The sequence below is a fragment of the Periplaneta americana genome, chromosome 4 (genome assembly GCF_040183065.1).
Source record: "Periplaneta americana isolate PAMFEO1 chromosome 4, P.americana_PAMFEO1_priV1, whole genome shotgun sequence".
NCBI classification, from domain to species: domain Eukaryota; kingdom Metazoa; phylum Arthropoda; class Insecta; order Blattodea; family Blattidae; genus Periplaneta; species Periplaneta americana.
The window spans coordinates 144,159,630-144,231,718 of record NC_091120.1 but is presented as its reverse complement, the minus strand read 5'-3'; the positions used below and the strand labels follow the sequence as shown (position 1 = coordinate 144,231,718).

At 36.0% G+C, this 72,089-nt stretch overlaps 2 long non-coding RNA genes across 2 annotated transcripts in view; one reads left to right on the top strand and one right to left on the bottom strand.

The window, feature by feature from the left end:
• Window positions 1-48,523: 48,523 nt before the first annotated feature.
• Window positions 48,524-63,176, bottom strand: LOC138698249 (uncharacterized). The gene is made up of 2 exons (XR_011331790.1): window positions 63,042-63,176; window positions 48,524-51,073 (listed from the first exon to the last, which is right to left on the bottom strand). It is a non-coding gene; the product is annotated as an uncharacterized lncRNA (long non-coding RNA).
• A 5,225-nt stretch (window positions 63,177-68,401) lies between these two features.
• The window catches only part of LOC138698882 (uncharacterized), a 10,646-nt gene continuing 6,958 nt past the window's right edge, over window positions 68,402-72,089 (top strand). Inside the window, exon 1 of the long non-coding RNA XR_011331979.1 lies at window positions 68,402-68,514. This is a non-coding gene — a long non-coding RNA (uncharacterized lncRNA). The remainder of the gene's footprint in view (window positions 68,515-72,089) is intronic.

Below are 72,089 nucleotides of genomic sequence, written 5' to 3'. Positions count from 1 at the left end.
AGATTCGACAACATGCTTGGAAGCAGCGCTTAAGTTAAACTTTAATCTATACGTAGATCACGGTTATAATACTCCTTTCATTGTACTTTTAATATACTCTTTAAAGTTATGCCTTGATCATTTCTCTCTATGACGGATATATATTATAGTGTGTGTCTTCCTTAACTGTTGGTCGAATTATCGCCTAATTTTCATCTAGGACAACACAGGACAACATCTTAATACTGAACAAACTTCGTGTATTACAGGCATGTCAATTGATTCCCACAGGAGCAAGCGCGCTCTTTAGAGCCCAGGAGAGCCTGAGCGCTTTACAGCGGAAAGGAAAGAGACAGACGAAAGAGGTGGTATATGCCGCTTGGTCGAGCTATATTCAGAGATGGCCAGCACTGATTCAATATATAAAGGGAAGAGAACTTATTAAAACTGTATCCATGCTAATTTTTAGATTTGCCTTAGAAGTATAAGTGAATTATAAGAATGTAAGTTTCAATTTTAATGCTCATTTTTCATGTTTGATTTTTTTATTCAAAAGAAATATTTTCTCAGCTTTTCGTATAGAAAAGTGAAATTTTCAGATATAGGCCTATTTATTTAGTAGCCTTGCAGAATGTTTTCGTGAATCTAATATACCGTATATACGTATTACTGAAGATAGTGTATTGAAAATTTTGAAAATATTCGCATGGAAATTGTTTGTAAAGAAATGAATTAACAAAGTAACTACTATTACATCATAAGCAAAAGATACGTGCCCATGTGTTGTAAAAATGTTAGCACTATAGCTTCAGCAGATTTCGAGAAAATAATTTAATATTCTGATGATAGGAAGTTGCTCACAAATATCATCTTAAAAGCATAATGCGATAAGAGTTTTGTTATGTAATATTAGTTACACTTAAAACAGATACAGTACCTGGGTAACTTTGCTTTCTACTGTAATATTGTTTTGATTAGTTTATTGATTACTTTTGTAAGGATAAAGATACCATCAATATAAATTTCAACTTATCATGTCATACTCAATCTCTTTCATTTTGGAATATCACTTTCTTTATGAATGATGTGTTTCATCCACTTAATACAGTATAATATTATACTACTATGGAATTGAAGTGAATATTCCTTCTTAACTCTCTATTATGTTATTAAGATTTAAAACACAAGTACAATATTAAGAAATCAGTGTTAGTACTTTTGTTTTACAGACAATATAATAATAATAATAATAATAATAATAATAATAATAATAATAATGTTTTATTTTCGCTGGCAGCGTTAAGGCCATAAGGCCTTCTCTTCCACTCAACCAGCCTTAATCAATACAATACATAAATTTAAATTACAAATATTTTCACTACACTTAAAAGGTTCTCCAGCAATAATCTTCACTACACATTTATTTAGATTTAGATAAATCTATAAGGTAAAGTAGTAACTTAATTCATGAGCTAATTTAATTCAATGAATTATAATTAATTTAATATTTGAGATAGCTAGTAAAATGATGAAAATTAATTTAATATAAGCTTACTAGGACTACGAGTATGTTACAGGGAGAATATATATATATATATATTTCTATTTCTATAATGAGAATATTAATGTAATTGCCATTAGAGGTTTTGTAAATCTATTTAGAGAAATTAAAGATAATAATAATAAGAATGGACAGATGTTAGTTTCATTATAAGTAACAAATATTAATCAGCAATTCATCTGTTAAGTAAGAATTTATGTAATTTTGACCTAAATGAAGCTAATATTAAACAGAAAGAAGCCATATAAAAATAACGACATAAAATTTCACGTTCCGTTTGAAGTTTGTGCACCATTGTTTTCTTAATCCAACAGGTTGCTTATTCATATACACAACCCTGCCTCTTTCCATACTTGCGCTTGCTGCCCGCGCACGACGTCAAGGTCAGAAAAATGCGCTTGCTTTGACATCACTGGTGTATTAGTATGTGGAATTTGAACCCGTAATATTGTATCCTTCTATCTGTATGGATATGTGCATTGAGAATGGAATAAACCATGGCTGGCAAGCTTTGCAGAGGTAAAGACTATGAATTGGAAATGAAATGGACCAACCGAGGTGAAATTTTTTCAGAATTTCAACCGAAAAAAAAAACACATAAAAACTATAGGAGGCGATCTAAAGGCAGAGGTAACATATAGCATAATTAATCATTGCGAAATTTAGATTGATTATTTCAGAAGAACTCGAAAATATGAAAATAAGATCCGAACTCTTAAACAAAGAAATAAACAGAGCTGTGGAAGATACAAGAAAAGATCTACAACCTAAATCTCATGTGGAATATTAGGGAGTACTTATATAAAGAAGGAAAAAAAGAAACAAATCAGAAAGAGGAAAAGAAAAAGCAGAGGCTAGATAAGCTGAAGAGAAAAAGATGCAAAAGGAGAAAGAAACGTAAAACAATAAGGCAGGATAATGAAGTGAGAAGGAAAACAGAGGGAAGGGAGGAGGAAGGGCAATTGCGAAGGAGAAAGAGAAGGAAGGTGGAAGGATGAAGCATAAGGAAAACAAAAAAGGGAAGATTAATAAGATGTAGGAGGAAGAGTAGAGAGAACACAGGAAGAGAAGAAAAACAGGAGGAAGAAAATGAGACTCTTCAAGAGAAATGGAAGAAAGAAGTGAGAAAAATGAAAAGATGCAAGAAGAGCATAAATAAGTAAAGGCAAAATAAGAGAATGCTGAGGAAAAGAAAAATGGAAAAATGAGAATATAGTAGAAAAGCATAAGAAAGAGGTGAAGAAACAGAGAGGAAGAAGCAAGAATAGAGAATAGGAAAATGTGAAGACTCTAGAAGAACAAGTGAAAGAGTTAAAAAATGATAGAATGCTGAAAGAATAGAAGAAGGGGAAGAGAAAATTAAGAAGATGGCAGAAGAGAAGGAGAAAAAGGTGAAGAAAATGAAAGAATGTTGGATGAATAGAGGAAGGAGGAAGAGAAAATGAGAAGATGCTAGAAAAGAAAACGAAATATGTGAAAAAAGTTGGAGGAATATAGGAAGGCGTAAGAGAAAATAAGTAGATGCAAGAAGAGCAGAGCCACCGGTGTAGCTAGGTCGGTTAAGGCGCTTGCCTGCCGATCCGAAGTTGCGTTCGAGCGCGGGTTCGATTCCTGCTTGGACTGATTACCTGGTTGGCTTTTTTCCGAGGTTTTCCCCAACCGTAAGGCAAATGTCAGGTAATCTGTGGCGAATCCTCGGCCTCATCTCGCCAAATGTCATCGGTATCACTAATTCCCTCGACGCTAAATAACCTCGTAGTTGATACAGCGTCGTTAAACAACCAAGTAAAAAAAAAAGAAGAGCAGAAGAAAAAGGTGAAGCAAATGAAAGAATGCTGGAGGAGCGGAAGAAGGAGGGAGATATCTGAGGAGAAAAAAATGAAAACTGAAGCAAGGGAAGAAAGAAGATGAGGATAATGTGAGAAATAGGAAGATGATGAAAATAAGAAGTGAGAAAGGCGAAAATGACAAGAAGAGGAACAAAATAGGGAAGAGGAGTACATGATTGACGATAAATAGAACAGAAGAAAGAGAGAGATTTTTAATGAGTCATAGAGTGAAAGAAGGCAGTATTAAGAGACTGGAAAGAGAGGAACAAGAATCTCATAAAATTCCCAGCAATTGTTAACAGCTAACTTGGACTGGTCGGATAGGAATTTAGGTAATGATTTAGACGACTCCTACCTCAAACCTATAGTTTTACTCTTCCTACTAAACGATTCTTCGTGATGCTACAATATTCCCAAATGACGTCATTGCGTGTCTGCGAAACATCGTTATTATGGACACGCAGGCTAAGGGAGGACGCGTCCAGCAGGTAACATTTTATCCTGTCTAATGGGCGTGACGTACATGTATGACGTCAGAAGAACGGGTAGACATGTTAAGGTCAAAATGGTAGTGTCCCTTGCCAAAATCGTTATTCTCGTTAAGGTTATTGGCGGCATATTAAGCAACTTGGTAGTTTTATTGCCTTTGTATGCTTCGTTTATTGACGCATTGTTGGCTCCATGACTTAGGGCACACGTCTATTTTTATCCAGGAAGACCAGAAAAATGCATGTAGAATTCATGAATGACAAAAGGCTTCATTGGAGGAAGGTTTCTGCCGAATGTTCCTCTCTTATCCTCTACTGTCATTTATTTTAGCACAGATTTATAAATAATAATTATTAGGACTGGGAGATTCTCCACCAAAAGAAAACTACATGTTACGTGCTAAGCGGAGTATAGAAGGAAGAGGGGTGGTAGTACTCGTAGGGGTTGTGCGCAGTACAGTCCGGTTGAATTATAGTCGCGACGTTATTCCCGGCGTGACTCCTCCTCTTTGCTTACGTCTTAGGAAGTGAAGGCTCTATAAAGTCTAGGTAGGTATTATCGTTCGCTATTTTTGTTCTTTCGTTACCGAGCTATCAGACGAGGAATCTATTTGCCACACCGTTAAACATTGTCATGTCGTAGCTCGTATGATAATAAATCAAACGCACTTTAATTGAGCAAATAATTGAACTGCAAATAACGTCCTCGTGTGCTTTCTGCGAACGCCAACGAAAGAGCCAAAATGGCGGACGATTATATTAAGTATTTATCGAGCCTTATAAAATGCATAACGTCTTCATCAGCGAATCACAAGACGCACACGTTGAATTGTAGCCGACCTGAAACGTGATTGGCTGCCGGAAATTAGAGCGGCGGGACTATAGTAAGTTAGTTCTTTGTTATATTATATCAACCATTACAGATAATTCTGCAGTACCAAAAAAATATCTTTACATCGATAAGGTAGTACTTGTTTTTCTTCACATTAATTTATTTTATATAAGCAGTCCGCCGAGTTGGCTCTGTGGTAGCGTGTCTGCATCCGGATTAGCGGGCCCAGGTTCGATTCCCGGTGGGGTTAGAAATTTTCTTGTAAAGTTTCTACCTCGGGACTAGGACAAATAGCGGTGCACAACTTCTAATCACTAAATTATGCATCAATATGCCTGGGTTAAATCCAAAATCTCCCCGCAGTGCATACGAAGGGAAGGCATATGTCACTGTTGATAGTGATTCGTCCGTCGGATGGGGACGTTAAGCCTAGCAGCCCCCTTGGTGCTATTCGAAGACGTAGGCTACGTGCCGGCACCGGGTTTCTCCTTCTCATCATCATCATCATCATCATCATCATCATCATCATCATCATCATCCTCACTCATTCCCTACACTACACTTACACGAACACTTAACATACACTCACCCTAGTACACGACATAACTCTTCTCAGATACACATCATGCATAACGTGGCCTGCCTAAGTGGCGTGCAATTTGAAAATGGGTCACAGTCCTGCCATCTGTCCGCAGTATGCACAACCTGAATCACGCAAAGTTAACTAGGTAGGCATTAGACATACACACTTACTTACTTACTTACTTACAAATGGCTTTTAAGGAACCCGAAGGTTCATTGCCGCCCTCACATAAGCCCGCCATCGGTCCCTATCCTGTGCAAGATTAAGCCAGTCTCTATCATCATACCCCACCTCCCTCAAATCCATTTTAATATTATCCTCCCATCTACGTCTCGGCCTCCCTAAAGGTCTTTTTCCCTCCGGTCTCCCAACTAACACTCTATATGCATTTCTGGATTCGCCCATACGTGCTACATGCCCTGCCCATCTCAAACGTCTGGATTTCAAGTTCCTAATTATGTCAGGTGAAGAATACAATGCGTGCAGTTCTGTGTTGTGTAACTTTCTCCATTCTCCTGTAACTTCATCCCGCTTAGCCCCAAATATTTTCCTAAGCACCTTATTCTCAAAAACCCTTAACCTATGTTCCTCTCTCAGAGTGAGAGTCCAAGTTTCACAGCCATATAGAAGAACCGGTAATATAACTGTTTTATAAATTCTAACTTTCAGATTTTTGGACAGCAGACTGGATGATAAGAGCTTCTCAACCGAATAATAACACGCATTTCCCATATTTATTCTGCGTTTAATTTCCTCCCGAGTGTCAGTTATATTTGTTACTGTTGCTCCAAGATATTTGAATTTTTCCACCTCTTCGAAGGATAAATCTCCAATATTTATATTTCCATTTCGTACAATATTCCCGTCACGAGACATAATCATATACTTTGTCTTTTCGGGATTTACTTCCAAACCGATCATTAGACATACACACACTTTTATTTTATGTTAATTTGTTTTATAATTGGTACAGTTTTATTTTTTACTATTTTGAGAAAGTTCTGTTCTTGATTCCTTATTTACTGTATTTTACAGGTTTATTAAATGCCACAAATTAAGAGTCTAAGATTTTATGCGCTTGAAGCAGAATTCAGAAATTAATATTTTACAGTATAAGACGATATTTTATTTTATAAAGTCTGTAAATAAAAAAGCGGAAAAGCGTCGTGATTTACAAAAGCATATTGACAGCAGGAAACACATAGAAAATTGATTTACAACTGTTTTCTAAGTATACATAAATTACACAATGGCTGTCAAAAGTTTATCATAAACAGAATTTTATTTGAACTACATAGTAGTATTAATGGTACATGATGAACGTTTTCGGCTATATAGAGCCATCTTCAGATTTAATAATCTTGATGAAATATAGCTAGAAAGAGATCTGGGTGCAAGTATAGATAAATACAAATTAATTATATTAGACAACAATAAAATATTACAAATAAGTTGACAGTTAAAACATATGGTTTTTAAAATTTAAATAATTATATAAAATTGTCAAGTTATAAAATAACATAAAACATATTCAATTCAATTCAAACATAATATCGTGTATGTGGTTACATACGAGTACGTAAGATAAGCATAAAGGATGCAATTTATTCATAAACTGGTGTGTTTGTCTTATTATTCATGTCAGCATGTTTCATTCAACATGTCATTTAAAAATGCTTTCTAAGTGCTCAGGTTCGAATACAGATTTAACAAATTACATTCAACTTTTCGTTACGACTTGTGCCTGATGATAATCTGTGCAAAGTAGAACATATATTTTTCCTTAATTTTGTGGAAAGGTATACTAGTATAAAAATTCCTAGTGTGAAAACCATGCGAACTCACTACATATTCTGTTATGAAAGAACTACATACTATGGATAGTACAAGATTAGATCCTTTGGAAAAGTCCATGACTCCTTCGGGATTCAACTCTCGGCGATAGCAGAGTCGTATTTTTGGTGGGAAAAGTCAAGGTTGTGAGACTTTTCCTCAGAATTTTACCGTTTTTCCCTCGTTAATTCATCAACGTTCCCTACAATTTCTCTTTCATTACCATCTCCATTTAGAAAAACGGCATCACATATGTTTGTGCGACGCCGAATCGATCATTCGCCAAGGTGTGTTTATCTTCGTTTATCCATATGTTGGTAGATGACAGTGATGGTGGATTTTAAACGATTCATAGATATGCAGAAAAATACCCACGGATCTCACCTTCCTTCCTGAACATGGCGATTCAGTCAGATCTATGAGGTACGTCACACTACTACTAGATTTATAATACAGATATTTGATGGATGGATAGGATGGAGAAACGAGCTTAGCTAGGCGGCACAATGAGCACGCTATTCATTCCATAACCAGTGTACAAAACGAGTATTTGGGCTAAAGTGCTTTATGGATGCTTCGTTCCGCCAGATAAGCACTTCTATACATACAGTAGGAAAATATGGCCACCCTCATGATACCAAGTTTTTACTGCTTTGTCCGTCAAAGGCCTCTGTGGTCTTAGCTAGCGACACGTTATTGTACAAATGAATCTACAGTCTTAAAAGTAATACATTTATACACGAAAATATCTGCCCGTAAGACATGGAGCTACGTAGTTTGGAATAATTTTGCTTGAGTCGGGATTCTTTGACGTGTAGACTATTTAATTTACTTCTGACTTTACCTCCTTTCTAAAGAGTTATATCAACGACTTTTATCGTCCCTAAGATCTGCCAAACTCAGCCAGGTTTGATTCCGGAAACCTCAAATACAGTGTTCGAATTGATAAAAAAAATGTGATGAGGGAATTTCTCGTTGCTAAATACTAATTTTTATTTGTATTTTTCGGGTTAAATCCCAAATCTGTCCGCAGTACATATGAAGACAAGACATATGTCACTGTTGATAGATATTCGTCCGTCTGACGGGACGTTAAGCCTGGCGGACCCTTTGGTGCTATACGACAGGAATAGGCTACTTCTCGACACCAGGTTTTTCCTTCTCCCTTCCTCATTTTCATCATCATACTCACGCATTCCTTACACTACACTTACACCAACACTTACATAGACACTCATCCTAGTAGACGATATAACTCTCTGGAGATAAACATTATGCATAGCCTGCCAAAGTTTTGTACAATTGAAAATGGGTCACAATCCTGCAATCTGTCCTCAATATGCGGAGCCCGAATCACACAAGTGACGTGGGTAGACATTACATACATACATACATACATACATACATCGGGAAACTGGCCAGTATCGAAAAATAGGTTAATAAAGAACTATAGAAACAGTTTCATACAATTTGTAAATTCAATAGACTCTGAGAAACTGAATCATATATAGATAACGAAAGGACATGTTAGGCTAGGCTAAGTATTTAATAATGATTGTTAAATACAAATCTGGCTTTCAGGTAATTGCTCCCTGTAAAGCAGGTTTGAATAATTCCAAGGAAAAATTGTTCCGGGGCCGGGTATCGATCCCGGGACCCATCGCTTAGCGCGCGAAGCTCTACCGACTGAGCTACCCCAGGAACCATACACGACACGGTCACAATTTTTCCATTTTTATCCACACAACTCACATGAGCTGACAAGACGCCAGAACTCAACTGTGAGTGCACACAAATACTGTGTGACAGAGAGCCACAATTTAAAGTCACACAGTATTTGTGTGCACTCACAGTTGAGTTCTGGCGTCTTGTCAGCTCATGTGAGTTGTGTGGATATAAAAAGGAAAAATTGTGACGGTGTCGTGTATGGTTCCTGGGGTAGCTCAGTCGGTAGAGCTTTAAGATTGTTAAATGTTTAGATAGGTATGTAGTGTTACACACGAGTAACGGAGCATGCCGATTATGTGTACTAAATTAAAAGAAAAAATACATACATACATACATACATACATACATACATACATACATACATACATACATACATACATACGTACATATTACATACATACATACTCAACCCAGAAAGCCAGGAAGAAACACACAAAAGACATGTATATTGTGACGGCAGCAAAAGCTATCAAGGAGTAGGATAAGGTATAGCTATATATGCGGATAACGAAATAAAACACAAGCTTAAATACAGACTGAATGAAAGATGTTCCAACAACCAGGCAGAGCAGCTGGCAATCCTGAAAGCCTTAAAATACATCGAATCAATGGAAATAGAAGGACGAACAATTGCAATATATACGAATAGCCGGATAACACTCGAAGCACTTAAAAATAGAAAAAAAAAAATCACACTTATCTCATAGAAGAAATAAGGAACAAGGTGGTGACAATGGAGGAACAAGACTGGAGGATACAATTCTACTGGGTTAAAGCACACGTAGGGAACCAGGGTAACGAGCTGGCAGACCAACTTGCAAAGGAGGCGGCGACAAGTAAGGACCTCCACGAGTGCTACAAGAGGATACCCAGAAGTGCTGTACTAAGTGAACTCAGTGAGCAAAGTGAAGCCAAATGCCAAAGTGACCGGAATGTAACTGAGAAAGGTGCAGTCACAAAATCAATCTTCCCAAATATTGCAGACAGACTCAAACTGAAATTCAATGTAACCCCTAACCTAACAGCAATGTTAACAGGACACGGCAAAACCAGAGCGTACCTACATAGATTTAAAATTATAAACAATCCAACATGCCCATGTCAAATTAGTCACCAAACGGTGGACCACTTATTGTTCGATTGCAAACTATTAGATCAGGAAAGAGATGCTTTAATCGCGGCTGTATTAAGAACTGAAAACTGGCCACCTAACAAAGACGACCTCATAAAAAAAATGTACCAGGAAACTTATACAATTTGCAAATAATATACCTTTTGAGAAAATTAGCCAGTTGTAGAAAAAAAAATAGAATTGTAAATAATGTTAAATGTAAATGGTAGAAATTTTAAATAATTGTAAAACTAGAGTATCATAAAAAAAAACAATAATTTTCGAATATGCAATAACATCACAGTCTAACAGTAGATGGTAAACTATAAACGGTAGATAGCTATAATTAATTGTGACCTTAGAACATTTTATAGGGAAAAAATAAGAGAAAAGTGTGGAAAAAAAAATAATCCAAATCAGATTGTAAATTTTAAATTGCAGGAAATCAATATAAATGCAGCATATATTTCGAGAGAAATAAGTGAATGGCAAAAACAAAATCAACTGATCTTCAAATTAGATTGTAAACTTTGAATTGTTATAGATGATTGTAAATAATTGTAATATTATAAGAGAGCTCAGTGCATGTAGTATTACTCAGTGTAATGGAACATGCCGTTTTAATAAATAAAAAAAAACATACATACATACATACATACATACATACATACATACATACATACATACATACATACATACATACATACATACATACATACATACATACATACATACATACATACATACATACATACATACATACATACAGAGTATCAGTTATGACACATTCGATTATTAAGTTCATTGTTATAAAGTTACGTAGGTCTATTATCATTGATATTATTGTTATTTTTGTTAATATTCATTTTAATATCTGTGCCACCTAACAATATTTTGAACTAGCCGTACCCGTGCGCTCCGCTGCACTCGTTAGAAATAAATATAAAGTAATTACATAATTAAAATAGGACATTTCATCGAGGGAACATTCGTGCTTGATAGAAGGATAAATCGTTTAATATGTTACTTAATTTAAATTGTATTTAAATAATTAAATTGCGATCGTTTTGGTCCAGAGACCACTCATTTGGTGCAATGACGATTCCTTTAACATGTTTCTTAATTTTTATTACATGAAACCATAGTTTAATGAAGATTGACATCATTTAGATTTAATGTGTACATAAACATTATTTTAAGAAATACAGGAAACGAATATTCAGAATAGCCTATCAAGTTTTCTGTACATAAGAAGCTATTTTAATCTTACCTGTTCTCGAGTCACTCAGAAGTTACTGTAATAACATTATAGCATTATGTCCATCTAGAGAAACTACACTTTCCAATGGTGAAATAATAATTAATTATACAAATCGGTTAATTTAGCTTCCGATATTACTTCATACAAACACAGAAACATTCTCTGTAGGCTATGTTTCATAGCTTTCGATTGTTGTTGTCCAAGGCCTCTTATAGATGAAGTCATTTGTTTTTTATTTCATTATACGGCCTTAGATGGCAGTTATTTTAATTTTAAAACTCGTTTATCTCATTAAATATCAGTCCTATCAAAATTTTGCAAAGAATAAAACTTATCGAAAATCATGTTTAAAAAAACTTTTGTTGTGTAACATTTTTCACAAAAGTCAATAATAAGCGAGATATTTCGACTTACTTAATTGAGGCCCTCTTATAACCCCCCTTTAAATAAGGTATTTTGAATGCCGTATAGCCTAAAATCTAAGTTACAACGAACTTAATTTATATTCTAATTTTCATCGAAATCCGTTCAGTCATTATAGCGTGAAAAGGTAACAAACATCCAGACAGACAGACAGACAGACATACAAACAAAAATTAAAAAAAAAAGCGATTTTCGGTTTCAGGGTGGTTAATTATATACGTTAGGACTAATTATTTTTGGAAATCGAAAATTACCAGAAAAATTTCGGCTACAGATTTATTAATAGTATAGATTTCTATTGCCATGGCAACTCTTTGACTTAATAGGCACTAGAAAACTGACAAATTAAATACAAAATCGCATTATGAAAACAACAAATGTATATTATTTCCGAAATATTTCGAAAGAAAAGACACAGTGTAAAATGTTTTAATACACTATTTCTATAGTAAAAGGTAACTTTGTTTTTAATGTTGAAATTCAGATGATGTTTACAAACGTCATTCAGAATAAGTTCATTATAGCAAATTCATTCTATACCTAGTCAAAATGTTTTGACCACCGTGTAGAAACTAAAAGTAATTTTTCGGAAATTATATTTAAGGAAATATATTGATCTTCAGATCAGTGTGATACTAACAATATTAAAACATATATTCAGAGAGGGGAATTTACTTTACCAGATTGGAGATGAACACAGGAATACTGAAAGTGAGAAAAAATCCAGAAGGAATTAAATTTCCCGGTTTCCTCCCCCGTTCAGTTCGAACACTGTTCAAATAATTAAACTGGCAAGCATTAAATTATCGAGAGCAATGATACATAACTAAACGATTATATATGAACTGAAACAACTCCGAGGAATGCCATTGAGAATGTTATTGTAAATAATTCATCATACAAGTTTTCCAGTTATCAGTTTGTTCAAGCACAGTAGTGAATCCCTTGTTTGCCTTTTTTAATTTTTAATGTCGACATGCAGGAATACATGAGGCATAAATCATTTTTATGTTTCGCCACACGACAACTCTGTTTTCCTTATGGATTTCTCTGATTATATAATTTATGTTTACCTTTTTTCCGGTTCTAAATTTAGCGTTAGTTAAGTATTTTGTTTTCATGTGAACATTCGTAATATTTCAATGTTACCGTCTTGAAATTTGGCAGTCATAATGAGAATTGACATTTTTTGTTGGATTCGGTTAAAAGTAACATAGATGCTATACAAGTTATGAGATAAATTATTATTTTCTAAATAGTCAATATTATAATCTTGAATACTTGGCAGTCCAAGTGCAATTTGAGATGGAAAGAGGCGGTAGTTTGAGGTACGATTTCGTGGAATACTCTTGTTTGCCATAGTGATATTCTGCAATCATTCGTTTCTTACAGCACATGCATTTTGTCAAGACACTCGCTTTGTACAGTACGGGAACAACAATTCTGTGTAAGGGGTAGGAGTAGAAGGGAAGGTCGGGCATGTGTCTACCGAGTTCAAGGCAAAGACTAATCCATTCCCCTATATCCGATCTCGTGCGCATCTCTGTAGGAAGAGTGGGGAGTGTCTGGACATAATGCATGAGCTGTACTATTCATTAAATGTTAAGAAAATTTGGTTGGTGAACAGCTCACATTTTAGTGAATTGTGAAATATTTTAATGTTTACTAGTTAATGTTTCATTCCCAGTAAAATATTATCAAGGATTATATATAACAGAATTGTGCAAGCAGCAAATAAATTGATAAGGAAAGGACAAGCAGGATTTCGCACAAATAGATCATGTGTTGATCAAATTAATACTTTGAGAATAATCTGTGAACAATGCAATGAATGGAAAAGTACCTGATATTTACTATTTATCGATTTTGAAAAAGCGTTTGACTCGCTTAATAGAGATTATGTATGGAGAACAATAACAAAATTTGGTGTACCAGAAAAAAATTTGTAGAGTAATTAAACGTATGTATGAAAACTATACTTGTAATGTCATGCACAAAGGTATGCTGTCAGAAAATATAAAAACTACATGCGGAGTGAAACAGGGATGTATTCTTTCTCTGATCATATTTCTGATTATTATGAATGATATTATGGAAAAGTCTGAAAGGCAATGCTAGAAGAGGTATAAGATGGGGATTAAACGATACCTTGGAAGATCTGGATTTCACTGATGATATCTGCTTGCTCTCCCATAGTTTTAGTGACATGCAGAATAAAGTTAATACTTTATTAGAAGTAATAAAAGGGGCTCATATGAAAATAAACGTAAAGAAAACTAAAGAAATTAGATTAAATAGTAAAAAGACAGATAAAGTTATAATAAATAATAATACCATTGATACTGTTCAAGAATTTAAATATTTGGGTAGTATAATTGACAAGGATGGTGGAGCCTTTGAGAATGTAAAAAACCGAATAAAAAATACAAATAGTGTATTTGTCCAGTTGTGCCCAATATGGAAATCTTATATTATATCTAGATCTACAAAAATTAAAATCTTTAACAGTAACGTGAAATCAGTCCTATTATATGGCTGTGAGACATGGAAAACAAGTAAAATTATACAAAATAAACTGCAAACATTTGTTAATAGATAATAATTATTATTATAATTTTAATAGTTGTATCATACATAATAATTGCAATGGTTTTCGTTTACGAAGAATCTTAAAAATCAGATGGCCAGATATAATCACAAACTCAGATCTATGGAAGATAACAAATCAGAAAGAAATCACAATAGAAATCAAAAGACGAAAGTGGAATTGGATAGGGCACACAATCAGGAAAGAAGATGGAGCAGTAGAAAGAATGGCTTTGTATTGGAACCTCCAGGGTAGTAGAACAAGTGGAAGGCCAAAAAATACATGGAAGAGAACAGTTTTGGAGGAAATTGCTAGGGAGGGAAAAACATGGAGCGAAGTGAAGAAGTTGGCTACAAATAGGGTCCGATGGAGGCACTTTGTGAATGCCCTATGCTCCTCATGACGAGATACAGGAGTTTGATTGATTGATTGATTGGTTGATTGATTGAGTTAATGTTTCATTTGGATTGATTTATTGAAGCTTGGTAATACCGGCTATAAGTGTGTGGATCTATCTCACGTCCGACCTAGTGTTTCCGGGTTCATTTTCAGCCAACTATAAATGCTTTCGTCATCTCACAACTGCTGAACTACAAGTGATTCCAATGTTATGTTTCTGTTTTAAGTTCTGGAGAGTGTGTTAGTTATACATTATCACATTGTCTATGTACCTATACCTTCTAAAAGCGTATTTCGAATGTTGCAATCACTAATGTGTTTGCACTTAAACTTAGTGATGTATTGTACAACGAGAGTCGAAATCTTTGTTAAGGCGGCACCAGATGTCACCAAGAGGACATATTACTTAGACCAATTAGGTAATGTTTTGTTGACAACGTTATGGCGAAACTGATGTTAGAAAACAATATACCTCAAATGAAGGGTTCAGAGCCATAGTGGGCCAAGCGCCATTTATTAAAAACGGAGAAAGCAAGACTTAAAGTTTAGTGAATACCATAGTTTAATGAAGATTGACATATCTTTTAGTTTTAATGTGCATACTTTATATTACTTGCTATATGTTTCATTAGCAACAGTAACAAATATAAATGACACTCGGGAGGAAATTAAACACAGAATAAATATGGGAAATGCCTGTTATTATTCGGTTGAGAAGCTTTTATCATCCAGTCTGCTGTCAAAAAATCTGAAAGTTAGAATTTATAAAACAGTTATATTACCGGTTGTTCTTTATGGTTATGAAACTTGGACTCTCACTTTGAGAGAGGAACATAGGTTAAGGGTGTTTGAGAATTACGTGCTTAGGAAAATATTTGGGGCTAAGAGGGATGAAGTTACAGGAGAATGGAGAAAGTTACACAACATAGAATTGCACGCATTGTATTCTTCACCTGACATAATTAGGAACATTAAATCCAGACGTTTGAGATGGGCAGGGCATGTAGCACGTATGGGCGAATCCAGAAATGCATATAGAGTGTTAGTTGGGAGGCCGGAGGGAAAAAGACCTTTAGGGAGGCCAAGACGTAGATGGAAAGATAATATTAAAATGGATTCGAGGGAGGTGGGATATAATGATATAGAATGGATTAATCTTGCTCAGGATAGGGACCAATGGCGGGCTTATGTGAGGGCGGCAATGAACCTCCGGGTTCCTTAAAAGCCATTAAGTAAGTAAGTTAGTATATGTATCATTAAATTGTGATAATCACTTCATTTTAACCGTTGTTTTCTTCGCTTTTTGTTTATGGTGCTTGGCCCATTATGGCTCTGAACCCTTGAAATAGTCCTTACATAATAATTTGAGCTATGAAATGCTGTTACTATTATTATTGCTACACAGACTTATTGCTGGTCCTTGTAGAACCTTGGCCTCTCTGACCTTAATTTTCAATTCCATCTGTTCATTTCCGTTCTCCGGCCTCTTATTTCCAGCTTCGTTGTTTTTTTTTTTCCACACTATTCAAACATTTCTTTCTTTGTTTTCTGATACAAGTGCAACTGAACTTTCCTCACTTTTCTCCGCAGAGTTATTTTTGTACTGTATTCACTTGTCTTCTTAATATAGCCCAGCTAATAAAATAATTTATCTTGTTTGATTAGGGTAATATGTTTTTAGTCAGCGATGGAGGCGGGGGAGGAACTGACCATCCTACATCATTATCTCCTGGCCTAGTTACCTCATGAGTGATGCCTTGTTGGTGTCACGTGTGGGATTCAGACCTGTCTCCGGAAAGTTGACTGCACAACAACAATAATGTATTACATATGGTACACAATCGTCGTTGCGCCTTCAGCATCCGTTATGTGCATTTAAACATATTTCTTCAAGAGACAGAAAGAAGCATTATCACTTTTAATTACCCTGATTTTTAAAGTTACTTTTGGTATAATTTCATAATGCACACTAACCCATAATGTATTCCAGTCCGCTGCACTTGCCGATGGATTGTCAATTTCCAGAGGATGCAATATCAGACTTAATGATGTCATAGTTTTAAAAAAGAAGTAAAAATCAGTTGGTTGTCTGCGAATATACCGGGTTGTTTCCAATTTCTGATAACGTGATAATGAATTTGAATGATGTCATGTGCGTCAGGAGTCACACGATAGTTGAACTGTGGCGCGAGGTGACAGACCAGTAGTGACTGATTTCATAGTCAGAGTGCACGGCGACTCACAGCAGAAATTCTCAAGAAAATCGAGCCTTTTTGAGAGAGGCACATTACGATCCTTTCCAATGCTAAGTACAGTTACGTAAAAATAAGAGAAACCTGCAATAAACGAGGTTTCGTTATTTCCAAGAAAGACATCTTCTGTGTACTTAATAAGATTGGTAAACCTCGAATTGAATTAATTTGTATCATCTCGTGAGGTGCGACGACTTGTGACGGAGGTGGATTTACTTGCTTTTTTCACTCTGGAATTAATCCCATCCGAGCTTTGCCAGTCTTACTAGGTACACACAAGGTGCCTTTCTTGGAAATAACGAAACCACGTGTTTTGCAGTTTACTATGATTTTAACGTAACTGTACTTGGCATCGGAAAGGGTTGTTATGTACCCCTCTCAAAAGGCTCGATTTTCTTGGGCATTGCTACTGTGATACACCGTGCACTCCGATTATGAAATCACTCACTACTTATCTGTCACTTCTCGCCGCAATTCAGGTGTCGGTGTGATTCCTGACTCACATGACGTCATTCAAATTCGTTATCAGAGATCGGAATCAACCCTATAATACAGCGTGATAATTTTATACTATAACTTCTGGACAATTGTATTGTGGAAGTGTTACAATAAAAAGTGAAATGGCAGCGTCCGAATACGTGAGAGGCGAAAACAGGGAGGGATAATGTATGAATAAAATGTTTATTCTCCTGTAACTTCATCCCTCTTAGCCTAAAACATTTTCCTAATCACCTTATTCTCAAATATCCTTAACCTCTGTTCCTCTCTCAAAGTGAGACTTCAAGTTTCACAACTATACAGAACAACCGATAATATATCTGTTTTATAAATTCTAACACTTAAAAGTTCATGCTTGAGCAAATAATTTTTATGTTCATAATTCGAAATCCCAAGTAGAGGAAGAAAATGAGCAAGACGATGAAAACAGACTCGCTGGCCTGCTGATCCGGAGCTGCACTAGGGCTTAGGTTAAGATCCCCAATATTTTCTCATTGATTGGTTTCTTCCGAAGTTTTCCCCAGCAGCGGTACTGATGCCGGATGGTCTACTCTATGGCGAGTCCTCGGCCTCACTTCATTTCACCCCCTTTGGTCTGATTACCTGGTTGGGTTTTTTCCGAGATTTTCCCCAACCATAAAGCAAATGCCAGGTAATATTTGGGGAATCCTCGGCCATCACCTAATCTCACTACATCTCGCCAAAATATTGTAAAAAATTGTAGAACATTGTAAAAAAATGTAGAAAATTGAAAAATTGTAAAATTGTAGAATATTGTAAAAAGTGTAAAATATTTGTAAAAATTGTAATTGTAATTGTAATGGTGTAAAATTTTGACTTGTCCCACGTCTTAAAGCTTCATTGCTAATGTAAGATCTTACTTACTTATGGCTTTTAAGGAACCCGGAGGTTCATTGCCGTCCTCACATAAGCCCGCCATCGGTCCCTATCCTGAGCAAGATTAATTCAGTCCCTACCATCATATCCCACCTTCCTCAAATCCATTTTAATATTATCCTCCCATCTACGTCTCGGCCTCCCCAAAGGTCTTATTCCCTCCGGCCTCCCAACTAACACTCTATAATGCATTTCTGGTTTCGCCCATACCTGCTACATGCCCTGCACATCTCAAACGTCTGGATTTAATGTTCCTAATTATGTCAGGTGAAGAATACAATGCGTGCAGTTCTGCGTTGTGTAACTTTCTCCATTCTCCTGTAACTTCATCCCTCTTAGCCCTAAATATTTTCCTACGAACCTTATTCTCAAACCCCCTTAATCTCTGTTCCTGTCTCAAAGTGAGAGTTCAAGTTTTACAACCATACAGAACAACCGGTAATATAACTGTTTTATAAATTCTAAATTTCCGGTTTTTTAACAGCAGACTAGATGACAACAGCTTCTCAACCGAATAATAACATGCATTACCCATATTTATTCTGCGTTTAATTTCCTCCCGAGAGTCATTTAAATTTGTTACTGTTGCTCCAAGATCTATGGAATATAATATACGAAATGAAAAAAAAAAATGCAATGAAATATCATTTAGCAAAGCAAATATAATATTACGATCGGAATAGGTCCATTTTTCCTGCAGCAATTGTTAAAACATAAAGTTACATTTTTGATCTTATTAATTTTCGAATTTTTGACACGCACACGAACACTATGTCACTAAGCAACATTTGTTGAATAGGCCTGAAATTTGCGAGATTGAATTTGGGCAGAATTGAAATAGGATTATGTTAGATGTGTAATTATTTAGAACTAATTTATTGGCTAAAAGCCAATCACATATTTTGAGGAGAATTGCCTCTATTGAAGATTGGAATGTGTTGGAGTCATTGGCTGTAATTACTATACTACAAAGTAAGTGTTATGTTTTACTCTTTACTGTAATGATGAATTGATCCGTATCGAAGATAATTAATATAATTACAGTTATCGAATAACGAGAAACCGTGATGTCGAAGTTCAGTAGACTTGTCTCTAAGTGTTTATGAAAGAAATCGGAGAAAAGAAAAAAGCCCAGGTGAAATGGCACACATCCGTTTACAAACTACAAGATTTTGGCCATCGCATGTGTGGTGTTTGTACAGTTTTTGGAATTTACTCAAGCTAACGGGACGAATCAAGTAAACCTTCTTTTGACATTGGCTGGAGAAGATAACTGTTACTAATGCATGTGATGCGTTAGAGTTCACACTTTTCCTGAAGATGAAGCCAGCAAGTTGAACGAACAATAGCTGTTACGTTACTCGCATACAGTATCAACATCTACTTCGAGAACTGAATCTCTTGTTCGTATCGTCCTTGTCGAGATAATGCAGCGACACCAGATATTTAGAATTGTTAGCAATTAAAATACAGTACTCGTTTTCCTAAGGTATAAAGTAAATATAGTCGCCTTAACTGATTTCGGTGCGGTGAATTCAAAAACGCATTTTGTTTTGCCGCATCACGTTGTTGTTGATGTTGTTTTTTTGGCAATACAGTAAAACGTTATTTTTCCGCAACATAAAATTTTGACACTTAGAAGCTTCAACTACATATTTTTTTAAATATTACCATACGGAAAAGTCATAAAAACTAAGCTAACTACAGTTCATTCCTATAAGAATAGAAAGTCATTCTTGGTGTAGCGATTTTTTTTAAACTGCTTTAATTTTTGTTACAACCATGATAAATTCTATATTCTTCTTTTCTTAAATTACTGGATTTAGGCCTACTGCAGGAATTGCAGCAAAATTTCTTATATGACTAGTGCTTCATGTGTAAAAAATACTATAAATAATAATTATATTTATCGTTAAAATATGCACATCTTATTATTAATACTCGTTTATTAATTTTGTAGAAAATTAAGATTATGTTCCGAGAAGATCAAGCTCTAATCTAAGGGTTTAATTAAAAAAGAGTCATGTGAACAGGTTAAACAATCCTAAATGTATCACTGTTTAAATTTAGCATTGTACCGTATCGTGAAATCAATACTCCAGAAGTAAAGAATGAAGTTTGAGCCTACGTGGCTCTCTAAATCTGCAGCGTTGCAGTATACTCGTTTTTTTTTAAAGATGGGACATGACAGTTAGGCGGCCGAACTTGGAACTACAGTGCTTTGTTGCCAATATCGACTACCACGCTGCCAGCTGATCGAAGCTAGCAATTGACGTTAAGATGGCTGACGTTAAAACATTCATTGACAATTGATGCGAAGGTAAGAAAACGATACAGAAATCGACAGAGAATCAAGACGAAATGTACCAATGCTAACATTGTGTGCACAATAAATGTCTCCAAGAGAGCTATTAAGCACTCGCCACGTGGGAACGGTAAGTTTGGCAACTCAACCGTTGTTCCCATAGCAACAGGCCTACCACGCTATGTGACATTCAGTTGTTTTTTCCGATCGCAACGCTCCTTTTATGGCTCATCTTAAAAAAAAACATGTATAGATGTTTATTTCTCAAGAAATATTTATCAGATTTACATGAAACAAACACAATTTTAAACCTAAAGAATTAGAGTAGCTACTAAATTACATCAAAATTTAAAAATGACAAAATTGGCCATTTTTTGGATTATGAAAGATTCGAACTATACCTTCAAAATTTAGGCTACAGAGTGTTCATCGAAATCATGTAGGAAGGAAATGATTTTTATTTATTTATTTATTTGTTTATTTGTTTGTTTGTTTAACTATTTTTTATTTATATATATATATATATTTATTTATTTATATGTACAGAATACAGAATATAATTGAAGAGTCCACTGCAAGAATGATGGATGTCATTTGGAATACATTTTTCAGGAGAAGCAATTGAAAGTTTGAAATGCTTAGCGCTCAAAGCTTAACTGTGATTTTCCGATCATTACTGGACAATGACTATCAGTGTTAATGCCATATAACCCTGTATGTACATTCTATATGTCTTAAGTTATGCATTGACAGTCTTGGTTCATTTTCGACAAGAAAGTGACATCCATCATTCTTGCAGTGGACTCTTCAATTACAAACAAGAGAAATAGAAATAAAATAATACAATCAATATAAAAAAGGAGATACAGTAATATTAACAAAATTTGAGACCGAATGAGCAGCGCTCGTGTTCGGCCGCAGTTCAGATATAATATTAATAGGCCTATAAGAGAATATAAAATAAAATAAGACAGGAAATGAAATTAAAATTACAGCTGCAGTGTAATTATATAATATATTAATATAAGAGGAATATATTTATTTAATATATACATGCATACGTGGTACAGTCATTAAGTTCTAATACTGAGCGCATAGTGGCGTTGTGGTGCACTATAGCGCATAGGTGGCGCCATGCTATGATACCTTGTCAGTTAGTCTCTCGACCCAACAAGAGACAGTTGAGTGCATGCACTGTAAGCAGAACTACGGTCTTTGTTGTGACGGTGATTTGAATGCGCGCGTCGGAACTCGAGTATGTTGCAGTTTGAGCAACGGGCAAACGTCACGTTCTGTCAGAAATTAGGCGAAACTGCTATAACCGATCATAACTGGAGACGAAACATGGTGTTTCCTTTACGACCCGCAACTGAAGCGACAATCCGCCATCTGGAAAACGCCATTATTTCCACGACAGAAAAATCCGCAACAAGACAGGTCAAAAGGCAAGGTGATGCTTTAACAGTTTTTTTTATTCAAATGGAATTGTTCACATATAATTCATCCCACAAGGTGCAACTGTAGACAAGATCCTCTATAAAGAGATTCTTGGCCGTTTAAGCAATTCAATTCGTCGTAAGCGTCCTGAGATTTGGCATAGGAAGAATTGGCTGTTGCTACACGACAACGCCCCTGCACATCGCTCCATCCTTGTCCAAGAGGAACTTGCAAGGCAACAGGTCGCTGTTTTGCCACACCCTCCGTACTCACCTGATCTCGCACCATGCGATTTTTTTTCTCTTTCCCCTCATGAAATCAATCCTAGGAGGGCGTAATTTTTATGCGGCCGAAAAGGTCGTGACTGCCACAAGAGAAGCCGTACGGCATCTTCCTGCCAACATCTTTCAGCGGTGCTTCCAGCAGCTACACCAACGTTGGCAGACGTGCATAGCGGCCAACGGCGACTATATTGAGGGAGGATGTCGATCTGTTTAAGTGTACGCCGTATCACGCGGCATCTTCTGAGACATCCAGATTCTTGTGGGTGCCTACCATTCATGCGTCAGTGTCAGAACTTAATGACTGTACCACGTATATTTTAATATATATAAGAGGATTTAAATTTGTAGATTTAAGGGAACAGTAGAATACATTAAAATAAATATTATGCGTTTTGTAATTAAGATGCATGATTAATTAGAAAATTATGTTGAAAGTCTATGTAGTTTGGCAACAGCGCATCGACGGCTCACCTACACGAACTAGCTCTGAATAGTAGAATTCCGTCCCTTATTCACTGCAGTAGGGTTGTCAGACTTTCTAATGGCTGGAAATACGATGTGTGTTAATTTTTTTATTTAACTTACAAGAAAACCGTCAATTTTATTCAAGAATTGCGAAGGGATAAATCACTCCTTGTCAGTTTCCCTAGTGATAAGAGTAAAAATCATACCGTCAGTTTTTGAGGACTGACTATCCTACTGCCATTAAATGCCGATTGTCTGTAAAGTTGAAAGCCTTAATAGACCTGATGCATGAAAAGAGTATGACGAAGAATTTCTAGCAAGATTTAGACTAAAAATGGATACTGTTTTATACGTACTGGAATTAATCAATGATGATTTAGAACACATGACAGACAGTAAAAATTTCACATTGTCATCATTGTAAAGAAATTAATTGTAAACATATTCAATATTGTAATGTTATAATATCAGTATTACGTTCTGCATTGTCGTAGGAATTTGTCTGAGCATTAAATAACTTAGCTACAGACTTCCATGCTCTTCCTTTTGATAGACGTTATAACTTATGACATCAGTTTTTTTTCTAGCACATTACTATAGTCATTCACTATCTCAATTAGCTTGAATGTATGTTCTATCTTATAGTTTTGATTTCTAATTCCTCTTGATTCATATTCATTTCTTTATAATAAACTCCGTAGACAAAATAGTAATAATATGTACAGAAATATAAAAAAATACTGGTATTGTGAACGTACTTCATAAACAAAACGCCATCTAAAGTACTGCCAACTTCTGTTTCAGTTCTAGACTATGGAATAGGTAACATTTGAATAAACGAACGTCATACATCGCACGGAGCTGAATCTATTCTGTAGTTAGGCTATTCCACGAAGAGCTATTCCAAGATTTATTCCGCGATCGTACAACTGAGCCTAAATCAAGTTCAGTTATCTGATTTGGCTTTTGGAAACTTTTCCCATAATTGTAGGGAGAATTACAGACAATCCCATGGCATTTCTTCGGTCACATAATGCCAAAATCTTGCTACCAGTAATTTCACAAGCCATGCTGATGTAGCAAAATCCATGATTCAATTACTGCCACCTTTATGATCGCCAGCATCACCTCGTCATCACGCCATTAGAAAGTTGTCAACATGCACTGTAACATAACCTCCGGCGCACAGTTGCGACTTCCTACCTGAGAAATTGTTTGAGCTGGAAACAAATGCATCGTTAGGCGAATTGCTGGACTACAGCGTCAATATTTCACTCTGGACACCCGAGTTCAAACACTGGTTAATCCCACTGGAATTTGCGATAGACCAAAGATTGTCGAGATATATTTTTTCGGGGAACCTCGGTGTCCTCTATCATTCCACCGTTTGAGCTTTGTCCACTGTAATTGTTGCTTGTTTAGTCAATTGTCCGAAGATAGGTTTGAACCTCACAAGTGATACCAAGAAGGTAACAGTTCTGGGGCAACTAAGCCAGGAGATAATGGGGTAGGGTGGCTAGTTCCTTTCCCCCTCCATTGCATACATCACCGACTAATCCCCATTTCAGTTTGGTTGATAGGCCTTTCCCCTCTATTCAAATTCTCTGACATCAGTAAAGGGGAAAATCCTACTGTCCATCTCACAAACGTTCGACTAATTGAATTTCAACACAGTGACCAATTTTATTATTGAAAGTGTTTACCGGTAATCGATATTTCGATAGTCTATACCAGTAGTGTCAGAGTTGTAAGCTCCAAAACCGGTTGTGGAGCTAGATCGGAGCGTGAACTTGCTTATGTCTGTGGAAACACTGGAGCACGCAACCAGTCTAGTGGAGCGCTCCGCTCCGTTTAGTCTCTGTCTGACAATGCTGGTCTATACTAAGCGTTTATATTTCATTTTATTGCTGTTTATATTAACTGACACGTTAAAAAGCTACTGACAGCAAAAGATAAATGTTTTCTTCACCTCCAGTTGCTACACTATAGCATATACAAAGGGACAATCTGCATTGTGTCGCCCCCCCCCCCCCCCAGACTTCATAATACAAACTAACATTCCTTAATTTAATTAATTGAGGGGCTTAGAACAAAAAGCAGGTAAGTGACATTATTAAAAAAATGAGGTAAGTGCGTGTTGTGATAGCCCAAAAGGATGTTTGTTTGGGATAAAATCAGGTAAGTGATCACACTGTGCAGTGCTGCTATATGGGCATCATTTCACCAGACTAGTGTATAATATTGCATTGCATGTAGAACTTTAACGGTAATTTCCTCAAAACTAATTTTCGTCACTTACCTGCTTTTTGTTCTAAGTCCCTCAATTATTAGTTAAAAATATTGTAAGAACGACACTAAAATATACTCAAATATGTAATTATCAAACAACTGTGTTACTGTATTTTATATTCACTAATGCACTTTATTTAATATATATATTTTGTGTACAACTTGGGGGGTGCAGGTATAAGAAGTACCAGTTACCGGTCTGTCACTGACGGACTCAAGGAAAGTAGAAGGGGAAAGAAATGCCTTCGCATTCTCTCAACTTGTATGAAATGTCGTTTAACTACATACTACGCTCATCAGACGTGAGATTCATTGCAATTAAAAGAAGAAATTGACGGGCGAAAGCACTGCCATGGATCCTTTGGTCATGGAAGATGTAACAATTGCCCTTTCGCGAAAAGTACTCTCTCTCTCTCTCTCACACACTCTCTCTCTCACACACACACACACACACACACACACACATGTAGGGAGAGAAAGAGGGCAGCCAAGAACTTTGTAGTCAAACGTTTTTGGAATGGATGTAACTAACACGCTGGAGGTTCACTTTATGGCAGTATGGAGAATAGCGGAAAACTGTCCTCTGGCCCCTTCCAACTTCTCTATCACGTGACCTAGTCAGCAAATATTTACTTTACAGTGGAATGTGCAGGTGTTGTTTTCTTTGCATAACGTCGGCATCACAAACCGACTTGGATGGCCGTTTGCTTCTCTGCCGTGTCTTTACCCCTCCACGATCTACTAGCTTTCCAATCTACGAACCCAAAAAATTCCCTCAGTCCAGAAGTTTTCGAACTGTGGCCCCCGCTTCAGTCGGCAATGCTCGAGTCCTCTCCTGGTGCTTATAGGTTTCAAAGAGTAAGTAGTAGACATTTTAATATCCGTCGTCGATTTGCAAAAGGGGACACGTCTAAAATGACAAAGTGTTGGGAAATCGTAAAACAGCCATAGCAGACTTAAAAAATTAAGATGTTCATGGATCCTGAATGTATGTATCTATAGTGATCTAATTAGAAAAAAATATATGAATATTTAAATTTGTTAACGTAGTTATAATACATTAAACACAGAATAAATATGGGAAATGCCTGTTATTATTCGGTTGAGAAGCTTTTATCATCCAGTCTGCTGTCAAAAAGTCTGAAAGTTAGAATTTATAAAACAGTTATATTACCGGTTGTTCTTTATGGTTGTGAAACTTGGACTCTCACTTTGAGAGAGGTTAAGGGTGTTTAAGAGTAAGGTTCTTAGGAAAATATTTGGGGCTAAGAGGGATGAAGTTACAGGAGAATGGAGAAAGTTACACAACACAGAACTGCACGCATTGTATTCTTCACCTGACATAATTAGGAACATTAAATCCAGACGTTTGAGATGGGCAGGGCATGTAGCACGTATGGGCGAATCCAGAAATGCATATAGAGTGTTAGTTGGGAGACCGGAGGGAAAAAGACCTTTAGGGAGGCCGAGACGTAGATGGGAAGATAATATGAAAATGGATTTGAGGGAGGTGGGATATGATGATAGAGACTGGATTAATCTTGCTCAGGATAGGGACCAATGGCGGGCGTATGTGAGGGCGGCAATGAACCTCCGGGTTCCTTAAAAGCCAGTAAGTAAGTAAGTAAGTAACGTAGTTATAATTTTTGTGATTTTCCAAAACTTTGTTATTTTGGACATGTGCACTTTTGCATATCGACGACAGATATACAGTATCTCTGCCGGAGAGTGAACGGTAAATTTCAAGCGGCCTATCTTGGTCGTGAGCGTCAGAATATTAAAAAGCAATGTAACTTTCTGCAATTTCTCTCCCCCTCACCGAAAACTGTGACGTTGCGGAGAGACAGAGATATAATAAAAATTCTATATTGAAATTCTGTATAACATTTGGGTGCTTATGAAGGTATTGATTGTGTGCATGCAAAACACGAAACTTCATATTCTAATCCATTTCTCCTAACAGTAGGCTATGGGAACAAATATTTTCGCAATTCATAATGTGTAGAATGAAATTAACGCCTAAAAATTCCGTACTTTTTAATATTTTGGTAAAGCGTTTCATATATTTTCATATTTTGCACAATTTTTTTCTTCTCCATTAATATTTCTAACTGTCACTGAACCGGGCTTCCCAGCTATAATGAGAAAAGAGAACTGTTTTCCAAAACATCCAAGCCAGTCATTTCACCAGCATTCCGGGACTTCCAAGGGCAGTGAAGTCTCCGAATTCCCCTTTGCAGCTATTGAGCTTGTAGCGTCAATGAATTCGAGTAGGAAAAACAAAATAAATGGTTCCTATTCCATATTTTGTTATTCTTTCTATTGCAATGGAAGTCTTTTCAATGTTGCCATATCACATGGACATTACGACGAAGTGAAGAGAAGCGACTAGAAGCATATGAAATGTGGATATGGAGAAGGATGAAACGTGTGAAATGGACAGACAAAATAAGGAACGAAGCTGTGTTGCAAAGAGTGGGTGAAGAAAGAATGATGGTGAAACTGATCAAGAAGAGGAAAAGGAATTGGCTGGGTCACTGATTGAGAAGAAACTGTCTACTGAAGGATGCACTGGAAGAAAAGGTGAATGGGAGAAAAGTTGGGGGCAGAAGAAGATATCAGGTGATAGACGACATTAAGATACATGGATAATATGTTAAGACTAAGAGGAAGGCAGAAAATAGGAAAGACTGTATAATACTGGGTTTGCGGCGAATGAATGAATATGTATGTATGTATTTATTCACACTGCAAATGGGTAAATACCCGGTGGCAGTGGTAACTAATTATACTCAATAATTACAATTAATAATAAATTACAGTTCATAATATTAATAATAAAATAATAATAGCAATATATATTAATATTAACACGAGCATTCTAAATTAAATGAAGCAGAATCACTTAATATGACACAATTAATTAAAGTAAATCTAATTTATATCATAACCCTAAATTCGAACTCAAATCCACGAGTATATGTGATATATGTTCATATACGCACAAGTACCTTTCAGTACTACACTCATTTCGCTATCGATTCACTCACTGGGCTGGAACTATGAAACATTTCACTGACACTATCCTGATTTCACTAACATTTCAAAAACATGTCACTGTTCAAATACTTTACACTACCACTATAAACTATAGAACTTCACTGACACAAACACACTTCACTGACACAACACACTTTACAGACACAACACACTTCACAGACACAACACACTTCACAGACACAACACACTTCTTCACTGATACAACACTTCAAATAACAAAACACCAATTACACCCTTATTATTCCGTAGAATTGTACTTACTATATTAACCTCAAATCGCTAGCCTAGGCCCCATTACAAGCAATTTAGGACGTTCACTATAACTCACACCCTTTCACTATAAATCTATCTTATTTCTCTGCCACTATAACTCTCAGAATTTAATTTTAAGCTCACTGCGCTTTTACTACAATACACTGCATGCCCAATATAAATCACTGGAAATTTACTATGTTTCTCTGATTACTCACTATACTTATAAAACCACAAAATAGTGTGCCTAATATATTACCGTCTATTAGTAAAGTCCTTAAGCCTATTTTTAAATACACGAAATAGACCTAGCTTACAAGAAGGCCGCATACTGACAGCGATAATAGCCTCGACCTCGAAACATGTAGCATAACTTTCAATACCTACAACATATAAAGTATTTTATTAATGCAATAACAAAAGTATTCAGCAATTCCAGAGTTGTCACTGGAAATATTTTGTGAATGTTGGTTGGTATCTGCAACTGAGACCTCACTAAACGTTTTTACGTGAGGGATATATGAGAGAAATCTCTCTCATAATATTGTCTCTTGTCTGTTCTGAAATGTGGGAATTGTCTGTTCTGAAATGTGGGAATTGTCCTTAACACTTTGTTCCTTAAATGTCCCAGCAGGTACTAACCACTCAACGTGAGTAGGGAGAGGAAGTTCGAATTTCATCTCACCTCTCTCCTGCTAGCACCAAAGTCACCGTTTCCGTTTCCTAGTCTGAAATACGCCCACTACTTTTTGTTTGATGTAGACCACAATTCTTTATATCATGACCTAGTTTATGATAATGCGGTATGAGGAAATATTTTCTGCCATGTTCTTGCTGGCCTCAATGATTCAGTTTTCTGCATAAAAAGTGACTCTCGGAACACGTAGCCTATAGGCTAGCTCTCTCGGCATGACCACACTGAAGAACTGATTGTTAACACTCGAATGACCCGAAACATTGATCGTCTGAACTTGAAGCAAGCGTGACTTAAAGTATTATTCAGATTGTCCTCACAAGTGCGATACAGATATGCTTCATTAACGAAAATTATTGCGCGTGTTTCACGGGCTGATATTTAGCTATTATCATCAAAAGGTATGCGGAATAATTTCCGTTCAAAGCAACGATTGTTCCCGATTTGCGATCTGCTTACAAGTTGTTGCCTAGTTTAAAAGTATTATTGTAGTATAAAACAATGCAAAGAGAAACATAACTAAAATATCCAAATTCTTCTTCTTTTTCTCCAGTTCACGGGATAGGCTCATTCACCTGTTCCGACTTCACAGTTTCTCATTCCAACGCCTCTTCGATCGAACAATTTCGAGGGCAAAATTATTCCGGGGCCGGGTATCGAACCTGGGACCTTTGGTTAAACGTATCAACGCTCCACCAACTGAGCTACCCGGAAACTCAACCAAATACCGATCCAATTTTTCCCTCTATATCTACAGACCCGGCCTCAGAACAATTTTTCCCTCGAAATTATTGAAATAAACTTTAGAGGGAGTTATACCTGAAAGCTTGATTCGCATAATACAGTACACGTCACTGTTCATTAACAGAAAACCACAATTTAAGTCACACAGAGTTAGTGTGCACTCAATGTTGGTTGCTTGACGGTTGTCAAGCCCACTTTGAGGTCTGTGGATATAGAGGGAAAAATTGGATCGGTGTCTGGCAGAATTCCCGGGAAGCTCAGTTGGTAGAGCGTTGGTAACTTTAACCGAAGGTCCCGGCTTCGATACCCGACCTCAGAACAATTTTTCCCTTGAAATTATTCAAATTAACTTCACAGGGAGTTAATACCTGAAAGCTTGATTTACGTCTCTTCGATCGTCCCACGTTCCTTTTTGCTGTTGGTTTGGATTGAAACACTATTTTGGGTAGTCTTGTGTCCGGCATTCTGTTGATGTGCTGAAACCAGTTCTTGCGATATTCCTTTATTTTATTATTAAGGCTGAAAATAATATAACTTTGACTAGTTTTATATATTTTTTTTTATTTTCGCGCTAAAATGTATGGTTTCATGAAACTTTTATCTCAATACCTTAATTATAAGTAGACCTATACTTTTAAAAGTCTATACGGTAATTGGTAGAAGTTGTGGTAATGTACGAGTTATGTGTAACCACAACTTTAAATTTAATTATCTCAAAAAATAAATTTTCTACGTTTTCATCGACAAATATTCATTTTATTTCTCTGTGGTTAAAGGTAGAGTGATGAAACTTGACATACTTATCTATAATAATATTTTTTGTTATTATTTTAGTAGGTTATTTTACGACGCTTTAACAACAGCTAAGGTTATTTAGCGTCTGAATGAGATGAAGGTGATAATGCCGGTGAAATGAGTCCGGGGTCCAACACCGAAAGTTACCCAACATTTACTCATATTGGGTTGAGGGAAAACCCTGAAAAAAACCTCAATCAGGTAACTTGCCCCGACGGGGAATCGAACCCGGGCCACCTGGTTTCGCAGCCAGGCGCGCTGACCGTTACTCCACAGGTGTGGACTACTAATAATAAATCTGTAGCCGAAATTTTTCTGGTAATTTTCGATTTTCCAAAAATAATTGATCCTAACATATATAATTAACCACCCGGAAACCGAAAATCGCTTTTTTGAAATTTTTATTTGTATTTATGTCTGTCTGTCTGTCTGGATGTTTGTTACCTTTTCACGCGATAATGGCTGAACCGATTTATATGAAAATTGGAATATACATTAACTTCACTGTAACTTAGATTTTAGACTATATGACATTCAAAATACCTTATTTAAAAGGGGGATTATAAGGGGGCCTGAATTAAATAAATCGAAATATCTCCCTTATTATTAATTTTCATGAAAAATATTACATAATAAAAGTTTCTTTAAAATTAATTTCCGATAAGGTTTATTCCTTGCAAAATTTTTATAGGATCGATATTTAAAGAGAAAAATGAGTTTTAAAATTAAAATACAATGCCATCTAAGGCGGTGTAATGAAATGAAAACAAATAACTACGTCTATAAGGGGCCTTGGACAACAACAATCGAAAGCTATGAAACATAGCCTACAGAAAATGTTTCTGTGTTTGTATGAAGTAATATCGAAAGCTAAATTAACCGATTTGTATAATTAATTGTTATTTCACCATTGGAAAGTGTAGTTTTTCTAGATGGACATAATGCTATAATGTTATTACAGTCACTTCTGAGTGCTCTCTGGACCAAAATGACCGCATTTTAATTATTTAAATACAATTTAAATTAAGTAACATATTAAACGATTTATCCTTCCATCAAAAACGAATGTTCCCTGGATCAAAGTCCTATTTTAATTATGTAATTACTTTATATTTATTTCTAACGGGTGCAGCGGAGCGCACGGGTACGGCTAGTTCATTAATATATCTGTTGTGAAATGGAACATTTTATTAGCTGTATTCTTCATAGTTTTAGTACTAGAGAATTATATGTAAAACAATAGTATATTTATTAATGTTTGGATATTAAATACATTATATATATTTTTGCAAATGAACAAATTAAAGTAGGGCATTACTAATGCCCCATTGCGCTATACGTAGTGTCACCTTTAAGAAAAAAATAGATTAAAAATAATAATTGTTTTAGAAATACAGTTCTTTTGCTACTAATGTTACCCCTCCTGTTCTATATAGACTTGTAACATGCCAAGTACCAAATCTCCGATAACCTTAATCCTTTGCTGTGGTCGTGCCAGAGAATCAGTGCCATTCCGAGGCTTATTTAGAGGTTTCGTTACAAGCTGTTTTTTTATTTTTATTTGGGGGTAAGAGGGCTGAAGTTACAGGAGAATGGAGAAAGTTACACAACACAGAACTGCACGCATTGTATTCTCCACCTGACATAATTAGGAACATTAAATCCAGTCGTTTAATATGGGCAGGGCATGTAGCACGTATGGGCGAATCCAAAAATGCATATGGAGTGTTAGTTGGGAGACCGGAGGGAAAAAGACCTTTGGGGAGGCCGAGACGTAGATGGGAAGATAATATTAAAATGGATTTGAGGGAGGTGGGATGTGATGATAGAGACTGGATGAATCTTGCTCAGGATAGGGACCAATGGCGGGCTTATGTGAGGGTGGCAATGAACCTCCGGGTTCCTTAAAAGCCAGTGAGTAAGTAAGTTTAGAAATACAGTAGGACTTACACTAAGAAAATAAAAAAATAGATTCAATTAAAAAAAGAAGTGTTTATGACAAAAGATTGTAATTTACTATGTGTGATTATGACATTGATATCCATATTCAGTAAAACTTTCAACTCTAGATAAAAAATTATGGATTTTAGAAATTCTGTTGCGCATCGCCTTAAGGCTATAGGCCTAAATGTGTAGTTCTTTCCGTATGTCTTCTTTCTTTATGTGATTTAATCTTGTGCATCCGTTTGTTTTTCTTAAAAAGCCATTTCAGCATTTTATACTTTATTAAGAATAAGCCTACTGTAATTAACCCATATTTCTGAACCATGTAAGAGGACAGGTGTAGCCACTGATTTGCAAAAATTCATTCTAGTCGCTTTCCTTGTTTTATTTTACAATGTTCGATGGATGGTGCTGCAAATGAATTGGAATTTTGACAATTTTTGTCAACGCCATCTTTCGTTTCATTTTTCATGTTTATTTCGCAACTTAGATAGTTAAAACTTTTCACTTGTTCTAAATTATGATCCTCCAGTGTAATTTTTTAAACGTATTAATGATTTCCCCCAAAATGCCATTATTTTAGTTGTATACAATGGAATTTTAAAATTATACAGTGCACAAGGGAATCAAATCACAAAAATAAACTTTTCTGAAAATTAGACTTAAAGTCTTTATGTACAGAGTAATTCAAAACCTGTGTGACAAACTCTGAGGAGTGATAGATCTAACAATAAGGAACCCTTTTTGTAAAACAACCTATGTCTTTTGACGCGTCGTTTCGAAGTTACCTTTCAAAATGTTTTTACGTGGGCGTGTGTCAATGTATACGAATGTGTGCATCCCTCTTTGTTTGTTGAGATGTTTGTAAGAGACGTGAAGGGTTGTTGTCATTTGTTTACGTTTAATGTTTAATACCTTTTCCTTTCAGTTCAGTGCAATCATCAATTGAGAATGGATGTCTACGCGGTCTTTCACCAATGCGCCGGGGACGAAGAGACCCATCGTCTCGAAGGCGCTGATAAAGTCGAGCAAACATTGTGTGGTGAGGGTGATTTCTTGTTTGAAACTGTTATTGGTACATGTGGAGAGCTCTTCTTCCGTTTCCGCGAGCCTCCCCATAACACATTACCATGTCGGCTAACTCGGAGAAAGTGTGGACATCCATTCTCAATTGATGATTAGACTGAACTGAAAGGAAAAGGTATTGAACATTAAACGTAAACAAACAACAACAACAACAACAACCCTTCTCGTCTCTTACAAACATCTCAACAAGCAGGGGTGCACACATTCGCATACATTGACATACGCCCGCGCAAAAACATTTTCAAGGGTAACTTCGAAACGACGCGTCAAAAGACATAGGTTGTTTAACGAAAAGAGTTCCTTGTTGTTAGATCTATCACCCCTCAGAGTTTGTCGCAGAGGTTTTGAATCACCCTGTATAGTTAATAACCCATTAAAGGTGAGTGTGATTTTAAATATCTGCAACATTGCCAAGATTGTGAGGACATGATTCTTTTGTGCTCTGAAAGTAGCCTCATCTAAGGTATGTACAGACGAAATATCTCCCAATTGACCAAAAGTGGACTTGATTCCCTTGTGCTCTGAACGCTCCATATGTTGTTAAGGTTAAATAAAGTTTTCTGTAGATTATCTTCATTACTTTGAATGATTAATACATGGTCAGCGTATAATAAAATATTTAAATTCATACTCTGATTTAATTTGATCCCTGGATGTACCAATTTTTTACACTTCTTGATAATATCTTCAATATAGTTATTGAAAAGAGCAGGAAACCAGTATCCCCCATGCCATACTCCCTTGTTTACAATCATTTCTTTAGTTTTTGTCTTCCTGTACTTGTGTAAATTGTCTGAAAATTAAATTCTACGTACATCAAACAGAGGTTGTCATTTAGAGGAATTCGCAGGTATCTGGTAATGTCGTAATAACCAATACCATTTTCAGTTATTGTTACAGAAGAATTTTACGTGCCAAGAACTTGAATTTTAAGAAAAGTGGGCGAGTTTGGGGTGACCAAACTATTTTTTTCTGTCGTCTCAACAACGCCTAATAAACAATAGCAGGCCGAGTTGTGTACCATACTATAATCCAGAGATATTTAGTTCAGACTGTATTCATTTGAGACATTCCATTTACCAACAAATATGATACGTGCCCCAAATTTAATTTTGTTAAGGAAGAACCAAGAATAGTTAATAGATGCAGTGTTTTGCAAAAACGGAAGTAGAAATAAATGAGGAGTGCGGGAAAAAAACTAATTCTCTTGAAAGTGATGTCATCATTTAATTCGGTATATTACTGGAAAATGTATAAGTTTTTTAGTTATCAAAACTGGTAAAGAATACAGTCATCCTTTCCCACTTTTTCATTAGCAACAGCAATAAATCTTGCAGTAATATACTGATGACATCACCCTTAAGAGAATTGTGACTTTGATTGTTTTTTCCCCTGTACTCTTCAAATTATACATTTCTTCATTACACGTTATTATTATGAGTACTGTGTGTATTTTATTTTGTGTAGTACATTATAATAATTATGCTTACTTCGTGTTTCACTGTTTTGTACAATCCAATGCATTATTTTTATTTTAAAAAATAAAAAGAACGATGTAAAACATTTCAAATAGTCGTAGTATTGCAGCACTATATAAAATTACAACTTAAATTATGGTAGTGTAAAAATACGTAATATTGTGAATGTAATACTTCTTACATTTATTTACTGTATACTTAATTTTTATAGCGACACTTGTTTATTGCGACATCGTGCAACTAGTCCCAACGGTGGAGCCTTAATCAAGTAGGCCTATAACTGTACTGCAGCTGATAGATGAAACGAGGGGAACCACGAGAGTGTTTGTGGAATAATAGAGAGGAACTGGAGCACTCCGAAAAAATCTTCTTGCAACTTCTGCTTTGAGCACAGCAAATTCCATCAGGACCTGGTCGTCATAGAAGCGGCTGTTTACAGTTTATTCAGGGACGTGTCTCATAAACCGTCGCTTGTCCTGACTATCCTCAGAAGAAAGAAAGAAAGAAAGAAAGAAAGAAAGAAAGAAAGAAAGAAAGAAAGAAAGAAAGGAAGGAAGGAAGGAAGGAAAGAGATAAAGATAGAAAAAAAGAAATGAGGGAAGGAAGAAAGAAAGAAAGAGAGAAAGAAAGAAAGAAAGAAAGAAATAAAGAAAGAAATAAATAAAGAAAAAAAAAAGGAAGGAAGGAAAGAAAGAAAAAGAAAGAAAGAAAGGAAGAAAGGAGAGAAAAAGAGAAAGGAAGAAAGGAAGAAAAGGAGGAAAGAAAGAAAGAGAGAAAGAAAGAAAGAAAGGAAAGAAAGAGAGAAAGAAAGAAAGGAAAGAAAGGAAGGAAGAAAGGAAGAAAGAAGGGAAGGAAAGAAAGAAAGATAGGAAGGAAGAAAGAAAGGAAAGAAAGAAAGAAAGAAAGGAAAAAAAGAAAGAAAGGAAGGAAGAAAGGAAGGAAAGAAACAAAGAAAGAAAGGAAGGAAGGAAGGAAGAAAGGTAAGAAAGAAAGAAAAAAGGAAAGAAAGGAAGGAAGAAAGAAAGGAAGGAAGAAAGGAAGAAAGAAAGAAAGATAGGAAGGAAGGAAGGAAAGAAAGAAAGAAAGGAAGAAAGAAATAAAGGAAAGAAAGTAAGGAAGAAAGAAGGGAAGGAAGAAAGAAAGAAAGATAGGAAAGAAAGGAAGGAAGAAAGGAAGAAAGAAAGGAAGGAACGAAAGAAACATAGATAGAAGGGAAGAAAGGAAGAAAGAAAGGAAGGGAAGAAAGAAAGAAAAGATAAAAGAAAGGAAGGAAAGAAACAAAGAGAGAAATGAAGGAAGAAAGAAAGGTAAGAAAGAAAGGAAGAAAGAAGGAAAGAAAGGAAGAAAGAAGGAAAGAAAGAAAGAAAGAAAGAAATGAAGGAAGGAAGGAAGAAAGAAAGGAAGGAAAGAAAGAAAGGAAGGAAGGAAAGGAAGGCAGGAAGGAAAGAAAGAAAGGACAGAAAGGAAGGAAAGAAAGAAAAGAAGGAAGTAAGAAAGAAAGGAAGGAAGAAAGGAAAGACAGAAAGAAAGAAAGGAAGGAAAGAGAGAGAGAGAAAGAAATAAATAAAGAAAGAGTGCTCTATCGTGGTCTTATAATTGGAACCTGCATTGTAGATGGTGTTGGTATCAAGAGTGAAACAAAGTCACTTTGTTTATCATAATTCTCATAGGAACTGACCGTGTTAGAACCTAGGTTCCCTTGATGGAAGGCCGTTAACTGACTGTGCAGACCAAGGCTGGGCTTCCCTCTTCAAGTCGGTTGACGTATCTGATTATTTATGATCTTGGAAACGTCATTAGAAAACACCGACCATGTTCATGAAATGTTATTATTGGTGGGCTAACAAAAACCTCCTTGGTTTGAAGGAAGTCTGCCGGAAAGTAGAAAAAGAGAAATTCAACCCACCTTGGACATTTCCTTAAAAAAATCAAAATAAATGTTCTGGCTATTCTTATTGTAAACGAGCATATTCCGTTACTAATTATTGATCCAGGTAGCATTAAATTTACAGTTATAAATCTGGTGGATGCTGTTCCATTCATGGCAAGGAAGTTGGAATTTATTTCCTCTCTATTAAGAATTGCTGTTATCTCCGACTTGCCTCTTTTTTATTCATTATTCAACGACGTTGTATCAAGTACTCGTTTTTTTAGCGTCATGTAGGATTGAACTTAGAGAAATGGCATTTGGCGTTATAGACATTTGTCTTACAGTTGAAAAAAACTCAGAGAAAGTGACAAGAGGTCAGCAATGCCTTATAATTGCGTGACACGTTTATACTGTTCATGACTTTGTGAGCATGGTTGGAATTGCAAGGATATTTGGGATTTGAAATAAAAGTTTGATGTTTCTTTTCATTTATGTCTTCATACTTCCCTCATCTAAATACAAGACCGTGCCTAATCTTGAGGCAACAATGTAAATGATGATCCAAACGATTCACACATCAATAAGAAGCCAATGACTTATTTACAATTTATTTTAATGAATAATAATATGTTATTATATAGAATAGGTTTTATTAAAAAATTAATACGACAGTTAAGTGCTTTAGAGACTATGTTCATTTATCTATTTCTGTCTTCATACTTCCCGCATTTGTTAACGGAACCAATTGTGTATGAATAATAATGCATTTATTATGATGTCACATTTACTTCTTTTCTCTCTATGTTTTATCATGACTGGCTTGGTTCGAAAGTATTTGGTTTTAAACATCATAATTTCAGTAATCTCCAAGGCCTGCTGTAATTAATAATGTCACCGTATTAATAGGAAGTGTGACTAAAGATCTCGAATGTCAAAGAACATAAACGTTTCATACTAAGAAAGTAAACATGTTATCGTCCGAAGCTGGATTCAAACCCATTCCCAAGCGCGACCTCGGTTGCGAGTTAAGCTCGTCACCTCGACACTACGTCGTCTGTCGTACGTTCTCCTCTATTGTCTTAGGCAGTAGCATTATGTCATGCCAACCTCATGTTCTGAGAGTTCTATACAGCGAATTTATAGTGCTGACTCGATCCTAACCAAAGAAAGTACTAACGGAGCAAGTAGCCCATTTCTTGAAGATAAATGATACCAATGATGGAGATAATAATGATGATGATGATAACGATAGTGATGATAATGATGATAGTAGTAAAAATAAAATATTGAGTGTAATGAAAATACACATTATTTTATTTATTTATTTATTTATTTATTTATTTATTTAACCTGATAGAGATCCTTTTCTTCCCCTCTAACAGGGGATTACAACTACAATATCAAGAATACAATTACAATTATAATTACAATTAATATTAAATTTACAAATACAATAAAAATCAAAGTACTAAAAGATTAACTGATTAATAAAAGCTAGATAGTTTATTGTAAAAGTTAAGAAGAGAGAAACATTTTTTTATTAATTAAGTAAAAATTAAACCTACTCTACGCAGTAAGAAAATGCTTAATAAGCTTGCTTTTGAACGCTACTAAATTCCGACAGTCTCTCATGTCACTGGGTAGAGTATTCCACAAGCGCGAGAGCGAGATTGTGTATGATGATGAATACGACGATGTCTTATGTCTTGGTATGGCTAGTATGCGGCTATTTTGCGTGCGAATGAAGAGATTATGATATGATGACAGGTAACTGAATCGGGAGGCAAGGTAGGTAGGTGTAGAAGTGTGAAGGACTTGGAAAAGGAAAACAAGAGAATAAACATTTCTACGTTCGTTAAGCCGTAGCCAGTTTAGAGTCTGGAAGGATGGGGTAATGTGGTCAGCGCGACGGACATCGCAGACGAAGCGAACACAAGAATTATGAACACGTTATAATTTTTGCGACTGGTTGACATTGAGGTCAGTCAGTAGAAAATCACAATAATCGAAGTGGGGCATTACTAGTGTTTCCACTAGTATTTTCTTGAGTGATAGCGGAAGGAATTTTCGAATGCTGTTTAAGGAATGTAGTATGGAAAGCACTTTTTTTTGGTAATATGGGTTACTTGGTTATTCGAGTTTAAATGCGTATCAAAGTAAACTCCAAGGTTTTTAACACAGGAAGCAAAAGGGATTATTGTGTCGTTTAACTTGACTGGAAGAGCAGGAGTAATGTTGCATAATAGACGTTGATGTTCCACTAGGATTGTTTGTGATTTTCTTGGATTGAGAGTCAAACCAAACTTTCTCGGTCATGCAGATATAGATTCAAGGTCCGTGTTAAGATTGTGCATTGCATCACTGAGTGAGTCAGGGGTTGTATGGATATAGATTTGTAAATCGTCTGCGTAAAGGTGATGATTGAGGATAAATATTAAGCATTTCTCAGAAATTTGGTTGTGCTAACATGTTACGAATTATATTCTACGTGTGTCTGCGATCATCTGTCGATAGATGCATAGTTTTAATATGCTGCACATCTTTATGTCTATGTAGAACTACGTGTGGGAGCTATCACCTGACGACAGGCGTATAGCTTTACTATACTGGATAAAATTACGTAGAACTACGTGTGTTTGCGATCACCTGTCGACAGTTGCTTGTTTTTAATAATATGCTGCATATATTTATGTCTACGTATGACTAGATGTGGTTACTATCACCTTTCAACAGGTATGTAGCTTCACTATGCTGCATATCTGTACATGGAACTATGTGCGGGTGCGATCATAGTTTGAATATGCTGCGTATTTTTACTGAGAACTAAGTTATGTCTGGATGCAGTCGGCTGTCAACAGGCTGTGTATGCAACCACCAATTATTGCGCAACAAATCACGGCACTTCACAGATTTAATGGAATCATATATAGCAAGAATAGGGTGATGATATGAGAAGTATTAGATGTGGGGTGCAGCGCAAACCGTCCAAATCCTTATGAAGACAATGTCGACGTACGAGCCGCCGAGTGTCATATGGAGACGATAGTTAATTGTGAATGCTCACATCTAAATACATTTTAACTATATTTCCGTTCTCGTTCTCGTTGTCATTTCCGTTCCCGGTTTATTGTGAACCAGTCTTTATTTACATTTACACTTGTAGGCCTATTTCTATGAGGCAATTTAAGTTATAAATATACCGGTGCTTCAGTTTTACCACGTTTCTACAACATCTTAAGAAATGGCAAGATGAATAAAGTTTCATACTTCAAGTGTCAACAACACCCATGCCAGATAATTTTTTATTCCTTCTGAAAATTTATGCTTCTGGAACATGGTTGTTTTTCCAAAAAAAAAAAAAAAAAAAAAAAAAAAAAAAAAAAAAAAAAAAAAAAAAAAAAAAACCTTCAATTGGTATAATTAATGAAAGTTACATATTTATTTTGTGTGCTTTAGGTAAAAGTTTGATTGCTAGCATTTACTTCTAAACTCTCCATTATGTTGTAATAAAACAGTCGAACTCATTGAAAAAAAATTACTTTTAGTTCTGAGAAGCACAAAACTATCAATGTACAATAGTTCGGTTGTCAGTGCTTATAGTCCGGGTCAGCTTACTTCATACCCTAAGGGTGAAACCTAACCATTTTTCCCCCATTACTACATATGCTAGTCGATTGTGGTGATTTTCTAGTTTGCAGGTTGAATTTTCTTTTGCCAACTTCGTTTCGAATTTCGATACTGACAAGTACTACAAATGGTAGTGATTTTTTAACTGGTATGTTGGCAGCTGAGACAAATATCGATAATATTTGTCGGTACTGGAGTTCCATGAAATTAAAATTGTACTAGATTTCTGAGCCGGTTACTGGAAGCTAGAGAAATTTGAACATACTAATAATAATTAATATCAGTATTAATATTAATACATAATAGTTATTTTATGTGTTGCGTTGTGGTTATAATTCAAGATTATAGTGAGGTAAGTTTTCGGAGTTAGTACTAATAATCTCATGTGGTCAAACAAAATACATTTTTAGGTTAGGTCTCGTGAGTCAATTGTTTAGTAAAACCAATGAATTTCGTATTGCCAGACAAAATACTTGACATGTTGATCCTTTCTCGTATAGTATGCATATGAAAAAAATGTTACAAATTATTGAATTACTTAGAATAACCTTCCAACATAAAGTACGGTAAGTAAATAAGTCATTTAGTACGTAGGATCATGTGATATCTGGTAACAGTTGGCAACACTGACAAGACGGCAATATTTGCTGTTTAGGAACTCTTCTTATGTGACCCTCACTATAGTTAAGAATCAATAAGCTGAGTTATTGGCTGAAAAACGTTACCGTAGAATTATCAACTTGGTTTTCATGGAGAGATTTCTTCTGCACAAGAGGCTTCTTATTCTTTTCGAACTTTTTCTTGCCATCTTGATCAGTACTTTAGCATTAGTTTACCGATCCCATTTATTGTTGAGCCAGCTACTGAAATACTTGAATTTTGGAAGTTGGTGCATTCGTTCTTTTTTGTATTGTTATAGCCCAGCGGTGGAGTTTTGAGCCGGAACAGGTAGTGCGGTGTAAACCGCAATGGCGATGACGACGATGATGAGCATAAAAATATCGACGTACCGTACTTTCTCTATATTATTAATGACAAAATTTCTAGAAATAATTTGCAGAAACTTTCTCGTATTGTTCCACTTTTTTTCCTCCTTAGCACTTCAAATGTTACTAAAATGATTTTTACAAGAAGTAAACAACCTATACACGAGTATCGGCTAGAAAGAACACAAGGACACTGTACCATGCATGGCTTGTTTACATAACGTTTTTCAAGCGTAGTTTAGCTGTTTTCACTTCCTGTTCGGATCCCCAAGTTTTTAGTTGCTGCTGTGTTTCTAAGTGGCATAAATTGCTTGTGACTTAGCGCTTTGACCTGAAACTTTGGACATAGTTGAGTGGTCTTCATGGGATTGTATGTTTAGGCTATACAGTGTTTTGAAAGAAGAATTCAATATTCTGAGAGATGGAAGTATTAATTAAAACAAGAAAAAAGTATAATAAATATGAGTCCTAAAATTAAAACCTTCCGAGATATGAGTACTTGTTCATCAACATCACAGGAGATGCTGAATGTGATTTTCTTAATATATATATATATATATATATATATATATATATATATATATTCTGAGAGGTGTTAGTAGTCAGTCATCAAAACAAAGAAAAAGTCTAGTAAACGTGAGTCTTAAATTCATATCTTTCGAAATATTAGTAGGCCTACTTGTTCATCAACATCATAGGAAATACCCAATGTTATTTCTATTGAAAAAAAAAAGACATTCAGTATTCTGAGAAGTGGTAGTATTCATCAAGACAAGAAAAATGTTTAATAAACATGGGTCCTAAAATTAAGTTTTGTACGAAACAAGGGATTTGGATATTAATGTGATGAACCGAAGTACAGAACATATGATATTTCCGTGCAGGAATTCTGCGTTACCATATGATGAAGGATGGGTGGAGAGTAGAAAAATTATCTCCGGCACCGGGACTCGAACCCGGCTTTTCAGCTCTACGTGCTGACACTTTACCCACTAAGCCACGTCGAATCATCATATGGTAACGCAGATTTCTACACGGAAATATCATATGTACTTCGGTACGATAAAAGAACTTAAATGGGAATCATTGGAAAACAGACGTAGAAAAACTAGAATAACATTATTGTATACAGCACATCTAGGTCAAAAAGTATGGGTAGACATAACGGCTCGGTTAGAGAACCCAACGTACTATGGTACGAACGATCATGATTTTAAAATCAAGTGTAGGAAACAGAAAACGGATGTAGATAAATTCTCATTTTTAAATAGAACTGTAAATGATTGGAATGATCTACCTGCAGCGATCTTTGAGGGCTGTCCTTCCTTAAGGAGATTCAAGAATAACTTAAAACGTTGTGTATAAAGTGTAAATTAAAATTAAGGTGATATTTATTTTTTTAAGGTGACATGTATTTATTTAGCCTGACGAGTTAGTCCATTGGTTTGAATTGTAAATTATTTAAAAATACGAGCTTGCAAGCTTGTAAGAGGATCTTAGACTATAAGGGCCGTATTCATAGACATTCTTAGCGCTGGCTTTCGGTGGATGATCAGCGAACTAACGTTTTTCGTATTCATAAACCAGTGTCAGCGATATGATATGATATGAATCCTGTTCAGCACGCTTGTAGCCCGGGCTACCGAAATATCTATGAATAGCACCCTAAATGTTTAGTTTAAATGTAGTTATGTTTATAAGTAAGAATAAGAATGTAATTTTTTGTCTTATTTGAACTGTTGTATCAGTGAAGCGTGGTGAGTCAGTGAAGTTATGGTTTTACAGTGCAGTGAATAGTTTCGATCAGTGATAATTTATGTCAATGAAATGTGTTCTACTCGTATAGTGTCAGTGAAATGTGTTATATAGTGTCAGTGAAATGTGTTCTAAAGTGTCAGTGAAATGTATCATAGTGCCAGTACAGTGAGTGAGATGAGAGTAAAGTGAAAAATTATTATCAGTACCAATGTGAAACTTATGCAGGGCCTATACATATGTAGGTTGTAATGTAAAATTAGGTTCACTTATTAATTAGGTCATTTTATGTATTATTATTAATTGTAATGATTGTGTATAATTGTATTGTGTATTGTAATTTTTTTGTGTATTGTTTATATTGTTTGTACCACTGCCACCGGGTGTTTGCCCACTTGCAGTGTAAACACATACATACATACATACATACATACATACATACATACATACATACATACATACATACATACATACATGCACACATTTATGTTCACGTTTATTTTTATTCACTTTTATTTATGCCCATATTTTTGGGTCCACAGATATTTACGTTCATGTTTATATATAGGCCTACTCATTTTCGTTTATGCCCATAGATTATTTAATTTCTTTTTAACAAATTTTGCCCCCGACATAACGGTTTCATCTCTTCAGATGTGAATTCGTATTACTAAATGTTATAACCATCACTTACTACTGACTATTTGTAGCTCAGAGAATCCAGAACATTTTGCAGTGATCTTCCTAATTCCGAACAGAACCTAGAGAAGAGGCTGTTAGTGACTAAGGACAAAATGACGGTCGTGCTTAAATGTTAAATTATTGTGTTTTTACGTAAATAAACCCCATTCTTTCGTAAGCGCAGTTGTTTCATTTCGACTGCCTTATATCGAAATGTACGGAAACCAAACTAATCATGTGTAGGCTATTGCGTCCCCTTCGTAAATACTGTATAGACCCTATCGTAGAAATTATTGTTTCTCTTTTAATTGATAGACTTCGGTTGCTTCGTTGTCAACAATCTGCTAGCGAATTAAAATATCCCGAATACTTGAAGTTCTCATATATTTAAAATTTGATTTTGATTACACTGCGTAACAAATTTTAACTTTTTTTTTGCGCTGGGCATGTCATACATGTTTTCTATATAATCTGAACATCCTGAATACCAATAAAAAACAGTTGTTGGTTACGGTTTTTGAGAAATTTTCGAATTTATATCTATTCAAAATACTACTTTATATAATAACAGTAATGTTAAACAGGCCTACTCACTGTTCAGAAGATTACAGCTTTCTTCATTTTCTTTTATACTGGGCATCAGGTACATAACGAGCTAAAGTCCAACAATAGTCTGCTAGCATATTGGTATCTTGGTATCTCCACTGATCTTGGTACCTTTTTCCCATAGTTGAAATTTCTTCATGAAAGCACTCACCATGCTCATCACTGAAATCGCCACAAAAAAAAGTCGGAGAAAAAGTCAAGATAGAGGTGAAGGAAGTGAATTTTCAGGGACATGTTACAACTCATAGTTTCATACGCCAACAGTAAATTTTGCACTAGTTCTCACTTCTACGGTTACCCAGAAAATTTAATACAATCTCCTTGAATGCAATGCAGGTGGCTCTCTCTTTTTCTTCCAACAAAAATTCGAAGTAATTGAAGGGCTGGGTGCAAGAAAGGCATTTTAGAGGATGTGCCCTTTTTGAGTAAAACGCTTTATTGTGTTATCTGATCTGTTATGCATATGATCACCAAGTTGTAGTTCAGTACTGTGATCATAGACGTCAGCAGTACCCAAAATGTAAAGGTATGAATTTTCAACATCAATTTTCTCAGAATTTTCATTTTAGAGAAGTGCCTTTCTTGCACCCAACCCCTCAATTGTCCATTATTTATCTAATTTGTGGTCCTTTGAAAACTTCCTCTTTTATTTTTGAGTCGCTAATAGCTGAAATTTTTTTCCTCCAAATCACTGGTACGGCAAATCTCATGGCTCGATTTTTTTTCCCTTTAACCAGTATTGTAAATTTAAAGACAAGATTTGCAACAAATATTAGGGGCCTATTTTTTCATCAAAATCACCTACTTTGCACCCGAAATATAATTCGTATGCTTTTTGAGTTAATGGGGTTAATTTGTTTAATTGGAACGAAGTCACCATAAATATAGCAGAAACTGTCGGTTTTGTTAACACACTTACGAGATATTTTGCACTTATCCGGTATAACATAAACTATTAAGCTGATTATTATCATTAAAGCATACTTTAAAAAAATACACTTCTTAAACAGAATACTAAAAACACGGAAATCTCCTGGTAAATTGAAGCTTTTTCACACTGCAAACCTGTTTCTCCCCCTCCAAATGGAACCGAAAAGGGCAATAAAACAATTTCCGCTTCTAGAAGTTGTTTTAATAGGGAGGTCTATTGCAAAATATAAACTACAGTAATGTCATTAAAACTCACAGTGAAAGAAATACACATCTCAAATAAAATCAAGTAAACTCAAGCAAATTCATACGGCGAACGTGTTTCACCACCTCCAAACAGACTCGTAGAAGGACTACAAAATAATTTCCGTTTCTAGAAGTGCTTCTAACATGGTGGACTACTCATACTAATATTGTTTTCACATAATGAGTCGTCACATTTGTAAAACAAAACAGTTACGCACGAAATACGGTGATTTTTTTTAATAAAATGCATAGAAAATGGCTATATTGTGCGTCTCGAAAACCCGAACTGATTAAACATTTTTCTTGTTATTTTTGAATTCAGAAGGTCGAAATTAGTAAGAATTTGTTAGTTTTATGTCTGGCGCAAAATGACTGTTGATCACTGTTATCATTCCCACCTTATATTCTAGAGATCCAGGATTAGATCCAAGGGGCTCACTATCCTGACTTGGATTTTTCTTAGTTCCCCAAGTTTCTCAAGGTGAATGCCGAGATAGTACAAATTTAAAGGCATGCATTATTCGACTCCTTTCCATCGCTAATTAGTAGAAGTATCGCACACGGCAAACATGCCCTCTGTGGGTATGAACTGCATCAATGTGGAGAAAGCCGGAAGTAAATGTATTAAAATGCATATACTAGGTCTATTTACTAACCTTAACTTTGTCAACATTTCCCTAGTCTTCACGATGAAAAATAATTAGGAATTTTATTGTAGCCTTCCTTGAATTTCAAAACAGCTTTCAATAAATATCTTTTTTCTCTTTTATGTCCTTTTTATTGCCTCTTTCACACTTTATGTGTATGTTGCTCATTTAATGTCTTTTGCAGGAATTCTGTTCCATTCAAATCTTACATTACAACATTTACTCGTTATTTACTTAAGTAATATAAAGTTTATGCACGCAGTATTCCGCCGCATGGGAAGAACGTCCTTCATTCTCCACTAACGTTATTGCTTATTTACGACAGAAAATAGTCAGCCAATTATCCCAAATTCAAGCAAACTATTACTATTATAATCCTTTTAAATAAAAAGCTGGGTCTACATGGACAAAGTAATGGCTGAGTGAAAATTCCTTAATTACTGTAACTGAAAGAATGGAAAGAATTAACCGTGTAGTTATGGAAAGTTAATACTCAGAATTATAGAATTATTCAGAGATGATGTTATGATGAATAAACTATTGAACCTGCTAAACTTACTGATCTCAGAACAAAATAATCAGCCACCGGTGTAGCTCAGTCGGCCGAGGCGCTTACCTGTCGATCCGGAGTTGCGTTCAGGCGCGAATTCGATTCCCGCTTGGGCTGATTACCTGGTTGGTTTTTTCCGAGATTATTCTCAAACATAAGGCAAATGTCAAGTAATCTATGGCGAATCCTCGGCCTCATTTCGCCAAATACCATCTACCACCAATCTCATCGACGCTAAATAATCTAATAGTTGATACAGTATCGTTAAATAAACAAGTTAAAATCAAGATAATCATATGCTGGCCGGAGCTTGCAATCCCATCTTCTTGGAAACAATCAACAAATTGTTATAGAGCATTACTTGCAGAAAATGTACCAAATGATAGATATAAATTTCAATTGTCGATATGGAAGGTCTCTACAGACTAGGTTCAAAAAGTTTCTGGAAATGGGTAGTGTGTACGGGCTCTCAGGACGCATGCGCCGTAAAGACATTTATGTCACTGGTAGCTGGAAAAAGTAAAGGATTTCATTCTATCAGCTACCAGCGAGCTAACAGGCTAGATAGCAATTGACCTAACAATCTTCGTCTTATACATCTCCACTGAGTAACGTTTAGGCATTCCTTTCAGCAAGGTAACCAGTCAGGGTACCAGCTACCAGCTAGACTTCGTCTTGTACGTACCCTTACTAGTATAAGCTATCAATAAGGAAATGAAGATATATATCAAAGGTCCTTCAATAACTGACAGTTATTGAAGGACCTTTGATATATATCCTCATTTACTTGTTAACTTGTCGGACCAACATGCCTTTCAAATTTTATCAATAAGGAAGCCCACTGCAAGCGTTTATCCTTGAACATTGATTTTTCTGTACCTATCAGACTATACCTGGTAAGATTTATCTTGTCTCAGTAGCAATAAAATCAAGTCCCTTCAAATGAGGGTGGAGATTATAGGAGGGTTGTAAAATTTCAGGATTCCTTTCAAAATCTTGTTATTGTACAGGCTACCGGAACTCAGTTTCTTGAAATACAAGCTCAGTGACGGAACTATACAGTACGAAGAGAGATATTTTGTTACTTTATTTTGCGCTACAGAATGTATCAACTAGTCCCTTCCGCCACTGGATGGATGGACAGCATCGCTCCATCGCCATAACAACACAGACGAAGTAAGACATATCTCCTTTCTCTCTCTTTTCACAGTGAGACAAGATTCGTCACACAGACTTTCATGTTCAGAAACAAATCTATTAATCAGCTCGGGCGTGTTTCATTTAATCGTGGGTCGTGATTATTTACCAGAAAAAAGAGTTCAATCGAAGCAGCTCTTGAATAATTCACCATTGTTTCTCTCTATTTGAAGATTGTTCTTCCAGAAGATTCCATTTTATTCTCGACGAAGCTTCGTGACTTACGTTCTATTTTGGCTGTATTGATACTGTGAGGACATTTTCCTCTAACGTAGGATTGTGTCGCTATTTCTAGGATGTGTGGGATAAGTAAATGCTTACTTATAAAGAACAATTTCTCAAAACTCGAAATTTTACTTATTAATTTCAACTTTAAAACTATGTAAAACTAACTACATTATTTCACAAAATACATACATTTAACAAGAATGAAAAACTACAATACATTATTGCAAAAACTGTGTAAGAGTGACTAATATTGACGAACTTCTAAGAAAATTTAATGAAATGGTTTTGGGAGAAGAATTTGGTATTTCGTATTGTTTGTTGAGAATTAGTAGATCCGACGTTTCATAACTACTTACAGATTCCATCAGCATAGTTATGTCACATAACCGAACAAAGTAGGCGACGTTTCAGATCATGAGTGACATAATCTTGATATCCTCGAAACGTCGGAAATATTAAGCTTCAACAAGCTGTTGTTGAGAATCCTTCATTCTTCTTCTGAACACAGACGTCATGACAGCCTCAAATATAATAACAAATGATTTTGACCTAAGTAAATATACGTGTCGAAATAATCCCCTTCCACCAATTTCTAAAATAGTAAAGATTCACAGAGCCACAAGACAATGTGATGGCTATGTGAGATAGACTCAGTGATGTACGCAGAACTTTGTCACTGATGGGGTTCATTATTAAAATTGTTTAGAATTTAGATTATAAATATTTCAAATGTTGTGTATTATTATTATTATTATTATTATTATTATTATTATTATTATTATTATTATTTTACGGTATATTTATTAATATTAGGGTAAACTAGGGTCTGTTGGACAGTCGGGCAAGTTGGACACTTTGTACTTTAACGTGTTACCTCGCCACTTGTGGGCACCACATTCTGCTAGAAGTCAATGACGGAAATAGCCACGAGTGGGGCTACTTCCGTCATTGATTTCTAGCAGAATGTGGTGCCCACAAGTGGCGAGGTAACACGTTGAAGTACAAAGTGTCCAACAAGCCCGACTGTCCAACAGACCCTACTTTACCCTATACTATGTTCTACGTAATAGAACATATAATGAATATAGTAGATATTTTAAAATATTAGTCCTTATTAAACAGTGTTTTCCATAGATCATTAAAAATGTGCTTAAAACTGAGATGTTACAGTATTAAAACACTTACACTGGTACCAAAAAGTATTGGCACGCTCAATGTTTTCCCTATAAAGATCTGTATAAAGGGCAAGGTTAAGAAAATTAAATGTTTATTCCTTAATATAATGTAAAACTAAAAATATTTCACAGAAATCACAACAACAGTAACACAAAATAATCATTTACAAAAGAAAATATATTTTCTGATTTCAAAAAAAAAAAGTCTTGGCATATTATACTAATGCATATAATAGGCTACAATGTATTTTCAGTATCCTGAATCCAAGCACGGATGACAGCTTCCAAACGACTCGGCATTGAATGAACCAAATTTCTCGTCGTTTCAGGGGAAATTTCAGATCACACATCCAAGAACCCTCTTAAACTCTTCCTTATTAAATGGGCGACATTAAGTGTGCCAATACTTTTTGGTGCCAGTGTATATAGTTAAAATTCGTGTTGTCTAGACATGTTTCAGGACATTGCCGTCCTATCCTCAGTAGCTATAAAGCCAGACCAAACGTCAGCAAGAACATCAGCTGATCTGGCTTTATAGCTAGTGAGGTTAGGACAGCAATATCCTGAAACATGTCTAGACAACACTAATTTTAGCTGCATAGGTGTTTTAATACTGTAATATCTTAATTTTATATACATTCTAAATATAATGAATATCCTTATAAATCTTTTAAACGTATTTTTTTCACAACCATCCAATTTTTAACAAATTTTAACTTCTGTTTAATTTTGTATAATAAAAATGCTTATCATTATCACACTTGCACAATAATATATATATTTGTATAGGCCTATGATAGGTAAGACACTTTACATAACAGGAAAATCATGGAAACAATCAAATATAAAGAAACATATGTATTTTTTTTTTTAAGTTTAAGGGGTGTTCAAACCCGGTAATACCCCTCTTGCGTACGCCCCTGAATAAAATAGCAGCAAATGCATTCTGTGTCCATACGAGGCGTTGACATATGATAGTATAATGACGAGAATAAGAACTATATCACCAAGAACGATTCTTTCGGAATCAAAAGTGGAAGATGTTTCAATTACGTCTTAACATAAGACAGTACTGCCTATATTATTTACTGAAAGCGTTTGAAAGAAAGTTCTATGTCTATAGATATTTGAATTCCTAGATGATCTGACAGTATGCAACAGGACTATGTGGGTTGTACGGACAAGTAGCCTCGTGCTCCTCCAGCACGTCGATGGTGAGTTTCTGTTTGCACCCGCGCACTCTGTTGGAGCAGCTGAACTTCATGTCCACGGAGGCCTTCTCGTAACGCGCCCAGTCCTCGAACTCCGACCCGCAGCTGCAGAAGCGTCCAGCGCGATGTCTGCATATATAGCAAGTCTCGTGTCCAGATTCACACCGGATAACTGGGGGCACCAGGTATTTCCCACACCCCACGCACAACAACTTTGTTTCCGAAGCTTCCTTGGAGGTACTTGGTCGTACTAGGTCGTTCATGATGTCACTGAAACCAAAATGTACTTAAGTTTATTTACTGGCCTATATAAAATAAGAGAGTAAGATAAAGGGTTTGATTTTCGGTCCAGAAATAAGTTCTTATCTTTAATACAGTGTACCGAGTGTAACAGTGATCATAATCATTTTTATGGCTACTAAGGGACATCATAAACAGCAAATTAAGATAGGGAACCCATGTTAGGAAATCACTCCATTCATAATTCCACGCGAGTGTTCCTCAGACAATGAGTAAATCTACTGACACTCAGCTGACCAATGACAATCGTACTGTAATGATAGTCAAAAACATGGTGTTGAAACTAATATCTGATATGTAGTACTTTAACTACGTTCATTTATTTATTTATCTATTTATGTCCATAACAGCGCAAAGCCCCAATTACAATAGACAGTACAGATAAAAAAAACATAGAATTGCATATAACACGAAAAAAGAGGTAAAACAGATACAAGTGTAATTACAAATTAAAAATGGAAAAGAGAAGAAAAAAATAGATACCACCTAAATAAAAGACACAGATACAGATATAAATGAAAAACACCAAATAAAAACAAATCAAAAAGAGCCAAGTACAGACATCACAGCCAAAAATGCAAAATGTAGGCATAGCTATAATTGGCAAATTGCAGAGCAAATACAACACCATGTTAATAAATTCAATATACAGCACTACGCAGCAGGCCCAATAGGCTCAATTCATTTATTCAAAAAACTCACCAACACAGAGCATGTGTTTCAAGTAATGCTTTACATAACTTTTTCTTGTACTTATTGTACGATAACGAAAAATCTAAATCCTGTTTATTTGATAGATGATTGTAAGTTCGAAGCATTAATAAAAGTGCTTCATTTGTTTCGTTCCAAAGTGCTTTCTTTTCCTCTCATCTGTACTTTAGATTCGATTATGTTCTCGAAGTTATTATGAGTTTGCACGAAGCGCTAAGCAACATGAAAAGATTTGCATGTAAAAATATAGGAAGAATATTAATGAAGCTAAGTCTGCCATGTTAGCTCTCTCGCAGCGTCTCTGCCTCTAGACTAGTCGTGTAAAATGTCTACCTTGGGACTAGAAGAGGTGGCGATGAATAACTTCTAATCACTAGATTGTGCACCAATATGCCTGGGTTAAATCCCAAATCTCTCCGCAGTGCATATGAAGAGAAAGCTTTGTTGATAGTGATTCGTCCGTGGGACAGGGACGTTAAGCCTGGAGGCCTCCTCGGTGCTATTCATAAGATTAGGCTACGTGCCGGCACCGGGTTTATCCTTCTTCCATTCTCATCTTCGTCATCATCATCACTCATTCCCTTACACATACACTCACCTTAGTGCGCTTGATTAAGGGATTTTGGCCCCTGCAAAAAGTAAGTAGATAGACTAAGAGCGAGTTACTCATCACTACTGGCAGGCTGGGTCACACAGGCCAGGCCGCCCAGTCATAACACCTAACACTTCCTTCTTATCATGTCGCGGTACACTCCGTCTTGAAATACAATATTCTTCCACACGTTCCGTTACTAACCACTACGACTGTTGACTAAACAATGTCATGATGACTTATATTTTCTTGACATGAGTTTCCCTCAGCTTCGAGCATGGATATTATTTTCATTCTTCCTCTTTCCTCTTCCCCTTCTATGCACATTTGTGATTAAATTTCTTTCTTATGACACAATATACAACTCTCTCACTAGCCAAACAACCAAGGACAGAGGCCACTAACGCTGAATCGAGCTTGTATACGCTATACGTGCGTTTTGTTTACCAACATTAACTACGTAGTTGTCACGTGTCCTCGAGTCGACAGTAATATCGCAGTGTTTGATTCGCATTTCTTCCGTCGATATTCCGTGCTTGCGAGACCTATAACCACTACGTCTGTTGACTAAACAATGCTATGATAACTTATATTTTCTTGACATGAGTGTCCTTCAGGCACGAGCATAGATATTACTTTTATTCTTTCTCTTCTCTCTTCCCCTACTATGCACGTTTGTGATTAAATTTCTTTCTTATGACGCAAAACGCAGCTCGCTCACTAGCCAAACAACCAAGGACGGGGGCCAATAATGTCGAATCGAGCTGTACACGATGTATAAGTCTCGCAAGCAGGGATTACCGACGATAGGAATGCGAACGAAACAATTCGATAAGGAAGAGCCGGCAATAGGACAGGTCATGAGATAACTTGAATGAAATTCAAGAGTACAGTCGGAAGAGAAACGACATCGATAGAATCAGTCTTGCATTGTGATAGTTACATTACGGTTCTAGTTTCAGTTCCACTGCATGTGAACACGTGTCTTGTTCCAAGTGCGTTTATTTTATTATGTAGTGGTGGAGCGTTTCCCTTGCAGAGTATCATTATTTTATTCGTAAACATGATGTTGCGCGTTTAATTTGCTTCGAATTTTTCTCTTGCTACGCTCTTCATTTCCATAGGCGATGTCCACATCTATTCATCTTCTTGGAAGAGGCAGTTCTTCCATCGCCCCGCATCTCTCACTCCCTCGGCGTGCCTACATACACATGTCAAAACAGACAGTAACGTCACCACTGTTTTTCGGTAATCGTTCCTTGCGCGAGCTGTAACTCTTCACAGATACAAATCACGTACAGTCTTAGAAAAACGTTTTGTCGCACAGATACTTCATAAGTCCCAGAAAGGAGGCAGTGCTCATGATCAGATGACGAGCGACTTGGTTCATAAGAGAAGGACTAGTTGAGGTAATAAAATCAGTTTTGTTACGTTGCATGTCTGATCATGCGCACTGCCTCCTTAATGGGACTTATAAGTATCTGTGCGACAAAACATTTTTCTAAGAGTGTACAGTAAGGCCCGCCGAAATAATGTGCAACTTAAAAATGGGTCACAGTTCTGCCATCTATCTGGGATATGCGGAATCCGAATCACGCAAGTGAAAGTGGGTAAGCATTGGATACATACATACATACATACATACATACATACATACATACATACATACATACATACATACATACATACATACATACATACATAATGAAGCTATAGAGGACTTAACACTAACGAATACTATTCCCCTTTCCATGCGACTTAATTCATGGAGGTCGCGGCTTTTTAGTCGCCCAGAACAACACGAGCCATTTGTGCTTAAGCAACGTTGCCTAAGTAGTTGTAACGTTAAAGTCTGGTTCACAATAAACCGGGAACGGAAACGACAACGAGAACGAGAACGGAAATATCGTGCATAATACTGTGGAATCCCGGCCATCAAGTCACTCAATTGAGTGCGCTCCTTATATAATGGCAGTTTGCTTAATATATGTCAACATATAGGCTATATATATATATATATATATATATGTCGAACTTGGAGTCAGGCCACAAATGGAAAAACATTAGAGGAAGGGGATTCGATCCGGTGCTGTGGATTGAACTTCGGCGTAGCTCTATGGGTAAAGCAATTGGTACATAGAACCAAGGACCCGGGTTCGATCCCCGCGCCGAAGCGAATTCTTCTCCTCTAATAACCATTGTTATCATAACACATATATTCTGTAGGACCAAAAAATTAATCTTTACTTAGTGGAACAAATCAATCACGTGAAAAACTGTCAGCGTATGAAGTAAAGTTGAAGTTAAAGTGGCGAAAAGTGTGATGGAAAAAATAAGTCTAGTATCGTCAAAAAATTTTGGATATAGTGTCCTTTGCTCATTTGCTGACACACGCTCTGGATATGATTTTTCTCTAAATCTGGATCACGAAACTCATTTAATACTAGATATTCAAGACATTCTTTATTTTAAGTTTCCTCCTGTGGTGTGTGTCAATGTGTACAGGAGTTTTTCAATGTTTAAAGCATTGTTGACTGAAAATCGTCAATACTTCATGTCTGAAAATTTACACATATTATGTTTTATGTATTACCAGACTGTGCTTACAAAATAATACGAATCTGGTGCAGAAATCCAGCAATACCCATTCAAAATATACATTTAAATGTGACATACGCTTTCAAAACATGAACAACAAGGGTACATGGTCTGTGGAGAAACTTCCGGGCTTATACCGCGTTGTCTTGGTGTTAGTGGCTGACATTTCGACCGCTGTGTTGTGGTCATCCTCAGAGCAGTGTATGACCACAACACAGCTGTCGAAACGTCATCCACCAACACCAAGACAACGTGGTATAAGCCGGGAAGTTTCTCCACAGACCATGTACACCAACCGCGGAAGCCTACGCCAACACTTACCATGGGTACATATAATTGAAGAGTCCACTGCAAGAATGATGGATGTCATTTGGAATATATTTTGCAGGAGAAGCAATTGAAAGTTTGAAATTCTTAGCGCTCAAAGCTTAATTGTGATTTTCCGACAATGACTATCAGTGTTAATGCCATATAACTCTGTATGTACATTCTATATGTCTTAAGCTATGCATTGACAGTCTTGGTTCATTTTCGACAAGAAAGTGACATTCATCATTCTTGCAGTGGACTCTTCAATTGCTTTTAATACAAAAGTATAAGCTAAAATTAGCGTATGATCATTTTGTATGCAACAAATTGTAAATAAAGAACCTATTTTTGCTGCTTAGAAGCGTTTTTTAAATATTTTTATTGTATTTTTTATTTAAACATTCCTAGGTTATTAGTGTATTTTTAAATAACATTTTTTACCTTCTTTAAGAGCATTAAAATCCTAGCACAATTTCTCACCCTTCAAAACTCGTCGCATTCGGCTGGGTTTGAGCCACATACTTCGGATCCACCGGCTAGGACAGTGACAACTGTACCACCGAGGACGACATGTCGGTGTCGGTAACGGTGATGATGGTGGTGGGGTGTGTATTTGTTTGTTTGTATGTGTGTGTATTTTCTCTACAAGTTAATCTATCATGATGCATATTCATAACCAATTGGCATAAACATGTTATTTGTTGTCACAGTCGCTCTTTACATATCAATAACGATGCGAGTGTTAACAGATTGCTTTAAAGCAAGGTTGTGTTCCAGAGTTCATTATGTCCTTCGTGCTTCTATATTTACATATGTAACTGTATCCCTCTTCTCTGGAAACACGCACATTTTTCTTGTCATGTTTTCTTCATAGTATCCTTGTACCGATTACTATTCCTATGTAAATAGAGTGTATTGACTGTTTGAGGCTCAGCCTGGGTAAAGAGAGTATCTGAATTAAATAGTCCATTGCTGTGGGATAACGGTTAGCATGTCTGACCGTGAAACGAGCGGAAAGGGGTTCGAATCCTGGTTGGGATATGTCACCTGGTTGAGGGTTTCTTCCGAGGTTTGCCCTCAACCAACCGAAGCAGAATTCCTGGATAACATTCGGTGTTGAACCTTGGACTCATTTCGTCATAATTTTTTCACATATCATTATCATCATTACTAGAGCCCGGATATTTGGCAAAATGCCTTTATTACTGGGTGGAAGTGAATCATTCTTTTCATAGATATAATACTCGTAGATTTGAAAATATTTTGCCTATTTTGTGTTTTTAAGGTATTTCTTACTAATTCAATAATAAATGCCTTTTTTGTCATTTTAAAACAATATGTCTTGTTTATTTGTAATTTTCTAATTAATTGTAATGTCATGTGTATGAAATTTAAATATATGAAACAATGACTCACTTTACTAACAATAATAAATCAAAGTAATTTATTTCGGTGCTTAATCTGCTAATAATCGTGCTTGAATACTATTGGTGTAATATGAATAACGATCGACAATCGACAGTTACAAATGAAGAGTCCACTGCAAGAATGATGGATGTCATTTGGAATACATTTTACAGGAGAAGCAATTGAAAGTTTGAAATGCTCAGCGCTCAAAGCTTAACTGTGATTTTCCGATCATTACTGGACAATGACTATCAGTGTTAATGCCATATAACTCTCTATGTACATTCTATATGTCTTAATCTATGCATTGACAATCTTGGTTCATTTTCGACAAGAAAGTGATATCCATCATTCTTTCAGTGGATTCTTCAAGTATAATGTCATGTCTTCACGATACCAAATGCTTTATAATTTTAAATATTAAACCCGTTCTCATAGAAGTTGTCACGTAGCATTTTCAATTGTTTGCTTTCATATTTTCAAATCTTACTGTTACAATTTTGTGCTACACGTGTTTATTATTGTAGGAGAAAGAAATTTGAGTGAGGAACAGTCAGTTATCGTCGGGTGACAGAAGGTATAAGATCGGTTAGCTAGAATGCCTGAATTCAGTGAACCATTGAAAAGTAAACTTCATGCTTACGAATTTGGTGCCCATGTGTTTTCAACCGATGGAGCAGTTTTTTATGTAAGGTTTGTGAAAAAAAGTATTTTATAAGTCAACATGTGTTAACTACGAAGTAAAAACATGAGTCATGTTAATATAATTTAAATTTATTGCTAAAATGTAGGCCTATTATGCATTTTTTAAATTTATAATACCTTTTTTAAAAATTTATTGTGTTTTTTTACGTTTTTATTGCGTTTTTTCCTGCCTATTTTAATCATTATAAATGCCTAAACATCCGGGCTCTAATCATTACCATATCACGGGTTAAGTTCATGGAGCTGCGTGCTGTATTCGTACAACGGCGCTACCGTTCGGCGACAAATATTCAGTGAACAGAAATGATAAACACAAAAAGCCTTAGGCTGCTGTGCAAGCCTTCGAGCCCTTCCTTTAAACTACATTAAGGTACGCCAACCCGAGCCGTGCGTCGTAAGCCGGAATGGAGATCGGACAGAATAATTTAGATGCCTAATATGAGGAAATGGGAGAATCCCGAGTTAATCCGTTACTGTGATCTCGCCTGTCACAAGTGTCACATGAAAAATCCCAAGCCACACTGAGACTCGAACGCGGACCATATAGTGACCACTTAGCCACCGCAAGAGCAAACAGAGTTTTTACGTTTGTTTTTATTTTGACAAGCGACAGAATCTACGTTGTGGTAGAAGAAAGTCCATAGAAAAACTTCCTGAAATCTGCGATGATTTTAGAAGCAGTTCAGGAACTTAAGACAAAATTCAGATTATGGAACATACAATATGGATCAAGCGAAGCGACAGCAGTACTCAACAGTGTGGTGTATTCTGAGAAATGTATTTGTATATGAATAAGCCTCATTCTTTTATGAGCAAAACTGAATTATGGGCCATTCGTTATCTCGTGAAACCTACCTGTGAGTGAGGGGAAGAAGGAAATTAACTGGCAACCTTTCCTCCCACGCTACGCTGCCACTAGCAGCTGTCTAGCTCACTCCCCCATCATAAAGGTTCTAACTATATGCTATAGCGCATGCATGCATTTAGTTTCACGAAATAAGGAATAGCCTATATGAGGCCTACTAACCGCGGCTCATGGTGTTAATAATTGGGAAAACTTTGACATCCGAAACTGTGCGCATAAATTGAGCTCTTGTATAGGTTAGGGACATGATAAATAGGCGCCATGGTTAGAACATATTTCGTAACATTAACACTTTACTCTAAGAAGGTCTAAGTTAATTCATGTTTGTAAATAAAGTCGGTTCTTATCACCTTCTGCGCTGCAAAGCAATGTATGACGTTTGGTAATGCCAACATCTGCTTTCCAAACTAACATACGTAAGTGAACAAAGTTACCCTTCTTTCATTGTAAGTAATTTAATGTAATCCGCTATGTGACAGCCCATGATGGGCCAAGGCCGACCAGTTCCGCGTAAATGCTTTAATTCTTTTCAGTTAGAGAGGCGTCGTTCTGGTTTTTAAGTAACCATTATGATCTTCAAGAGATTGACAGTCTCTGATAAAAGAGTCACAATTTGCAAAATCTGTTCGGATGGCATTAATCAGTTCATGGCGTAATTCCTGATTACATATGATGAAGATTGGACCTTTTCCATTGCTGGTGTTGAAAAAGCAAAACGCAGCGTTTGGAAAATTGGTTCTATCGCCATTTTCAGATGATCCAAAAATGAAGTGAGAAGGGGTTCCTACTCGTTGGGGTCGTTACAAGCCTATAATTGAGTTACCGCTTTAACCACTTAGATTACAGTGACACTTATGAACCCTCTTAATCCGCCATACCCATCTCAGTGCGTAGCCTACTCTGCAAGATTATTTTATGCTACTATACATTACAAAAACATCTTCATGTTCTGAGCCTATGAACAGTTCTGCACAATATTATTACAAATAGTACCGAGCGTATAAAGCAAGTATTCATTTCAGCTAGAGATCCATGATAATAATAGAAACATTTTCTACATTTATATAGGGATGGCTCCACCTTCAACACTTACAAGGCGCTGTTTACTACTACTACTACTACTACTACTACTACTACTACTACTACTACTACTACTACTACTACTACTACTACTACTACTACTTACACCAAGACCGCTGTAACTACGTATTTGACAGTTGTTATTTCCGTTGGCAATAATTCTTCCGATGAAAAAATTCACGGGTGTGTTACATGGTGTTACTACGACGTTAGAAGTTATAATGTTCCTCTTTTTTTTTTTTTTTGAGGAGGGCTCGTAGGCAAGCATCTCAGCCTTAGGCTTATTGTGCAACCTTCTAATATTGGAATGATTTTGAAGTCCTTAGGACTGCTCCAAGGACGTGATTTCACTGTTTGATGCCAACTTATCGACTCGACTATGGGAGCCAGTTCTGACGAAATCCGCAAACGCTACTCCGTCTCCTTGTTAATATGCCGCCTCCTGAGATCGATGGCATCGCAGTTCACGTGCTTGCGTTCTGCTACATCCTTTGATTCGAAGATCGCACGTGAAATGGATAGAGAGAATAAGAAACGAAGTTGTGTTGGAAAGAGTGACAGAAGAAAGAATGATGCTGAAACTGATGAGGAAGAGGAAAAGGAATTTGCTGGGTCACTGGCTGAGAAGAAACTGCCTTCTGAAGGATGCACTGGAAGGAATGGTGAACAGCAGAACAGTTCGGGGCAGAAGAAGATATCAGATGATAGACGATATTTAGATATGGATCATATGCGGAGACAAAGAGGAAGGCAGAAAATAAGAAATATTGGATGAAGCTGGGTTTGCAGTACAAGACTTGCCCTTGGGCAGAACACTATGAATGAAATGAATAAGAACTAATCCGCTAGCAGACTGAGCTGTAACTTCGGTCTAGTAACAGCATTATTACTGTTACTAGACGGCTGTATAGCTTAGTTTGTAGACCAACTGGTTAAGGACTGTGTTCAATTCTGGGTGGTGACGGGATTAATATTCCCTTTATCAAAATTGCCAAATCATCTCCGGGGCTCATTCAGCCGCCTGTCAAAATGAGTACCGCGTGGTCAGAGCGTGGTGCCCATCACACTACCTCATTCTATTGACGAGATAATGACAGCATGAAGCTCTACCTTTCTTTCCTCCATACACATTCGTGGCATGTTAAACTATTTTTAACTTTAGCTATCATCATCATCATCATCATCATCATCATCAGTAGTAGGCCTACTACATTTACTACAATATTTAATTTAAACTCTTTTATATTTTGTTGGCGTTCCCGTTGAAGTAAATAGATGAAGTTCAAATAGACTACATCAGTATGTTGAAAACTCATTTCATCTATACCTTCTTTGGATGATCTCAATTTAAACCTAGTTTAAATAAATTATGTTCTAGCCTCAGTGCGTTTAGTAATATAAGGGTGATCCGTTTGGGTGTGATAAAATAAAAACACCGTAAAACATTTACTACTGAACTTTATTTGTTGAAACTTTGTGCATACAACACTGAAAGATGGGACATTCCTCAGAGCTCAACTTGACTCCCATTGCGCACCCTGCACAACTCATAACTGTGATGCCATTCAGCCCATGTCCGTTGTAACATAAGTGGAGTGATTTCTTGAAAAGCTTGAGTAATTTTTACTCTCAGATCATCAATGTTCCTGGGTTTCTGTGAATATACAGTGTCTTTAACAAAACCCTACACGAAGAAGTCAGGAGGGGTTTGATCTGGGAAGTTTGGGAACCAAGCCAAGAGATAGCTGCTTCTCGTACTAGGTTTTGCCTGCGACCTCCTGCATGCTTTTTTAACAAAGAACCTGTTTCTACAAATGTTCGATACCACAACATTATGGAATCGTATTTAGGCACATCATACTCACGTCGAAATTCCCTTTGAACTCTTTTAATATCCTCAAATTTAGCATACCAAAGAGCACATTGTGCCCGCTGTTGATTTGTAGTAGCCATTTTAATCATCTACGATTTTCATTTGTCCTTTCAGATTATGCATTGTTGATTGTCATATATGGAAACTCCCATCTTTCAATCAAACTATACCCAGCAAGAAATTTTTCCTACTATCATAATACCCAAACGGATCAGACTGTACGTACAGTATAAAGAATGCATCCTATACAATACAAATGCGTGACAACATAGAGAACAATAACGTAATTATCTGAGAATTACACCATTGGGCGTCATCGTATAGAGACAACATATCGATGGCTCAGAACCAGACTGTTCCAAGTCCATTTTACTATTTCTTTTTCAGGAGAGCTATTTTAAGCTCCTGACATTCAAAGCTTCATGAAACAATTTGGAATAGCTTCATAGTAACATTATGAAGAGGAATATTTACAATTTTTTTTTCGATTCATATATTCAGACAAGAACTGGAACACAATGAAACACAGATTTCTTTCTTACAAAAAGTTGGACTTAGAACAGTCTGGTTCTCAGCCATCGATATGTGTGTGTTTGTTTAGCTTATTGTTTATCATTCTTTGGAGTTAATGAACTTTGCTATCAACAATACTAGTCATACTACCATTATCGCTGTATCTCTACCACCACCATCACCATCTCTGCCACCACTAAACCGAATTATATGATTCATTCTTTGTGTCCCCAATATCTTACGCTTTATTTCGTCTCCTTCCCGGCCACTTACATTTCTCATGTTTACTTACTTAGAGCTTTTAAGAACCCGCAGGTTCATTGCCACCCTCACATAAGCCCGCCATCGGTCCCTATCCTGTGCAAAATTAATTCAGTCTCTATCATCATATCCCACTTTCCTCAAATCCGTTTTAATATTATCCACCCATCTACATCTCGGCCTCCCCAAAGGTCTTTTTCCCTCCGTCCTCCCAACTAACACATTATATGGATTTCTGGATTCGTCCATACGTGGTACATGCCCTGCCCATCTCAAATGTCTGCATTTAATATTCTTAATAACATCAGGTGAAGAATACAATGCGTGTAATTCTGCGTTGTGTAACTTTCTCCATTCTCCTGTAACTTCATCCCTCTTAACCCCAAATATTTTCCTAAGCATCTTATTCTCAAACATCCTTAACATCTGTTCCTCTCTCAAAGTGAGAGTCCAAGTTTCAAAACCATACAAAACAACCGGTAATATAAGTGTTTTATGAATTCTAACTTTCAGCTTTTCTTTGAGAGCAGACTAGATGACAAAACTTCTCAACCGAATAATAACACGCATTTCCCATTGTTATTATGCGTTTAATTTCCTCCCGAGTGTCATTCATACTGTTGGTCAAAGATATTTGAATTTTTCCATCTTTTCAAAGGATAAATTTTCAATATTTATGATATAATAATAATAATAATAATAATAATAATAATAATAATAATAATAATAATAATAATAATAGTAAAATGCCAGTAATTATATATAATATATTAATATGTTGGCTACAATCAGAACTCAATATACTGTAACTTAATGGTGTTTCACCAAAGGGGACTAGCGTTCGAACTTGGTCGATTTTGTGGTAAAACCGGCTATGCTCATGATTTCTTCGTATACATTAATTTCCCCGCCATTCTGTTTGTACTATTTCTCTGTTATCACCGTATTATCACCTCAACGTATCTGATTAGCCACTGTCTTTGAAATTGCAGTTTATTATTTATGACTTAGAACACAGCCTCACCTGAGTTACTGCTAGGCGTCTTGAAACACAGCAGGTTGAGTCGCAACTGAAGGTGAAGACGGCACGCAGTCCAGGCCCAGACCCTTGGACTGTACAAAGAGTGCTTACTAGCATCAGCGTTATTAATAATGACAGGCTGCATACAGTCTGACACGACACGTTTGACGGACAATGGCGTGGAAATATATATCGCCTGTTTATTTGGGTACTCGGTGTCCCCAATTCAGATAAGTGTTAATATAGTCTGTAAACTGTCCCACATTCATACATTCTCTCGTAACGTGGACAGATATAAACCTCGAGGAGGCATTTGATGAGAGGACATTTTCTGAAAGTGAGGGGCAAGGAGAAGATTTCGTTGATTGATTGATTGATTGATTTATTGATTGACTGATTGATTGATATAAAGTTCATGACGATCCAGGAGTGAAACCATTCTCCGGTGCACTGTACTAATCTCCAGCTAGTCACATTTTCTTTCACACTGGCCGACTGTGCCAAAGCTCGCTATTTATAGCTTTTGCTATGTTTATAAAGCCTTCGCCTAAGATCAACAACTCTAGATATTAATAAGAGGGTATGTGCTAAAGATATGAGTACGATAACGATCTCCGATTTAATCTCAAGGCGTGCAAGAAAGTCATACAATTGGTTATGGGTGTATAATGTCATTAATAAGGCTCGGAAGATGATCTAAAAATCAAATAAAATGACCTTAAATTTCTGAAAATATGATATTAAAATTTAAAAAATGACCATGATTATAACGGTAAAATAAAAAACAAAATAATATACTTTCACCTATGGAAAACAGATTGTCACCAAAGTCAGTCACTAACTGTCGCAAAAACTTTGTCTGTTTTGTTTTCCTTTCACCATTTTTACGTCTTCACTTGTGAGATACAATAATGTGCTGACTGCGGTCACTGTGGATGCAGTATTTGTTCTGTTGCATTGAATGGGGGAAGCACGTAACACACGTGGTCAGGAGTCAAGGCTGATGCAAATATCAAGAAAATTCCTGTAAGATGCAATTGAATTGCGTAGGCAATCTGCAGTAGATTCTCGAACATAGACTATGACTGCAGCGTAAAGAAAATCCGTTCATAAGGAGAAAAGGGCAAAAAATGCAACAAAAAGTGGAACATTTCCTAAAAATGACCAATAGACAATAAAAGATCGAAAAATGCAAAATAATGCAAAATAAAAGTAGGCTATATTTGTTCGTGTTGAAGTGAAACGCGTTTGTATTGCAACTTGCATTGTCTGTAATGTCTCAGAAAAAAGATATTTCATAAACTTCCAAGCACTAGTCATTAAGTAATGCGACTTTGCCACTTCTTATGAATGACTCTCAAGTCAGTCTTGTATGTGCTTTGTAAAGAATAAGTTAAGATAAGATAAGGTAGAAAAAAGTGTCAACTCCGTGAGCGCAAGATCTCTCACTGCACATGCCTGCTCTACCCCCTGGTGTCAAGCAGTGTCAAGCAAACAGTGATGTTATAGCTAATAGAGTTTTTGTTGTAAGCCATCTATTTAATTTTAATCGAAATATCAGGCCGCAGAGACATCTACCGACATAGTAAAAAGCTAAGTTAATCGAGAAAAAACTGTATGACGATTTTGAAATACCTATAGTCTCTAAAAATATCCTAAATGTTGTTTGTTGTTGTTTAGTCAATTGTACGAAGACAGCTTTGGACCTCATGAATGACAACAATAAGGCATCACTCATAACGCAACTAAGCCAGGAGATAATGGGGTAAGGTGGCCGGTTCCTTTCCTCCTCAGTTGCATACATCGCTGGCCAGATACATATTACATTAAAACTTCAAATGTATACAAACAATTCTTCTTTTCTGACACATATCGTCAAGTGAGGTGTACTGCCTGATAATAATACTGTAAATGTACAGTAAAGTCCGAAAGTCTTGTCCCCCCCCCCTTGTTTGTATGTTGACATGCATCCATTTTGAACATGTCATAGTAGATGTGTGACAATAGTTGATACATCACGTTCCAGCTTGTTTAGTTATCCAGAACTTCAGTATGGGCACCATCATTGTCGCTGCACAAAATGATGCGGCACCATGTCCTGTGTGAAATTTTCCGCAGCAAAGGCGGTGTGATTTCCCTTTGGGGAATAATTAAGCTGCATGTCTCGAAGCATCGATACCAGACAGTTGAAGATTTGAAGCAAGCTGTTAGGGAGGCATTCAGGGAAATCACACCGCCTTTGCTGCGGAAAATTTCACACAGGACATGGCGCCGCATCATTTTGTGCCGCGACAATGATGGTGCCCATACTGATGTTCTGGATAACTAAACAAGCTGGAACGTGATGTATCAACTATTGTCACACATCTACTATGACATGTTCAAAATGGATGCACATCAACATACAAATAAATGAGGGTGACAAGGCTTTCGGCCTTCTTGTACAGTGAGGGGGACATAATTGAGGCAGGGAAATCAAAAACTCCCTAACTCCAATAAACCAAATTTTACAGGAGAGAGAAAAAGCTTATTATTTCTCTTACTAAATTTAAATATTATACATTTATCTATTAATATTGTGTAAAATTACATTCTTTATTAATTAAATAGCCTACTTCAAAACCTAAATTTTTACATTATCTTAGGCTACAATTTGAAATAAGCACTCCTGGAGTTAGTAGTTTTCTAACTAACTTTTAAGAAAAGTGAATAAATATGAGCCATGTGAAGAAAAAAAAAAGATAAGTATATCATAATTCCCTTATGAAACATTAGAATATAGGAGAAAATGGAAGTTCATTATTAAGATTAACATTGCTACATTTTTTTTTTAATTTCAAATATATGAGACAGAAAATCACAAATTACCATAAAGCACATCAAAATACACAAATAAAACCACAAACAATATTAAAATATTAGCACAGTCTCATTCATGTTACAGATTCTGTTTTTTTCTCTCACTCTTATGTTCTTCCTGTGCATCTAGATTCTAGAATTACTGTCCGCAAACAGAGTTTGGTAATTCATCCTACTTTCCTCAGAAATAAAGTGCATTAAATTTTGCAAGTCCTTTTGCTTTCTTCTTTCAATGGCAATGCTGAATTGTACTTTAGTTGACTGGGGAATGCTGCATCTGTATTGGGTTTCTGGAAGTTAATCGATTTGATATTGTGCCTTTAATAGTCTTACTTACATGGATTGCATAGATTTTTGTGGCATTCTGACTATCGTATCGTGTCACTTTACTCAGCTGGTTGAGCGATAGTGTTGCCACCTACCGGGAAATTAAGCTTGGAATGCAAAAACTCTCTTATTCCATGGAGTAAGTTGAGTTCTGACTTCCACGAGTTTTAAAACAGCAGATGCAGATGAATGTCGATATTAGTGTATTCTTGCCTTCCACGCATGCGGGACAAACTAAAAAGCACCATCCAGCCCATAACTCAATTTTGTCAAAAATTGGAGTTAGTGGGTTTTTGATCTCCCTGTCTCAATTATTGAGCGGGCGAAAATGTTTCAAGATCTGTAGCGTGGTTTACAAGAAGCTATAGTTTTAATTCCTTCTTAGAATAGATATGTAATATTTAAACAGAAAAGCGAAGCGAATATCTCGTCAACTCATGACCGAAAACTTTCGGCTCGGAGCATATTACGCAGTGTGGCATTCTTTGACTTAGAAAATACTCGACCCGCTTAACATTTCAGTCCCTCACTGTGAATATCAGGCAGAATCTCAGTCAGAGGTTGATATTACTAAAAATGTTTTTTTGCAATACTTGACATGTAAGTTAATTATTTTTAACATATATTTGGAGTTGAAAGAAAATTTTCAATTAATTTCTTAATTGCCATGACAACAATTCTTGAACAGATCTGAAATACTTACAATACGAGTTGGAAATGACGTAGCACCCAATGGAATAGTAACCTAACAACCAAACCTTGAATTAATGGATCTTTGCCAAAATCTACAAATGCATTGATTACTTACTTATTATAATGTGCAATTTGACATGTTGTTAACATTAAGAACCGATTAATTTAAAGAGATAGTTGATCGTAACATTGAACAATCGCACCATAAGCTTGCTGGAGATATATATTTCTTTAATTTCTTAAGAAAATAAGCCAATAATAGTCTCACTCCATGAATATTAACGCTTTTATCTAAACACCACTTTCGAAAAACATTGTCAGCTACTTCATACCTTTTCTTTAATTTTTCCGGTAAACGTGATACACATGCTAGACCTGTAGCTTCTTCAATACCAATCTCACTCATTTTAACAATATTTTAGTTAAATTTTACTGCTTCATAAACATTCAACTTTCAAACATTAAATTTCGATACATAAACAAGTAACATAGCAACCAAGTCATATGTTACTTGAATTAATTAATCTATAGCAAAATTTAGAAATGCAATTGAGGACGTAGCTGCAATAAGGGCCCATAGCCCTTTAGGCCCTTTTTCCGGAGAATGCATAAATCGATTCTCCGTAGTTTCCTCAATTTTGATTTATTATTACTTTTTACATTTTTCATGTATTGCAAAAAGTTATTCACTAACCGCAAACTGCATTCTCGACAAGATGTCTCACTTACAGGTTCTCGGTACGTAATATACTATTATGCAACCTAGGGAAAATGAAAATGTATTATTAAATAGAAACGTTTATATGAGGAGCTTGGTATCAAAGTTGGACAACTCCACTTTTGCTTTTTTTTTTCAGAAGCAGCAAAAAAAAAACTAGATCCTTGGAAACCAATGCCACCGTTGTACGTACATTTTTTTAAACATTCTCATGGGTCATAGAAATATTTTTTCAGTCTCAAAATGTGATTAAAATTCTATCTTAAAAAATAGTGTACGATATTCATGTTAATAATTATTTTATTTTGTTCATAGGTCTTGCTTCACACTGCCTAAGACCTCGTTCGCAAACATCCTTACTCACAAAATAAAATGTATCGTAAATAAATTATTTTCAATACAGAAAACTAAAGTTCATCTGATTTGTCTGCGTGTAAAATGATTTCATTTGCGTGTGTCTTTGGAATAACAGTACAAGAGAATAAACTGTAAACAGTAATAATTATTCTTAGTATTGAATTGTTGTGAATGGCGTAGTTTATGTAGATACTTCAAGCAGACATTTACTTTTTAATTCCATATTCCTTTGAAGTAATTATTGTAATATGCATACTGACAGCACTGTAACATATTACTGACTAAGAAATTTTGCACGAAAATCTTAAATTAGTTTGGTTGCAAAATTGTCTTCCTTCGATATATCAGTAATGTTCAACATTTTTTTCTTATGTATATGCAGAACACACTGGTTGACATGTCAGAATGCCTTTGAGCGTGCTCTGGAGGCATAAAAGAGTACTCGAAGTGTGACAGCTGCAGTCTGCTACATACATTTTGAGCTCTCCTTGTGTTTGTGGAGGTGGCACGCTAAGTTAACTGGTAATTTCTGTAGTGTAGGTCTGGTTGTGTGATAGAGAAATTTTCCGAATTGTCGATTTTAATGGCTATAAAATATTTCTGGTGCTCATATTTCAAGCATTGATAAGTTATAATTCAATACGAATGAATTTTTTGAACTTTTAATTTAGTTTGGTTTATAAATGAAACAAAGTTGTTTAAAAACTTAACATTTTTAGTTTTCGGTGTAATTTTATTTCTATATTTCCAAGAAGTATTCTTTTCTAAATAACGCAGTGCAGATAGAAGTATATTCAATTAGATTAGAGCTAGAAATAATTAGAATGAATTATGTTATATATTCTATTAAATTATTAAATTCGATTAGATTAGAATAAGATTGCCTGAGTTTAGATTGGGTTAGATTCGATTACGTTAGACTTGATTGGATTATATTAGATTAGAATAGATTAGATTAGATTAGACTGTTTTATTGTATTGTACTGAAGTGATTGTTTAGAACATATTGCACTGTAATGTGTTGGATTGTTTATATTAAAAGTGATTCTTTCATACAGTACTGAATTCTGTTATGATACATTATATTATGTTGGCTTATCTTTATGGCTGCATTATACGTTGAGTTAAGCCTAAACTGAATTGCGTTATGTTGGACTGGGCTAGATCTGCGATGTTACGTTGCACTGGGCTAAATTTGTTGTATTGCATTGAGTTGGATTAGATTGTGATATTACGTTGAACTACATTGCGATGTTAAGTTGGATGAATTAGATTGTGAAGTTATATTAGACTGGGCTGGGCTGTAATGTTACGTTGGGCTGCATTGCGATGTTAAATTGGATGAACTGGATTATGACCAGGGGCAGGTATTTATGGAGAGTAATTTTATCAATTGTTTTTTTTTTTTTTAATATCGGTGTCGGCGGAGATTGATCTGTATTCTTGGCGGAGATTAATGGAAATTTTGGAAAATACAATTATTTTGGAATTGGAGTATTACTCTGTATGAATATTACTTTCCAAATAATCAATTATTAAAGGTTCATTGAATTCTGGTAAAGGTACGGTATGGCCAATAGACAATATTTGTTGGATTGAGACTTATTTAAGACTTATTCATTAAAAACGAAAAAAACTTGCAGCCCTCAAATTAACACTTTCAAATTTATTAGTGAAATGTTGAATTCTCCGTCTTTTGAGTTCACTAATATAATCGGAATACCTGGAATACCATGTAATGTAGCCTGCTTGGATATATAACAACTTGAAGTGAAAAAAAGATCTAAAAAAAACTCAGAATATGAAATTCGTAAAACGACGCAATAGTAATAATTCGTGAATGAGTTCATATTTCGCTATTAGAACTCTATTTCGCGATTTGTCGCTATTGTTTTATCCCTATATTATTAATCAGAATCACTTAATTCGTACAAATTAGTAGAATTCTATTGTGTATCAATTATGTCGTGATTTTCGCTATCTCCATAAATACCCGGCCCTGAATATGACGTTACGTTGGATCTGGCTAGATTGTGATGCTACCACAGTCTAGTATATACAGTTACGAAGCTTGAGTTTTGAGGGTGCTAGGAACGATTGACTGTGCCGGTACTATTTCGCATTGTCTGTAATGAGGCGATATTAGCGATCGTAGTGGTTAGCAACTATCCAAGTATGCATATTTACTACGTATAGAGCTTCGTGACTGTATATATTAGACTGTGATGTTACGTTAGACTGGGATAGATTGCGATATTACGTTGAGCTGCATTGTAATGTTAAGTTGACAGATCAGGATCGTGATATTACGTTGTACTAAGGTAAATTGTGATGTTACGTTGGGCTGCATAACGATGTTTTTATTAGCTGGGCTGTTAAGTTGGCTGGGTTGTATTGCGATGTTACGCTAGACTGCATTGTAATGTTAAGTTGACTGATCTGCATTGTGATATTACGTTGTGGTAAGGTAGATTGTGATGTTACGATGAGCTGTATTGCGATGTTGAGTTGGCTGAGTTGGATTATGATGTTACGTTGATATGGGCGGATGATGGTGTTTCATTGGAGTTGGCTGGATTGTGATGTTATTTCGGACTGGGCTAGATTGTGATGTTATGTTGAACTACATTGTGATGTTACGTTGAATTAGGCTATATTATATGTTGGACTGTTCTGGATTGTGATGTTACGTTGGACTGGGCTGTTTTGTGATGTTATGTTAGGTTGCGTTATGACGTTACTTTGGACTCATTTTTAGACATTGTCTTTGCAGACGTATCGATGATTTCCTTTTGTCATTTTGTAAAAAGCAATATACCATCATGGACTTTATCCTCGTTATATGAGATGTCAGCTAACCATGTGTAAGTAACCGATGATATAAATGGTGTACAGAAGTAACTACGGTTACTTTTTAACTGTGATTTCGTAACCCAAGCTTACGTTTTAACCGAAGTGATGCATATAGCCATAATTACCGCGTAATTCAAATTTAGAAACAAGAGCGCTCATCCGCCATTTCAAACATTGTTCCGTATAGCAAAGCGACATAACAAGGAACACCGGCGTAGCTCAATCGGCTAAGGGTACGTACACATTGGAGCGACGATAAACGATAAAAGAAGCAGGGATGCTGCATCAAAGAGAATTGAAACATGCATTGTCATTAAATTGTGCGTACTGGAGGGAGGATAAAAGCGACGAAAAAGAAAAATTCCATTTTCTTCGCTCTTGTCGTTCATATGATCTCTGATTAAGATAATATTAATATGTGTAATGACCTGTGGTTGTCATTATATTAGAGTATTAATCGATTTATGATTATTTCGGCATATTAAATTAATTATCATGAATATTGACAAATTGATCAGTTGTGTATTTATTCGTGATACGTTATGCGATCACAAGAACCAATTACATCGCAATGAATTTATACGAGCTTTGAGATGTATAGAATATCTTCTACTGATAAATCAAAATGTTCGCTTCCCGCCACATCGTTGTTCCGATATGAACACTTGATTTTTTGATAATACCAAAGCGTCGCTAGGTCGTTTCTTTTATCGTTTATCGTTGCTCCAACGTGACCGTACCCTAAGGCGCTTGCCTATACATCTGGAGTTGCGCTCGGACGCGGGTTCGATTCTCGCTTGGGCTGATTACCTGGTTGGGTTTTTTTAAAGGTTTTCCCAAGCCATAAGGCAAATGTCAGGTAATCTATGGCAAATCATCGGCCTCATCTCGCCAAATATCTCGCTAGCGCCAATTCCATCGACGGTAAATAATTTTGTAGTTGATGCAGTGTCGTTAAATAACAAAGTAAAAAAAAACAAGGAACAAGTGTTTGTCTCAAATAGCACGTTTCATCTGGTGAAAAATTTGTGATTATTGCATCATTCATACAACAATAGCGAGTCCTTGTATGAGGTGAAAACGAAGTACAAAAAAAAGTGTCGCTACGTAGAATCACTCACTTTATATAGTATGACGGCACTACATGCCTGATCAACTGCCAGTTCAGACCTAATCGGAATGTGTAAAAGTTTCCTCGACATACGTCAGATGATTGTATGGTCAGTCTAAGGTCCAAAAAATTG